Raw genomic sequence first — 60,948 nt, 5'->3', positions numbered from 1 at the left:
TTGGAGGATTTACAACTTCTGGTGGCAAGATGTTCCACTGATTAATTGTTCTCACTGTCAGGAGATTTCTCCTTAGTTCTAGGTTGCTTCTCTCCTTGGTTAGTTTCCATCCGTTGCTTCTTGTCCTGCCTTCAGGCGCTTTGGAAACTAGCTTGAGTCCCTCCTCTTTGGGGCAGCCCCTGAGATATTGGAACACTGCTATCATGTCCCCCCTCGTCCTTCTCTTCATTAAACTACACATACCCAATTCCAGCAACCTTTCCCTATATGTTTTAGCCTCCAGTCCCCCAATCATCTTTGTTGCCCTTCTCTGTACTCTTTCTAGAGTCTCAACATCTGTTTTTACATCATGGTGACCAAAACTGGATGCAGTATTCATCCAATATCAAGAGAACTAGACCTGCCTCCATTTCTTATCTAGCAAATCTTGATCACTTGGATGCTTAGGCAAGGTTGGACAGCATCTCAAAAGTCCTTCCCATGCAGCACAGATGACCCATCCCATTTTGGAGAAGTTTCAGAGCCTGTGGATTCTTTCCAATACTGTAAGACCAGTTGGTTAAATTCCTACATGCCTCGGCTGTCCAGATCAAAGTTCTTGTGTCACGGATGCAGAAGCAGAGGTGGCTTATCTACTTCGGTCCTTCCTTGATCCGAGTTGTAAATCTGGCATGGGGTTCTTGCTTCTTCCTCTTTACCCCAAGCCTTTTAGGGAAGGGGTTACCCAAAGAAACCACACCAGCTAACTGCTTGAGTAACTCTCTTGGGCAGTTGAAACAGACCCAGGCAGGCTATCAACCACCCATTGCATGACACATCCAAGCCCTCCTCAAAGGATTTGCTGCTGTAAGCGTGTTCCAAACAGTGAAGGAGGCTTCCTTTATTTCATTTCTTCATTGGGCAACAGGTCACTTCTTTAAGGCTGAAGAGGCTTGCAGTTTTTTTTTCTCCAGATCGGAAAAGATGGGGAGAGCAGACTTGCAGCTCCTGAGGACACGGCTGGTCCTTTGGGTCCTGCTCCAGGCAGGTAAAGTTAACATTTCTTTTCATTAGATTCAGAATATCATTTAATTTAATTCATTTAATTTGTGTCTTGCCTTTATTATTATAATAACAAACGTCTCCAGGCAATGAGGGGATAGATGGGGAACTCATCAAATTTGCAGATGACACCAAGCTGGCAGGAATAGCCAACGCTCCAGAAGACAGGCTTAAGATACAGGAGGATCTGGACAGACTCAAACACTGGGTGCTATCTAACAAAATGAAATTCAATGGTGAAAAAAGTAAGGTTCTGCATTTAGGCAGGAAAAATCAAATGCATAGGTATAGTATAGGTGGTACCTTGCTCAATAGTAGTAGCTGTGAGAGGGATCTTGGAGTCCTAGTGGACAATCATTTCAATATGAGCCAGCAGTGTGCTGCAGCTGCCAAAAAAGCCAACACAGTGCTAGGCTGCATTAACAGAGGGATAGAATCAAGATCACGTGAAGTACTAATACCACTTTACAATGCTTTGGTAAGGCCACACCTGGAATACTGCATCCAGTTTTGGTCACCACGATGTAAAAAAGATGTCGAGACTCTAGAAAGGGTACAGAGAAGAGCAACAAAGATGATTAGGGGGCTGGAGGCCAAAACATATAGGGAATGGTTGCTGGAATTGGGTATGTGTAGCTTAATGAAGAGAAGGGTGAGGGGTGACATGATAGCAGTGTTCCAATATCTCAGGGGCTACCACAAAGAAGAGGGAGTCAAGCTATTCTCCAAAGCACCTGAAAGCAGGACAAGAAGCAGCGGATGGAAACTAGTCAAGGAGAGAAGCAACCTAGAACTAAGGAGAAACTTCCTGACAGTTAGAACAATTAACCAGTGGAACAACCTGCCTCCAGAGGTGGTGAATGCTCCAACACTGGAGGTTTTTAAGAAGAGACTGGACAGCCATTTGCCTGAAATGGTATAAGGTTTCCTGCCTGAGCAGGGGGTTGGACTAGATGACCTCCAAGGTCCCTTCCAACTTTATTATTATTATTATTATTTTATTATTATATTATTATTATTATTATTATTATTATTATTATTATTATTATTATTATTATTATTATTATTATTAATCCAGGGGTAGGCAACCTTGGCTCCTTTTATGACTTGTGGACTTCAACTCCCAGAATTCCTGAGCCAGCCACGCTGAGGGGAAAGGGAGAGGTTTCCAAACTGAGCCATGCTGGCTCAGGAATTCTGGGAGTTGAAGTCCACGAGTCATGAAGGAGCCAAGTTTGAGGACCCCTGCTTTAATCCCTTTATTCGGGGACTACGTAACTTGGTCCTTAATCATTTCCTCCCTTTGTGCTTCTTTGTGTAGGTTTTTGTTTTGCTGCTGGGATCCGGAGAACGTGGGTCATTGGAGGCAAGGAAGTGACACCCCATTCTCGGCCCTTTATGGCCTCCATCCAACTGGACAACAGACACCTCTGTGGTGGGTTCTTGGTGAGACGGAGATGGGTGATGACAGCAGCTCATTGTCAGATCCCCAAGTAAGTAAGAACTTACCCCACTCCCTTCTAGCACTGATGATGTTACCCAGTGCTCTTTTTGTAAAAGAAAAAGGTGCCAGAACTCACACATGTCATACAACCCGCCTTGCCTACCCTACAAGGTTCCATCCAAAAAAGGTGCCGGAACTCCGTTCTGAGCGTTCTATGAGAAAAAAAGCCCTGATGTTACCTAGTTGGGCCATGAAACATCTGCAGGCAAACCACCAAGGTCAGAGAGCACCAAGGACCTCTCATTTCAACCCTGAGCTACTTCTGTTGGTCTTCTATTCTCTTCTGTTGGTAAATAACAACCAGTGTGACGCGTTGCAAATACTACATGACAAACAGATCAAATTATTCCCTCTCGAGGAGATTATTATTCTCCAGTAAGCCTGCATGCAAAGTCAGCTGGACTGGAGCTCCAATTTGTACCAAATAGCCTGAGAGTGTCTCCAGAATAATGGTTGGGGAATTCTGGGAATTGTAGTCCACACGTCGTAAAGTGGCCAGGGTTGAGAAACACTTCTAAATCCTTTTCTGCGTTTGCACAATGTTGCTCACATGATGGGTTTGCCTAAATGTTTGCATAACTTAATACAACGACTGAGGAACAAATTGATGGTGGCGGCAGCAGAAAGGGCTTCTTTGATGAATGTTTTCAGTAACTAGGAGTTTCTTTGATTGATGTTTTCAATTCTTGAAGGGATAAAGAAAGCTATGTAGACCCTGATAAGAGAACTGGTTCAAACTTGCCAAGGACAAGGATTCTCTTTTATCATACATTGACTTAGAACCTAGAATAATAGGGTTGGAAGGGATCTTGGAGGTCTTCTAGACTAACCCTTTATTCATGCCGGAGATCCTATACCGTTCTGGACAAATGGCTGTCCAATCTCTTCTTTAAAAACTTGCAGTGTTGGATCGTTCACAGCTTCTGGAGGCAAGCCGTTCCACTGATTAATTGTTCTCACTGTCAAGAAGTTTCTCCTTAGTCCTCATTCTTTCTTTAATGATCTTTAACTTTAATAATTTGCAGACTCATTTTAATATGAAAAACACATCTCTTAAATAGGTAGAGGAGCATTAACGAGATCACAAATTATGGGATGTTGCGCGCCACATGCTAGAACCTCTGAGCATGTACGTTGCATCAGCGATGGGTCAAAGGCTGTTAGTCAGTGAAAGAACTCATTCCAAACCCAATATGGTTGAACTCTGTATAGGGGATCCTCGACTTACGACCACAACGAAGCCCAACATTTCCACTACTAAGCAACACATTTAAGTGAGTTGTATACCCCATTTTCAACCTTTTTTTCCCCCAGGGTTGTTAAACAAATCACTGCAGTTGTTAAGTGAAACATGCAGTTATGAAGCCAAGCTGGCTTCCCCCATTGATTTTCCTTTTTTCAGGAAAGTTGTGAAGGGTGAATACATGACCATTATATTATATGCCAGTTGCCAAGTGCCCGAATGTTGATCACGTGATGCTGCAAAGGTCGTAAGTGTGAAAAACGGTCGTAAGTCCCTTTTTTTCATTGCCATTGTAACTTTGAATGGTCACTAAATGAACGCTTGTAAGTCAAGGACTAACTGTATAAAGGAATCCTCCACCTTTTTAAGGGGCTCCTCAAATGCTGTTTTTGCTTGTGTACATAAATAAAGAGTAGATTTTGAGAATCCAGCTCGGATTCTCAGGTAAAGCGAACTAGGCAGACGGATCTGCTGACATTGATGGCTAACATAACTGTGAGTTCACTAAAGGGCCAAACTCCATTTTAAAAATAGGTGTGTGCGCATAAAGGTACTCCTCGACTTACAACAGTTTGTTTAGTGACCATTCAAAGTTACCATGGCCCTGAAAAATGTGGCTTGTGACCATTTTTCACAGTTACAACCATAGCAGTATTCCCACGTGGTCATGTGATCAAAATTCAGATGCTTGGCAACTGGTTCATGTTTATGACCGTAGCTTGTATCCCAAGGTCCTGTGATCACCTTTTGGGACCGTCTCAAAATCAAAGTCAACGGGGAAGCCAGATTCACTTAACATGTTACTAACTTATCAGCTGCAGTGACTCACTTAACAACCATGCCAAGAAATGGAGCAAAACTCACTTAACAATTGTTTTCACTTACATAATAACAGAAACTTGGGGCTTAATTATAGTCGTAAGTTGAGGACTACCTGTATTGCCCTATTTCCCGAAAACTAAGTTTCTCTTGAAGAGAGTGTTGAAGGAAAAGTCTTCATCATGGTTCAGTCCAAGCCGGGAATAAACAACATGCCGACTGCTTCAGAAAGAAGATTGCAGTTTATTGAACAGGAGAGCCAGACAGGAAGATGGCTCTGGAAGAAAAGAGAGTGAGCACATGTAGGGAGTGGGGTTTTATACCCTCTGGGGCTCTTGAGGTTGTTTCCTGTTCCTGTTTGAGGCTTTGTATTTCCTGTGCCATGTATTTTGACCTGAGTGAGTGTGCCCCTTTGGCATTTCTGTGTTAATCCTATTATGTCCTATCTTAGAATTTGGGTGGGGTATGTAGATTTTATATATGGGACGCGGTGGCTCAGTGGGTTAGGACACTGAGCTTGTTGATCAGAAGGTCGGCAGTTTGGCGGGTCAAATCCCGAGTGCCGCGTAACAGAGTGAGCGCCTGTTACTCGTCCCAGCTTCTGCCAACCTAGCAGTTCGAAAGCACGTAAAAATGCAAGTAGAAAAATAGGGACCACTCCGGTGGGAAGGTAACAGCATTCCGTGCGCCTTTGGCGTCTAGTCATGCTGGCCACATGACCACGGAGACGTCCTCGGACAAGCGCTGGCTCTTCGGCTTTGAAACGGAGATGAGCACCGGCCCCTAGAGTCGGAAATGACTAGCACACATGTGCGGGGGAACCTTTACCTTTACCTTTACCTATGTAGATTTTAGGTGTCTTTGTCTTCTTAATCTTCCAGCTTCAACCTTTTTGAATTGTTTACATCTGTATTTCTACAGAGCTGTTTTCTGCCTGGGGGAGGGAGACTTGGGGCTATTAAGAAAAACTGGGCATGCTTTTCTGCCTCTTTAAGGTCCTTTGAGGAAATCTATTTTTCTGCCCTTTTAATATTTCCTTCTCTGGGGGGCTGTCTTCCCACAAGAGGTTATGTTTCTTTTTCGTGTGGAAATTGTCTTATGCAGTAGGGACCAATATTGCCACTTCTAACCTTTTCTCAATTTATCCCGGCAGGCGGTCCTCACAGTTTCGTGTCATCCTCGGTGCTCATTCACTCAAGACTCCTGAGACCTCCCAGCAAATCTTTGGAATCAAGAACTCCATTGCTCACCCACTTTTCGAAGCTGAGACAGTGAAAAATGACATCCGTTTACTCAAAGTGAGTGTGGGGAGAGAAACAGGCATCTGTTTGGGTATACAATGGCAGAAGAAGAATTGCATTATATTATTTTGCTACCGCACATTGCAAAGAAATGTCTTTTTCTGATAAAAGTCTCAGTTAAAGGATATTAATGTTTAGTGCAAGATCCTAAGGCCAGGCCTTCCTTCCTTCCTTCCTTCCTTCCTTCCTTCCTTCCTTCCTTCCTTCCTTCCTTCCTTCCTCCCTCCCTCCCTCCCTCCCTCCCTCCCTCCCTCCCTCCCTCCCTCCCTCCCTTCCTTCCTTCCTTCCTTCCTTCCTTCCTTCCTTCCTTCCTTCCTTCCTTCCTTCCTTCCTTCCTTCTCCTTTCCCTTCCCCTCCCCTTCCTTCCCTTCCTCTTGTTTTAAATTTAGGGAAGGGTTTGCACAACTTATTCAGCCAGATCAGTTACAAAACTTGCTTTTCATTTGCAAAACTGATGCTTTAAAAAAGATTTAATTAACTAAATGGTCGAGAAATGAGAAATTATGCTGGCTATTTGCATTAATAAAAATATGCTCTTTTGCTGGACTATTATTTACTGCCGCAAAATAAAGCAAGATTCCAGTTACTTACTGGAGTCTCAATAAATGGTAAATTTAAAAAAGCATCCAGGAAGGCACCTTATACCGAATCAGCCATCTAATGATTCTAATCTATCTATGTTCTGCTGTCTTCTAAGCTTGATTGGGAAAAATTCTTCTGATTTCAGGCAGCTGGGGACTAAAATTCTAGTTGCTCATCAGTGCAAGATATATTTCCTGTCTCTCAATTCCCAAACTCTCATAGCATCATTCTTAACACACTAGCATTATCCCAAATTATTAATCAAAACCGGGGGTCTGTTTCCTATTGTTCTGTGTATTAAAAAGTAAACACTAGGTGGCGATCTTGGTTTCCTCAAGGAAGAAATAATTGCAGGCAACATGTGTGATATACTTAAGTTCCAGCTAAATGGCTCCACAGACCAGGACACGTCAGATGGCCAACATCTGGATGGTGTGGCACAACACTCAGTTGTTTTGAACAGCTTCTGAAATGCTCCCCCTCAACATTTCTCTCTAGACCTCCCAAACCTTTTGGATCTCTTTGCATGAACAAACAGCTAGCCATAAAAACTGCAAATACAACTTATGTAACATTATGGGAAAAGAATCTTTAAAGAGTAACACAGAAAACTGTGCTTGGATAAGTTGGGATTTAGAATAGAATAGAATAGAATAGAATAGAATAGAATAGAATAGAATAGAATAGAATAGAATAGAATAGAGCTGGAAGGGACCTTGGGGGTCATCTAGTCCAGTCCCCTGCTCAGGCAGGAGAACCTATACCAGTGATGGTGAACCTTTCAGAGACCGAGTGCCCAAACTGCAACCCAAAACCCACTCATGTATCATTGGGTGTCGGGTGGGCGTGGTCCATTGAGTGGGCGTGGCCCATTGAGTTGGCGTGGCTGCAGTGGTAACAGCAGACTGGGTGGGACTAAAAAGTTCAATCAATCAATTCCAACTTTGCCAGATCTTTTTTTTCCACCGCGAGAAGTTGAAATTGATTGATTGAACCTTTTTTCCCCTTGCACACGGCAGTGGAGCCCTAAAGCAAAAAGGTTTTATAAAACCCAGCTGAAGGCCCAGGACTGGGGCGACGGCGTGCGTGCCCACAGAGAAGGCTCTGTGTGCCACCTTTGGCACCCGTGCCATAGGTTCGCCACCACGGACCTATACCATTTCAGACAAACGGCTGTCCAGTCTCTTCTTAAAAACTTCCAGTGTTGGAGCATTCACCGCTTCTGGAGGCAGGTTGTTCCACTGGTTAATTGTTCTAACTGTCCGGAAGTTTCTCCTTAGTTCCAGGTTGCTTCTCTTCTTGATTAGTTTCTATCCGTGGCTTCTTGTCCTGCCTTCAGGTGCTTTGGAGAATAGGTTGACTCCCTCTTCTTTGTGGTTCATACGTTGCAGATGAATCACAGTGAAAATGCAACATCGACGTTAGCAGCCCATCTCTTCTTTTCTCTCTGCCTGCAGTTGAATAGGTCAGCCATTTTCAACAAGAATGTCCAGCGGATCAAGTTACCTCAAGCCAACAGCGATCCTTGCCCTGGACTCCCGTGCCACGTTCTTGGCTGGGGGGACATCTCAAATTATGCGACCGTCCCCACCGAACTCATGGAAGCCAACACCACCATTGTGGACAGGAAGGCTTGCAATGAATCGTGGCAAGGACACGTCTTCAAGAACATGGTTTGCGCAGCCAGCACCAGTCCCATCCTGCGTGGTTTCTGCTCGGTGAGCCCTGGGGGGGGGGGAACTTTCCCAAAATAGAAACTGAGGAGTTTGATATGCCATGTTTGGTCCGAGACTGCAACACCACAAGGGTAAAGTTGCGAAGCTGAGAATGTGATCAACAAAGGGCTAAGACTGTCATCCATTAGGCCCCTGGTCAAAAGTTGATGGATTAAACCAGGGCTCCTCAAACGTGGCCACTTTAAGACTTGTGGACTTTAACTCCCAGAATTCCCCAGCCAGCCATGCTGGCTGGGGAATTCTGGGAGTTGAAGTCCACAAGTCTTAAACTGGCCAAGTTTGAGAACCCCTGGATTAAACTGATTGGTTCACTCTCCTTATTAACCATCTCTATGGGCAATATAAGGGACGTGGTGGCTCAGTGGGTTAGGACGCTGAGCTTGTCGATCAGAAGGTCGGCAGTTTGGCGGGTCGAATCCCGAGTGCTGTATAACAGAGTGAGCACCTGTTACCCGTCCCAGCTTCTGCCAACCTAGCAGTTCGAAAGCACGTAAAAATGCAAGTAGAAAAATAGGGACCACTACGGTGGGAAGGTAACAGTGTTCCGTGCGCCTTTGGCGTCTAGTCATGCCGGCCACATGACCATGGAGACGTCCTCGGACAAGCGCTGGCTCTTCGGCTTTGAAACGGAGATGAGCACCGGCCCCTAGAGTCGGAAACGACTAGCACGCACGTGCGGGGGAACCTTTACCTTTACCTTATGGGCAATATACAACAAAGTATATGAAAAACAACCAAAAATAACGCAGGTCGTCCTCAACGTAGGACCACAATTGAGCCCCTGTTGCTAAGTGAAACATTTGTTAAGTGAGCTTTGCCCCATTTTGTGACCTTTCTGGCCACAGTGGTTAAAGGAATCAGTTAAGTTAGTAACACCATTGTTAAGTGAAACTGGCTTTCCCGTTGGCTTAGCTTGCCAGAAGGACACAAAAGATGATCACATTAACCTGGGACACTGCGACCGCCATAAATACATCCCCGTTGGCAAGCGTCTGAATTTTGATCACGTGACCACGGGGACGCTGCAACAGTCGTAAGTGTGAGAAATGGTCATAAATCACTTTACAGAGCCATTGTGACTTTGAATGGTTACTAAGGGGACTGTTGTAAGTTGAGAACTACCTGTATCAATATGATGAATGAATGAATGAATAAATGAATGAATCAATGAATCAATGAATGAATCAATGAATACAGGAGTGACTTTGCAGGAACTAATCTACCCATGCTGATCATTACCTCTCTACCATCTGTTTTTTTTTCTTCTTCTTCTTTTGCCTTGATTCCAATGTCCTTGGGGATTACCAAAATCTATTATTCGTAGCTGGCTGACCGGCCGTACTCAGCGTTTGGTCCTCAATGGAACCACATCTACATGGAGGGAAGTGTGTAGTGGGGTGCCCCAGCGCTCCGTTCTAGGCCCAGTGCTCTTCAACATCTTCATCAATCATTTGGACGAGGGGATAGATGGGGAACTCATCAAATTTGCAGACAACACCAAGCTGGCAGGAATAGCCAATACTCCAGAAGATAGGCTTAAGATACAGGAGGATCTGGACAGACTCGAACACTGGGCGCTATCTAACAAAATGAAATTCAATGGTAAAAAAGTAAGGTTCTACATTTAGGCAAGAAAAACCAAATACACATGTATAGTATAGGTCCGGGGACTTCAAACGTGGCCCTTTTATGACTTGTGGATTTCAACTCCCAGAATTCCTCAGCCAGGCAAGTCATAAAAGGGCCACGTTTGAAGTCTCCTGGTATAGGTGGTACTTGGCTCAATAGTAGTAACTATGAGAGGGATCTCGGAGTCCTAGTGGACAATCACTGAAATAGGAGCCAGCAGTGTGCTGCAGATGCCAAAAAAGCCAACACAGTGCTAGGCTGCATTAACAGAGGGATAGAATCAAGGTCATGTGAAGTGTTAATGCCAGTTTATAATGCCTTGGTAAGTCCACACTTGGAATCCTGCATCCAGTTTTGGTTGCCATGGTGTAAAAAAGATGTTGAGACTCTAGAAAGAGTGCAGAGAAGAGCAACAAAGATGATTGGGGGACTGGAGGCTAAAACATATAGGGAACGGTTGCTGGAATTGGGTATGTCTACTTTAATGAAGAGAAGGATGAGGGGTGACATGATAGCAGTGTTCCAATATCCCAGAGGCTGCCCCAAAGAAGAGGGACTCAAGCTATTCTCCAAAGCACCTGAAAGCAGGTCAAGAAGCAATGGATGGAAACTAATCGAGGAGAGAAGCAACCTAGAACTAAGGAGAAACTTCCTGACAGTGAGAACAATTAACCAGTGGAACAACCTGCCTCCAGAAGCAGTGGATGCTCCAACACTGGAAGTTTTTAAGAACAGACTGGACAGCCATTTGTCTGAAATGGTATAGGGTTTCCTGCCTGAGCAGGGGGTTGGACTAGATGAACTCCAAGATCCCTTCCAACTTTATTATTATTATAAAACTTTTATTTATTAAACATAAAACTAAGTCAACTGAACATTCAAACTGACTGGCACTGATGACTGACACGGGTTGCTGCCAGCATCCTAGGTATTAACCAGGTATCTCCTTAAAATGTAAGATGTTCCGAGTACCGAGTACTGGACTTATTAGAGGAAGCTGCAATTTCTTGATGTATTTTGCAAAGTTTTTGGACATAGTTCCCAGTGCCCCGATGACAGTTGTTGTTGTTGTTGTTGTTGTTGTTGTTGTTGTTGTTGTTGTTATTATTATTATTATTATTATTATCCACACAGTCTGCCAAATGTTTAGACATTTTTGTCCTTATGAATATTATTCTTTGAGGCTTGATGTCATGTTACTGCAACGGGGGGGGAGCATGGGGATGGGGCTTGGACCCCTTTGCCAAGGGCCGTGACGGAGACCTTGTCCTTTACCATCTCTTCCTTCTTTTGTAGGGTGACTCAGGTGGTCCTTTAGTGTGCGGGAAACACGTTCAGGGCATCGTCTCCTTCAACGGAAAGAGATGTGGCGATCGGTGGTTTCCAGATGTCTATACCCGCATTTCCAATTACATCCCCTGGATCCGTTTCGTCCTGCAGACCTTTTGACGGGTGGTCTTGGAAGGCTGGGCGGGGCTCTCAAAAAAAAGCTGAGCTGATTGGTGGGAGAGGAGAAACACATTTACTCAGCTTTGTCCAGGTCTACAACTGCTAGAATTTCCAAGCCATACACAGCCAGATTGACGGGACGTTCTAGGTGATGCTACACTGACAATTGGAAAGATTTTTTTTAAAGACAGCATCCATAGAGTAATTAATTTTTTTTCATCAAGGGCACGGTATTATTGTACATCTATAGAACGCTATCTTCCTCTTCTTCTTCTTCGTCCTCCTCCTCTTCCTCCTCCCCCCTCCTTCTCCCCCTTCCTCCTTCTCCTTCTCCTCCTCCTCTTCCTCCTCCTCCTCTTCCTCCTCCTCCTCCCCATCCCTGGACTGTACTACAAACAACTCACCCACTTACAATCAGTAATGAATCAGTTACGAATCTTGGAACAATTGAGTAAAGTTCAAGTCCTTCCAGCCTAATTCCTGGCCTGCTGACTTCATGCTTTCTTCATTCCAGCTGTAGAACTTGGAATTTTCCACCTAATTTCCCCACTCTGGAATTGTGGGTGGGGGCTAGTCATCTTGCTATCGCAATCACCGAACAATTAAAAATCCTTGCAGATCTGGAGCTGATTATCCCGACATCTAGCAGCCTTTCTCGTCTCTTCCTGCATCACCACATCACTGTTTCACAGGCCTTTCCCTCACGGCCTTGTGTTTTCACTCTGTGGGGCGGAGGGACATGGAGACTTTTCATGGCACAATTTCATGTCTTTCTGGGCACATGTTAACAAGGAATGTTACTGTCTTCTTTCCATCTTGAAACCAAAATTCCCCAGAAATACAAAATAAGCTTTTTTAAAAAAATGACCTAAGCAGTCTTCATTACATAATCAATGGGACTGAAATAAAGAAGGCAGCCTAGCCACGATTTTGCTAATTTTGACTTAATTTAAATGAACATTTCATTAAAAGTGATATTAAACACCCTTAGTATGATGATCCCTCATGCATTTATAACGTTTCCCTTCTGTGGCATTAAAAAATGAGTATTCAGAGGCAATTGGGGCAGCGAGGCTGTTTGGGCCCTCAGGTTTTGCAATGCCATATTAGGAAGTTTAAGTTCTAAAGTTTAACCAAAGATGGCTTTCGGCATCTTCGCCCAGCCCGAATCTTGCCCCACTGAACAGCAGAGGACAAATCTGCTTTCCATATGAAAGCCTTTCAGATATTTAAAGATTGCTATCATGTCTTTGCTTAAATCTGAACATCTGCGCCTAATGCCTCTTAAAAATAAAAAATCCAGCCTGGGTCTGCATTCAGGCGATGATGACATTGCAAAGAGTTCCTCTGTTTTCCTTTCATATTCCTATAAAAATTGGCTTGGCTGTAGGGAGATTCTCATATTTCAAGTAGCTTCTTAGCTGTGGTTAAGATTGACTATTCCTGAACATTTCCCTTTTAAAAATGGATGACTGGGCATGTATTGACGTCCTTCCGTACTTATGAATGGTTTTTCTCCTCCCTTAACCTGCTAGCAGAGCTACTCCACAACTTACGACCACACAATTGAGCCCAACCTTTATGTTGCTAAGCGAGACATTTGTGAAAGTGAGTTTTGCCCTGTTTTACAACCCTTCTTGCTACGGCTGTTAAGTGAATCGTTGCAGTTGTAAGTTACTACTAGCACGGTTATAAAGTGAATCCGGCTTCCCCATGGACGTTGCTCGTGAGAAGGTCGCAAAAGGGGGGTCATGTGACCCTGCGACACTGCAACCGTCGTAAATATGAACCAGTTGCCAAGCGTCTGAATTTTGATCATGTGACTAGGGAGATGCTGTAAGTGCGAACAATGTCAGAAGTCATTTTTTTCAATGCCGTTCGCAACTCTGAATGATTGTTAAACGAACTCGAGAACTGCCTGTGCTATTCCTAGAAAAAAAATATCGTCTATGTGTAGACAGAGATGATTTCCATTTTTTCAGCATTGCAATATTTTAAAGAGAAACCCAAACTGACTGCAACTCTTCTTCCCACGTGACATAGCCGCAACCACGGATCTTCACCACATGTGTACGGGTAGTCCTCGACGTACGACTACAACGGAGCCCACAATTTCTGTTGTGAAAGTGAGAATTTATTAAGGGAGTTTTGTCCCACTCGACAATCTTTCTTGCTAAATGAATTGTTGTTAAATGAATCACTGCAGTTGGTAAGTTAGTAGCCCAATGGATTCCCCATTGATTTTGCTTGTCAGAGGTTCCCAAAAGGGGATCACATGACCTAGGGCAGGGGTCGGCAACCTCGGCTCTTTTATGACTCGTGGACTTCAACTCCCAGAATTCCTGAGCCAGCATAGCTGGCTCAGGAATTCTGGGAGTTGAAGTCCACGAGTCATAAAAGAGCCGAGGTTGCCGACCCCTGACCTAGGGACACAGCAACGGTTATAAAGAGGAACCAGTCGCCAAGCCTTGGAATTTTGATCACGTGACCGTGGGGATGCTGCAAAGGTTGTAACTGTGAAAAACGGTTGTAAGTCACATTTTTTCAGTGCTGTTGTAACTTTGAACAGTCACTAAGTCAACTGTTGTAAGTCTGTATTTTCTCTAGTTTACTAAAACACATTAGGTGAAACAATCACAATAATAGAGTTGGAAGGGACCTTGGAGGTCATCTAGTCCAACCCCCTGCTCAGGCAGGAAATCCTATACCATTTCAGACAAATGGCTGTCCAGTCTCTTCTTACAAACTTCCAGTGTTGGAGCATTCACCGCTTCTGAAGGCAGGTTGTTCCACTGATTAATTGTTCTCACTGTCAGGAACAGTTACATGAGTAATATTTGATTTCGTGTTGAGTAATAAAGGCAGGGAAAAAATTCTAATAAGTAAATAAATATGTGGTGGGTTGCTTAGGGCTGTGAATGTGCATATAGTTTAATATATAGAAAATGCCATGTTTTAGGCTAGGAAACCAATGATTTGCAGAGTCTGAGATACAGCAAGCAAAGGTCCAGAATTTCCTTCCTTTCTAGACCAACGATGCCATTAAAACAGGAAATTCACAAAATAGCATCTTCCCAGTACGGAAGCAGATGTAATTTGTTTAGATTTATTTTTTTTTTGAAGAGAAGCTTACTATAGATGCACCATACATATAAACAGAAAGTTAATGATATCTGACATTTGGCATTTGAAAGATCTTGCAGCATTAGCTTGCTAATCACAAACCAAAAAAAAAGAGAGATAAATATTGCTGCCAAAATGCTGGTGTATTTCACAATATGAAGATTGTAGGGAAAATTCGCTTGCCACGCTTGTACAGTAAGTAAAGAAACATGGATAAATCTGGAAGCGAAATGCAGACCCAAAGACATCTCTCTCACTTTTTTTAGTGTGAACTTTATATTAAAATTTATTCTAAAATAATCCTCCAGTTTGATGGAGCAAACAGTTCCTGTTTGCAAACTGAGAAAGTGAGGGGGGAAATACTTCACTCTTGTTCTCTAGGCAATTTCAAACTGAATACCCATCCTCATCACGGCGTAGTTTTTAAACTGCAGTTCTGAATTGTGATCTCTTTTTAAATGCGTCTGTTCGCTGACCTGGCTCAAGTCCAGACTGCTTTCTTTAAACAACACTCTCCTGCAACAGTCCATGTGTATTCCAAGCTCTGTAAGAGCTTTAATTAAGCTTCAACAAGGGGTCTGGGAAGATAATGCTCGTTTAGCTGCCCCAGACGTAACCTTTGCAGGAGTAGTTCCTTCTATTTTTCCAACAGCGTTCCACCAAGCACGATCTCTATGGTTTCTACAACTGAGCTCTGAATAGTTCCTCATTTCTCTAAGTTGTGTGTCCCAAAGATAATGAGTGCATCTATTCTTGCTCCACTATTTTACCATCAATCTGACACGTAGCCCATCTTCCTGCACTGGGCTTTAGTAATTTTCAAATCCTGCATTTTCGGATCTGGCTTTAGCTAAGTGGAGAAATCAGAGGAGAACCTGACGGTTCTGTCAATGTTCCCCACTGATGTGTGTGTGATCCACACAACTGCTCCTAAACAGTGTTATCAAGTTAAAGTTTCTAACGTGACATTATGACTCAGGTTGCTGTACAATGTACAGGTAGTCTTCAATTTAGGACTATCACTGGGACCAGAATTTCTGTTGCTAAGTGAAACATTTGTTAAGTGATTTTTGCCCCATTTTATGACCTTTCTTGCCACAGTTGTTAAGTGAGCCAGTTAAGTTAGCAACACTGTTGTTAAGTGAATCTGGCTTCCCCCTTGGCTTGGCTTTCAGAAGGTCACAAAAGTTGATCACGTGAGCCTGGGACATTGAAACTGAGTCTGTTTGCCAAGCATCCGAATTTTAATCACGTGACTCTGGGGCCACTGCAACAGTCATAAGTGTGAAAAATGGTCATGTCACTTTTTGCACTGCTGTTGTAACTTTGAACGGTCACTAAATGAACTGTTGTAAGTCGAGGACTACCTGTATAAAATTAAACACCGGAAGAGAATATAAAACAATTATAGGAGTACAAAAATGGGCATTTGCAGGAATCAACTGGATAATGCACTATAGCAGGGGTGTCAAACTCAATTTCATTGAGGGCCGCATCAGCATTGTGGTTGCCCTCAGGTGGGTATGGCCTGGGTGGGCGTGGCCTACTGGGTGGGCGTGGCTAGAGTGCGTATGGCCTACTGGGTGGGCGTGGCCAGCTCTACATCGTTGGCATCAAGGGTGCCTATGGGGGCCTGGGCAGGAGTGGGACAGATCTGAGGGTCTCTGGCAGAAGGAGGGTCTCTGGGCCAGGGCCAAGGCAGTGGGGGCCGTTCCCTCACTGTTTCCAGGATGGCTTCGCAGGCCATATGAAACCACTTTGCGGGCCGGATCCGGCCGCCGGGCCTTGTGTTTGACATGTCTGCACTATAGGAAGGGTCTCCAACCCCCGGGGCCCTGACCCAGTACCTGGCTTTGGCCCGTTCAGAACAGGGCTGTGGAAGTGTTGGGGCAGCACACGCGTGTAGTGTCACTTGTAAGAGCCCCAGGCGTGCGCACGCTTGCTTGCCACTCATGCACAACCCCCTCTGGTCTGGAAAGCCGAAAACATTGGGGAAGGCTGCACTATAGGCAGTGCTCAACATACAACCGTAACGGAGCGCCTCCCCCATTATCGTCGTATGTCATGCTGGTTTTAAAACGGGTGGATCATATGAAGTTATGACCATTTTGTCCTGCAGACCTTTTGACGGGTGGTCTTGGAAGGCTGGTGGTGTGTGTGTGTGTGGGGGGGTGTCTCAAAAAAAAAAGCTGAGCTGTTTCGTGGGAGAGGAGAAACACATTTACTCAGCTTTGTCCAGGTCTACAACTGCCAGAATTTCCAAGCCATACACAGCCAGATTGACGGGACGTTCTAGGTGATGTATTCATCACACATCTAGAAAAATAGAAGATCGATGCTACACTGACAATTGCACAGATTTTTTTAAAAGACAGCATCCACAGAGTAATTAAATTTTTTTCATCAAGGGCACGGTATTATTGTACAACTATGTCTTCTTCTTCTTCTTCTTCTTCTTCTTCTTCTTCTTCTTCTTCTTCTTCTTCTTCTTCCTCCTCCTCCTCCTCCTCCTCCTCCTCCTCCTCCTCCTCCTCCTCCTCCTCCTCCTCCCCCCCTCCCTGGACTGTACTACAAACAACTCACCCACTTACAATCAGTAATGAATCAGTTACGAACCTTGGAACAATTGAGTAAAGTTCAAGTCCTTCCAGCCTAATTCCTGGCCTGCTAACCTCATGCTTTCTCTATTCCAGCTGTGGAACTTGGAATTTTCCACCTAATTTCCCCACTCTGGAATTGTGGGTGGGGGCTAGTCATCTTGCTACCGCAATCATCGAACAATTAAAAATCCTTGCAGATCTGGAGCTGATTATCCCGACTTCCAGCAGCCTTTCTCGTCTCTTCCTGCATTACCACATCTCTATTTCACAGGCCTTTCCCTCACGGCCTTGTGTTTTCACTCTGTGGGGCGGAGGGATGTGGAGATTTTTCATGGCACAATTTCAGGTCTTAACAAGGAATGTTACTGTCTTCTTTCCATCTTAAGAGTTCCCCAGAATTCCCAAAATTCCCCAGAAACACAAAATAGGCTAAAATTTTTTTACCTGTTTTTATTCATTACATAATCAATGGGACAGATATAAAGAAGGCAGCCTAGCCACGATTTTGCTAATTTTGACTTAATTTAAATGAACATTTCATTAAAAGTGATATTAAACACCCTTAGTATGACGATCCCTCATGCATTTATAACGTTTCCCTTCTGTGGCATTAAAAAATGAGTATTCAGAGGCAATTGGGGCAGCGAGGCCGTTTGGGCCGTCAGGTTTTGCAATGCCATATAAGGAAGTTTAAGTTCTAAAGTTTAACCAAAGATGGATTTCGGCATCTTCGCCCAGCCCGAATCTTGCCCCACTGAACAGCAGAGGACAAATCTGCTTTCCATATGAAAGCCTTTCAGATATTTAAAGATTGCTATCATGTCTTTGCTTAAATCTGAACATCTGCGCCTAATGCCTCTTAAAAATAAAAAATCCAGCCTGGGTCTGCATTCAGGCGATGATGACATTGCAAAGAGTTCCTCTGTTTTCCTTTCATATTCCTATAAAAATTGGCTTGGCTGTAGGGAGATTCTCATATTTCAAGCTTCTTCTTAGCTGTGGTTAAGGTTGACTATTCCTGAACATTTCCCTTTTAAAAATGGATGACTGGGCATGTATTGATGTCCTTCCATACCTATTGATGTTGGGTTTTCTCCTCCCCAGATCTACAAACATCTAGAAACAAATGAAGTTATAATTAAAAGCCAGCATGGGTTTGTTAAAAACAGTTCATGCCAAACCAATCTTATTTTTTGACAAAGTGACTAAATTAGTAGACCAGCAAAAAGCTGTGGACGTAGTATACTTAGACTTCAGCAAGACATTCAAAAGGTAGACCGCAACCTGCTGCTTAGTTACCTAGAAAAATTTATTTATTTATTTATTTATTGAATTTCTATACCGCCCTTCTCCCAAAGGACTCAGGGCGGTGTACAGGGCGATAAAATACAACATACAAAAATTAAAAATAAATTAAATTAATTTAGCCCCAACAATAAATAGTTAAAAATAAACCCAAACCCTTAGTCCAGCCTGTTCAAACAACCAAGTCTTCAGGTCACGGTGGAAAGAGCAAAGGTCAGGAGCCATCCGGAGCTCAACAGGCAGTTGATTCCAAAGGGCTGGCGCCCCCACAGAGAATGCTATCCCTCTGGGGGCCGCCAGCCGGCAATCCCTGACCGACGGCACCCTGAGGAGGCCTTCTCTGTGGGAGCGCACAGGACGAAGGGAAGTTGATGCCGGCAGCAGGTGCTCCCGTAGATAATCCGGACCCATGCCATTTAGGGCTTTATAGGTCATCACCAGCACCTTGAATCTTACCCGGAGGACAACCGGAAGCCAATGCAGCTTGCGGAGGAGAGGTGTTACATGGGAGTATCGGGAGACCCCCATCACAACTCGCGCGGTCTCATTCTGCACCAATTGAAGCCTCCAAGTGGTCCTCAAGGGCAGCCCCATGTACAGAGCATTGCAGTAGTCTATCCGAGAGGTCACGAGCGCATGAGTGACTGTACGCAGGGCATCCCGGTCCAGATAGGGCTGCAACTGGCGCACCAGGCGAACCTGGGCAAAAGCCCCCCTGGCCACAGCTCCTACGTGGTCTTCCAAACTGAGCTGTGAGTCAAGGAGGATACCCAAGTTGCGAGCCCTATCTACGGGGGGTAATACCTCACCCCCCATAGTTAAAGATGGAATGAACTGAATATCCCGAGATGCCGGTACATACAACCACTCAGTCTTGTCGGGATTAAGCCGAAGCCTGTTCCTCCCCATCCAGACCCAGATAGACTAGAGGTCTCCAACCTTTCCAGGCTTGTGGCCCTGAGGGAAGGAGAGCAGTTTGAAAATTGGTGCATACACACACACGCAAATGGGGCCACGCACACCAGTGCAGCACTAGCGGCCTTGCTTGCACATGCAGCATGCGCTGGTGCCATGCGCATGTGTGAATAGCCGTGCACCCCCATGGCAGCTAGTGGTCCCATTCACACATGTGCGAATGGGCCGTGCAACCTATCTGGTGTTAGTGGCCCTGTTCGTGCCTGCACGAACGTTTAAAAGTACACACACCATGCTGCCATTTTTAATTGCTTGACAAATTAGGCCAGGTTCATCCTAAACATGTAAGGGTATCTCAAGATTGTGACTATTTCTATAAAGTACACCAAGCAATTTCAATATTCTAAGGAATTCTGTATAAAAATTATGTGATGTGATAATCCTCTTTGGGTGGCAATTACTTGCTTTCTAATAGAGTAACAATATCTCAATATAAAGTGTCCATCTAGCCCACGGGTAGGCAACCTTGGCTCTTTTATGACTCGTGGACTTCAACTCCCAGAATTCCTGAGCCAGCATGGCTGGCTCAGGAATTCTGGGAGTTGAAGTCCACGAGACATAAAAGAGCCAAGGTTGCCTACCCCTGATCCAATGTTTGCTTGTAGAAAGTCCTGGGGCATTCCCAGAGAAAAGTAAATCTAGAACAGACTGGACTACAAAATTCCAAATGACCACGAGGTGCAAATAAACACTGCTGCCATCTAGTGATCATCCAGATTTTTATAACCCAAATATGGTAGACATAGAGAAAAAAAAATGTAGCCCACTGGCATCTCTTGTTGCTGTTACTGAGACACACTTCTGTTTAAGTTAGATAATGCTGGTGAGAACTTATTCACAGCCTCAAAGGTTTTTAGTCACGAAAGCAAACCTAACGCTTCTTACCATTAACAAAAAGGCTGTTTGGATCCAGGTTGTAACTCCCCATCTTGGTGAAATGGTTGGTCTCATTTACGAATTTCTGATATATATCGATTGGATCGAAAGGCGGGGCTGTAGCGGCTTTATGATAACAGCACACACTGTGTACTCTAGTGTACTTTCCCTGATTTACAGATCTGAGAAGGAAAAGATCCAAATTAAGATATATTCACAACAGGTGTACAAATCTTGGAACTTAACTGACAATCTCGTCTGGACTACTGCAATGCTCTTTACATGGGGCTTCCCTTGAAGACCACTCGGAGGCTCCAACTGGTACAGAATGCGGCCGCGAGAGTTGTCTTGGGAGTTTCCCGGTACTCCCATGTTACATCTTTGCTCCGCGAGCTGCATTGGTTACCAGTTGTCTTCCGGGTGAGGTTCAAGGTCTTGGTGATGGTCTTTAAGTCCTTACATGGCATGGGTCCGGAATACCTCGGGGACCACCTGCTGCCGGCGTCGACTTCCCTCCGCCCTGTGCGTTCCCACAGAGAGGGCCTCCTCAGGGTGCCTCCGGTCAGAGAATGCCGGCTGATGGCCCCCAGGGGGAGGGCCTTCTGTGTGGGCACCCCGGCTTTATGGAACCAACTGCCGGTTGAGCTCTGGACGGCACCAGATCTTCGCTCCTTCCGGCGCAGGCTAAAGACCCATTTATTTGAACAAGCTGGCCTGGCCTGATGGTGGAACGTTAGGGTTTTAATGGGTTTTATATTGTGATTGTTTTATTTGGGCAATTATTTAATCCTTTTTTAACTTTTGTATTTCTATTTATATGCCCTGTTCACCGCCCTGAGTCCTCTGGGAGAAGGGCGGTATATAAATTTAATAAATAATAATAATAATAATAATAATAATAATAATAATAATAATAATAATAATAATAATAATCTGAGTATGAAAGGACTTCACGTTCAGCTCTGCTGTATTTCAGCAACCTATATCCTTGATTCTTTTCTTGACACTGCTTTGTATCATTTTTTTTTCCTTCCCACACATTTGACTATTTAGTGTGCCCCTCTTTATTTTCAAGCTCATTTCAACCAAACACTGAAGCAAAGAAATTGTTTTGGATGAAAATGAGGAACCGAGTTCTTTAGAAATTAGAATGGGGATAATAGTGACATGTAGAAAAATGGAACTGAAATAAACTATGGGTTCTCTGAAATGTGACAAGGTATTGTGAGATATCTATATTAGAATCCATTAATCCCCATAGAAGGATCCCTAAAAAATGTCCAACCCATATTCCTTACCTGACTGTTGATAAACGGCAGTTGATCAAATCAGGAGCAATGTAACTGTTTTTTAATATATTCTCCAGCTAGGCATAAAGAAAAAAAAATGTAGTTATTGCCAATACTAAAACACTATTGCTGACTATATTGTGAAAGTCCTATGCGGAAGAGCTATTGGATGCATTGGTCTTCTTACCAAATTAACAACGAATCGTTGTGTTGAGGTGAAAATCCTTGATGTGGGATTAGCCATCTGTGGTCTATAGACCAAATTGGTTGCAATGAAACTACGTATTTGTTGCTGGTACTAAAACTCTACTGCTGACTATTTTATGAAAATCTAATGTAGAAGTGCTACTTGGGTAAGTATGCTTTGTCTCCTCACCAATTTACTGAAGACTTCTTGTATTGAGCTGAAGAGCCTTGATGTGGGATTAGCCATCTGTGGTCTATAGACCAAATTGGTTGCAATGAAATTGACCTTAAAGCATTCAGTTGGCACTGGAAGTTTGGAAGTGGGAGAAACAGCTGGAAGAAGAATCATGGATGTCAGATTTGGAAACCACAACTGATAGCATATAATCACTATTTTGTATCTTGTAGTTCCTGTCATGAACATTGGGTTCAGTGGTGCATTACAGAAGTTTAAGAACAAGCATATGCCTTTCACAGTTTGAAAATAACTGTTAATCTTGATCTGCTATGCATCCAGAAAAGGTCAAGAAGGACGAGCAGGGGCTGTTGTGCATAACAAAGATTGACGGGTTAAGCCTTGAGAACAGAGGACTTCTTAGGACTATGGTAGCACTTTTCAAGAATGTAATGGGATACTGTACAGAAGAGCATGCATGGGCTGTCCCAGGATACAGAATAAATTCACAAGTTAGATTAATAATAATAATAATAATAATAATAATAATAATAATAATAATAATAATAATAATAATAATAATAATAATAATTATTTAATTTCTATACCGCCCTTCTCCCGAAGGACTCAGGGCGGTGTACAGGGCAATACAATAAAATACAACATACAAAAAGTAAAAAATATTAAATATTACAGCCCAATTCAATACATTAATACAATAACATTAAAATACCCCTAAACCCATCAGACCAGGCCGGCTTGTTCAAATAAATATGTTTTTAGGTCACGTCGGAAGGAGCGAAGGTCGGGAGCCATCCAGAGCTCCACCGGTAAACGGTCCCACAGGTCTGGCGCGCCCACAGAGAACTCCCTCCCCCTGGGGGCCGCCAGTCGACACTCTTTGACTGCCAGCACCCTAAGGAGGCCCTCTCTGTGGGAGCGCACTGGACAAAGGGAAGTTGATGCCGGCCGCAGGTGCTCCCGTAAGTAACCCGGACCCATGCCATTTAGGGCTTTATAGGTCGTAACCAGAACCTTGAATCTTACCCGGAGGACAACCGGAAGCCAATGCAGCTCGTGGAGTAGAGGTGTTACATGGGAGTATCGGGACACCCCCACCACAACTCGCGCGGCCGCATTCTGCACCAGTTGGAGCCTCCGAGTAGTCTTCAAGGGCAGCCCCATGTAGAGAGTGTTGCAGTAGTCCAAACGGGAGGTCACGAGTGTATGAGTGACTGTGTGCAAGGCATCCCGGTCCAGATAGGGCCGCAACTGGCACACCAGGTGAACCTGGGCGAAGGCCCCCCTAGTCACAGCTCCTATATGATCTTCCAAAGAGAGCTGTGAGTCTAGGAGGACACCCAAGTTGCGAGCCCTATCTATGGGGGTAATATCTCACCCCCCATAGTTAACGGTGGAACAATCTGAATTTCCCGAGACGCCGGCACACACAGCCACTCAGTCTTGTGAGGGTTGAGCCGAAGCCTGTTCCTCCCCATCCAGACCCGAACCGCCTCCAGGCATCGGGACATCACATCGAGGGCATCACTGGGGTGGTTTGGGGTAGAAATAAAAAGCTGGGTATCATCCACATATTGATGATACCCAACCCCAAAACCACGAATGATCTCACCCAGCGGCTTCATATAGATGTTGAACAGGAGAGGCGAGAGGACCGACCCCTGAGGGACTCCACAAATGAGAGGCCTCGAGGCCGACCTCTGCCCTCCTGCCAACACCGACTGCGAACGTCCCAGGAGGTAGGAGGAGAACCACCGTAAGACGGTGCCTCCCACTCCCCGAAGACGCCGCAGTAAGATACCATAGTCAATGGTATCAAAAGCTGCTGAGAGGTCTAACAGGACTAGGACAGAGAAGCAACCCCTGTCCCGAGCCCGCCAGAGATCATTCACCAGCGCGACCAATGCCGTCTCCGTGCTGTACCCGGGCCTGAAGCCCGATTGGTACGGGTCTAGATAATCAGCTTCCTCCAGGAACAACACACTCTCGACAACCTTCGCAAGAAAGTGAAGGTTGGAGACCGGACGATAGTTGTTTAACACAGCTGGGTCCAGGGCAGGCTTCTTGAGGAGGGGTATCACCACCGCCTCCTTCAAGGCGGTGGGAAAACTACCCTCGCTCAAAGAAGCAGTTATCACTGCCTGGAGCCAGCCTCATGTCCCCTCCCGAGCCGAATATACCAGCCAGGAGGGGCACGGGTCCAATAAACACGTGGTGAAGCTCAGCCTCCCCATAATCCTGTCCACCTCTTCTGGAGTCACAAGATCGATTGTGCGGTGTTACAGAACTGTTCCTAATGGTCAGAATCAGAGTTGGAATGTCAGAAATCAGTATCCCTTCTCTGTTTCAAGATCTTTACTGAATAGACCACCTTGGAAATTGACATGGTGCACTGGTTGACACCTTTTACTGTCTGGAAACTCATCTCAATATTTAACTTGCCTCTACATCCTTGCGGCTTCCCCCTGTTTGTGGCAAACAACCACTAGGTCATACTGCTTTACTTGCTCTGCAATTGGTATATTTGCGATAAAGTTGGACATCTTAGATTGTGTACCACAGTTGGATTCCGTGGCTCAAGAAGCCTCTATAAAGGTGTACTTACTGCTCGCAGGTGATCCTTCATGATAATCTGAAATGGAAACACAGTTGTAAAAATGGAAAGAGAGTTACAAAAGAAGAGAACAATGATATGGGAAGTCACTCTCAAGCTCTCCACCATGAGAAAAAAAAATACGATAAAGTCCTCCTACATACTTCCAACTACTCCATCTCAACGACTCTCAGATAGTAGGGTTGCAAATTATCCTGAAGGTCCCCAAATAGCAGCAGTCTTTAGTTTAAGTAGGCCTTGTGACTAACTCTATATAAAGTGTCCACCTAGTCCAATGATTGCTTGTAAGGAGGTCCTGGGACAGCATCAGACAAAAATCATTGAGAAGAACAGAACCAGCAAGTCTGGACTGCAAAATTCCAAATGACCAAGACGGCTTAATAAACACTGTTGTTTAAACTACTGGTCATCTGAATTTTTGTAGCCTGAATTTGGTAAAGCTAAAGAAAGCCTTGTAGCCCTCTGGCACTTCTCCTTTGTGTCACAGAGAAGAGCTATCACTTAAGACAGATACCGGTAACGCTGGTCAGAACCGATTCAATGCCGGCCAACCTCATAACCCAGTGATGGCGAATCTTTTAGAGACTGAGTGCCCAAACTGCAACCCAAAACCCACTTATCCATCGCTGGGTGCCAGGTGGGTGTGGCCCACTGGGTAGGCGTGGCTGTGGTGGTCATGGCAGATTGGGGTGGCCAAGGTGGGCGTGGTCACGTCAATGTTGCTCGTGGAGAGGGACGCCTGTGGGGGGTGGGCAGGGATGGAGGAGATCCAGGGGGTCTCTGGCAGGTGGGTTGGTAGGCAGGAGGCTCATCCTGCAGGGTGAAGCGAGGCAGGGTGGGGGTGCCATTGCCATGGGGCAAGGCAAGGGCCGGGGCAGCTGCTGCCTGACACCACCAGCCCCCGCACACAGAGGCCAGTGAGCGCGGGGGGGGCGACAGTGTCCGTCAGCATCCACAGCCTGCCGGCCCCTCAACCGGCACACTCTGGGGCTCCGCAGCCCGCCATCAGCAGTTCAGAGAAGCCGCCTCTGAGCTGGATGGCCGGCTGACAGCTGAGGAGGCAATGCAGTGGGTTTCGCCCAGGAAAAGGAGAGCATGCGAGACCAGGAGGGATGGGATGGGGGGAGGGAAACCAGCCCCTGCCAGGATGCATCTGAACACGTGGGACCTCGGTGAGTTAGTGGACGGCTGCTTGAAGAGGGATGGTTGCCATCTTCGGGGCATGGTAAGCGTGCCCACAGAGAGGGCTCTGAGTGCCGCCTCTGGCACGCATGCCATAGGTTCGCCACCACTGTCATAACCTCTTTAGCCGTGAAAGCAATCTCTGCTTCTTACCATTAACAAAAAGGCTGTTTGGGTCCAGGCGGTACCTCTCCATCTTGGTGAAACCATTGGTCTCATATAGGAATTTGTGATATATGTTCACTCGATCAAAAGGGGGCGCTGTGGCAGTTTTATGGTAGCAGCAGACACTGTCCACTCCGGTGTTCGTGCCCTGATTCACAGGTCTGAGAATGAAAAGACACAACTTGAGACAGATTCAGAGAAGCCGTAGAGGACTTTGGATGATTTCACAGAGGTAAGGCTTGGAAGTTTTCAGACAGTATTTTTTAATCTGGTGTTTTTAAATTTTAAATTCCACTTCAAACCTGATTTTGGGAAGGCATGGAGGAAGCTAACCATGGAGCCTCCAACACAGTGGTAGGAAATGAATATTGAAGCAAAGAAATGTTTTTGGATGAAGATGTGGAAAGGAGACTTTTAGAGATTTTTATATAAATGTGATGTGTTACAGACTGAAAGTGAAACAAACTATGGGTTCTCTCAAATACAGTAAATGTTGAGAGAAGTCATCCCCATAACGGGGCATTTAGATTTCACGAAAAAAATCTCCACCCCATATTACTTACCTTAACGTTGATAATCTACAGTTGATCAACTCAGGACCAATGTTGTTGGTGTTCAATAACTGTCCCAGCTAGGTTTAAAGGAAAAACTACGTATTTGTTGCTGGTACTAAAACTCTACTGCTGACTATTTTATGAAAATCTAATGTAGAAGTGCTACTTGGGTAAGTATGCTTTGTCTCCTCACCAATTTACTGAAGACTTTTTGTATTGAGCTGAAGAGCTTTGACTTGGGATTATCCATCTGTGGCCTATAGATCAAATTGGTTCCAATGAAGTTGACCGTAAAGCATTCGGTTGGCACTGGAGGTTTGGAAGTGGGAGAAACAGCTGGAAGAGGAATCATGGATGTCAGATATGGAAACCAGAACTGCTAGTAAGCAACCTGTTAGAACAGACATGTCAAACACAAGGCCCGGGGGCCAGATCCGGCCCGCGAAGTGGTTTCATGTGGCCCGCAAAGCCATCCTGGAAACATTGAGGGAATGGCCCCCTCTGCCTTGGCTTTGGCCCAGAGACCCTCCTTCTGCCAGAGACCCTCAGATCTGTCCCACTCCTGCCCAGGCCCCCATAGGCACCCTTGATGCCAACGATGTAGAGCTGGCCACGCCCACCCAGTAGGCCACGCCCACCCTGGCCATACCCACCCGGCCCTCTCAGGGCAACCGTAATGCTGATGCAGCCCTCAATGAAATTGAGTTTGACACCCCTGGGTTAGAAGGTGCTAATTTTCTACAGTTGCACAAAAATGCGGACATTGTGGAATGAATCGCATATAGACAGTGGGTGCTTACTTGTCCCTCCCCTCTTTATCAGGAAAGCAGATCTTGTTTGTATTGGGCTGTAACACAACGCTTAATTTACTGCTTTGTGAAGTCAACACTTTTTTTGGGGGGGGTTGCGTTTTTTAAGGATCACTTCCTCCAAATTTCTTGCAGACCTTTGAATACACTGAAGCATCATTTCCCAGTGCAATTTTTTTTGTTGTTGAATTCAGACTAGTAATTTTCTTTCGAGCAGACTGCATGGCAAAAGATAAAACTCATTTTTTATCGACAGGTGGTCCTCGACTTAACGACCACAATTGAGACCAAAATTTCTGTGACTAAGCCAGACAGCTTTGCCCCATTTGACAACCTTTCTTGCCCCAGTTGTTAAGTGAGTCACTGCACGGTTGTTAAAACAAACCCGGCTCCCCCATTGACTTTGCTTGTCAGAAGGTCGCAAAAGGGGAATCATGTGACCCCAGGACGCAGTGACTGTCATAAATATGAGTCAGTTGCTAAGCATCTGAATTTTGATCACATGACCGTGGGGATGCTGCAATTTTTGTAAGTGTGAAAAATGGTCATAAGTGTCCCTTTTTTTAGTGCTGTTGTAACTTTGAACGGTCTGTAAACAAACTGTTGTATAGGACTCCCTGTACATTTACAAGGATGTTATTTTCAAGTAAAGCTGACTTCCCACTCCCTGTGAATCCTCTCTCTCTCTCTCTCTCTCTGTCTCTCTCTCTCTCTCCAATTAATTCAAACAATGACTTTAAACCACAAAGAAATCAAAAGTAACTTTGAAAATATAAATCAATCTATTTCTAAGTTAACTCTACAACAATAAAAATTCCCAGAAAACAACAGAGGAGCAGAAAAAAATAGATAAATGGATATAGAATGGAGAATACAGACTTAAAGGTGGAATTTAACAAAACAAGGAAACATGATTTAATCCTAGCGGAAAAAAATTCACCAGAATTGGACAACACAGCTTATCCCTTAACACTACAAAATAAATCTGAGGACAAGAAAACATTGGATAAAATGGACTGTAGAGATGTCAGGAACATCGGAGAAAAAGGAAATTGTTATGTCAGTAGATAGTTGCAAACATGTAAATAGCAAGGTTGCAAAGAAGGTTCCTTGAAGCGGGAGATTCTGGTGCAACTATTGGTTAAAGTTGTAAAAGCGGGAAAATAGAGACTTGCGATTGGATACAGTTAAAACAGCTCTAGTATAAAAGCCTGAAACATTTGACAGTTGTCAGTTGACATATGTGTATTGAATAAACTCTTTTCGCTGTTAACCTCTCTGAGTCATTGTCTACCTGAACCAAACAACTGGCGACGAAGGTGGGATAGACGGCGGACCAGAGAAGGATTTGCGGAACAGCTGCGCGTAGGCGGCAAATTTGAAAAGAAGTCACAGTCAACCACTAGCGGCCGCGGCGGAATCAACAATCCTCCGAATGGCGCAAATCGGGTCTTTAAAAGAATTCGACCCAAACTTCCCAGAGGACTGGGAAGAATATGTGGGACAGGTCGAAGGGTTTTTACTTGTCAACGGTATAACGGATGACCGAAAAAAGGCGGCTGCTTTACTAACCATATGCGGCACACCGGTGTATCGGATCGCTGTCGGACTTTGTCAACCACAGCCGGTCTCAAGCGTTCCGTATGCCAATCTACTGGCCAAGCTTAAAGTGCATTTCACGCCAAGGAGGTCAGAACTCTTTTGGCGACGCATTTTCGAAAAAAGGAACCAGAGACCGGGAGAGTCGATCCAAAGATTCGTCGCTGCAGTCAGAGAAGCAGCAGTACGATGCAAGTATGACAACTTAGAGATAAGAATCCGGGACAGAGTGGTGCTGGGCTTGCGAGATGAGCAACTACAAAACAGAATTATCGCTAAGCCCACCGGCGATTTGCAAGAAGTACTGGACGAACTCTTGACTTATGAATCCACCGGGTATCGCGACCCCCCCCGTAATAGCATGGCTGCGTCTGCCGAAATTAATCAAGAAGGCCTTGTGGACTGCGGGGAGGTGGACCAGCAATGGGAAGCCGACATCGCCAAAGTCACCAGATGGTTTGGAAAAATGGTGGCAAAACCATCCCGAAGCGACGGGCCTGAACCAAGTCGCCGATTCCAAACCACGACACCGCAACGACAAACAACTACAACCCAACGACAACTGAGAGACACTGCAACGAGACCGCGCGACAACGACCAAAGATGCGGCAGCTGCGGGGGCAATCATCCCCGAGCAACGTGCAGATTTCGTACCGCCAGATGCAGATTGTGTGGGAAGACCGGCCACATTCAAGCCATTTGCAGGGGTCGTGCACGCGACAATCGCTTACACGAAGTCGACGTTTGGCCCGAAGGTAAGGTAACCCCTTACTATAGTGGCAAAGAGACCCCTAGACCGAGGGCTAAATTCCCGAACCGCGGGGAGGTGGCGCGAGTCAATCTCCGTAGAAAGGAAAAAATTAACAATATTGTGAGAGAAAAATTAAAAATTATAGTCCAATTGCAAGGAATTCCTTGCAAAATGGAAATCGATTCTGGGGCCTCAGTGTCCATAATATCCAGTGAAACCCTTAAAAAGATTGAACTAAAAAGTGGCAGAAAGATTCCACTTAGTTCAACCAAAATCAAATTGACTGACTTCCAAAAAACCCCAATAAAAATTAAGGGAAAAATCACCCTTAGTGTTAAATATAAGGGGTTTAAGGGAGCACTAGATTTAATAGTTACTGAAGGCCATAGGACTAGTTTGATAGGCCTTAACTGGTTCCCTGCCCTGGGAATTTGGATAGGGGGAATAAACACAGTTATTAAAAATAAGACCCTCGAATCAGTCTGCGATGAATTCGCAGACGTATTCGATGGGTCTTTGGGTAAATACAAAGGGCCCCCAATTAATTTTAATTTAGACCCGTCGGTTAAACCCATCAGGCTTAAGGCCCGAAGGTTGCCTTTCGCCCTTAAGCAAAAAATCGAGGCCGAGCTCGATAAGCTTGTAGGCCAAGGCGTCCTAGAACCAGTCGAGGGTGGGTTGTGGGAAATGCCGATCGTCACACCCCTTAAACCTAATGGGGATGTGAGGATCTGCGCTGACTACAAAGCCACCCTGAACCTTGGAATGAAAAAACATGCTTACCCAGTCCCGACGGTGAAGCAGGTCCTCGCCACGATACAGGACGGCGCCATATTTGCCAAGTTAGACTTGGCGCAGGCGTATTTGCAATTAACTGTTTCTAAAGAGGCTGCTGAAGCTCAAACTATAGTTACCCACAAGGGGGCGTTCCGAGTCCACAGACTGCAATTTGGTATTGCAGCAGCTCCTGGCATCTTCCAAGAGGTGATGGAGAGGACCTTAAAGGGCATACCTGGTGTATGCCCTTACTTTGATGATGTTCTAATAGCTGGAAGAAATGAAGAGATATTAGCTGAGCGTCTGGAACAGGTATTGGAAAGGTTTAGGAGGGCTGGACTTAAATTAAAAAAGGAGAAATGTTGTATTGGGGTTAAATCCACTGAATTTTTAGGATTCAGGATAGATAAAAATGGAATTCATCCTACCCCTGATAAAATCAAGGCAATTAAATTGGCACCAGAACCAAAAAACAAGGCTGAATTACAAGCCTTTCTAGGATTAGTTAACTTTTACCATACATTCGTGCCACACAAAGCTGCCATAGCAGAACCACTACATAGACTTTTAGATAAAAAAAACCCCATGGCAGTGGCATGATAAACATAGAGTCAGCTTCCAAACATTAAAAAATATTCTTTCAAGCCAATCCACAGTAACACATTTTATTGAGAATAAACCAATTTATTTAGCTTGCGATGCTTCACCTTATGGTGTGGGGGCTGTTATCAGCCACTTGGATAGTCAGGGTATCCAAAAGCCAATTGCATACTATTCCAGGACGCTTACTAAAGCAGAGCGGAAGTATGCACAGATTGATAGGGAAGCATTAGCAATCGTGGCAGGAGTAAAAAAGTTCCATGATTACCTTTATGATAGGAACTTTACCATACTCACTGACCACAAACCATTATTGGGACTGTTTACCACCGATAAACAGACACCCCAAATAATGTCGCCCAGAATGCTGAGGTGGTCAATTTTCCTCTCTGCATATTCATTTTCACTTCAACATAGACCAGGTAAGGAAATGGGACATGCTGATGCCCTTAGCAGACTGCCCTTAAACAACACTGAGGAAGACCCGGCTCCTGTGGGACAAATTATGTCTTTACAGGACATTCCTGAATGCCCCTTAACTGCTAAAGATATAGCTGAAGCTACCAATAAAGACCATATCCTAAAAAGAATTATGGCCTGGGTCCTTAGTGGGTGGCCAAGTACTAACCCGGATGCAAAGTACATTCCATATTTTAGAAGGAAGGATGAACTATCATCCCATTTGGGATGTATTTTGTGGGGCAACCGTGTTGTCATTCCTGAAATCCACAGATCTACAATCTTATTAGAATTACATGAGGGTCACCCCGGAATAGTACGTATGAAGGCATTAGCTAGAAGTCACTTATGGTGGCCAGGACTTGATAAGGACATTGAAGAATGCGTTTCAGGATGTTATTTGTGTCAGCAATCCAGACCTGAGTTGCCTCACACACACACTCATAAGTGGGAATTGGCCAGGAATCCGTGGTCTAGGATTCATATTGATTTTGCTGGACCCTTTCAAGGTTTAACCTTTCTAGTAGTGGTGGACAGTTTCTCTAGGTGGTTAGAGGTAGTACCTGTCAGTTCTATGACTTCTTGTAGAACAATACAGGTCTTAAGGGGCCTCTTTGCCACTCATGGGTTACCTGATGTAATTGTGTCAGATAATGGGCCCCAATTCACCTCTGTTGAATTCCAGGACTTCCTCAGGGCCAACTCGATTAGGCATGCAACATCAGCACCCTTCCACCCGTCCACCAATGGCTTGGCTGAACGCAACGTGAGAACCACCAAAGACGCCTTGAAGCGAATAATCCGTGGCGATTGGCACCAAAGACTGGCAGACTTCTTGCTGACCCAACATACAACCCCTTGCACGGCTACCGGGAAAAGCCCGGCGGAAATGAGGTGGGGAAAAAGGCTAACCACCAAACTGGACAGGTTACATCCTGACAGACTACCCTCAAGTGCTGAACTGGACATTCCAAACAGATCATTCAAAATTGGAGACTTAGTCTGGGCCAGGAATTATGCACAGGGGGACAAATGGGTTCCAGGGGTGGTCACTGACATAATGGGGCCTTTGTCTTACACCATTGAGGGGGAAGGGAATAGGTTAAGCAAAAGACATATAGATCAGCTAAGGAAGAGAACTATTGGTAGCATGCCAGTTGATGGGGGTCAAAGTGTACACGGGGGGGGGGGATATTGCATCATGGCTTAATCATAACAACCTGCCAGTTAGTGGGGGAGCAGAAATTCAAACCAGTGTATCTACAGCTAACCCACAACACGGTCAAATTGACTGGGAGCTGTCCTCTTTGAGCAGGCCCGCATCAGCTGAGCATCAACATCAAACACAACAACAATCACCATTTGTTAGTAGAGAAGCATCTGAGCCAGCAATTCAAGAGTCCAGACCCACAAATGTAAGCCAGCCCAGCAGACAATCGGATAGTGATGACTTAGGTAATCAAACCAATAGATATCCATCAAGGGTCCATAGGCCACCCAAATACTTAAGAGATTTCGTCAATAAATAACAACAACTGGGGGGTAAGGGGTGTTATGTCAGTAGATAGTTGCAAACATGTAAATAGCAAGGTTGCAAAGAAGGTTCCTTGAAGCGGGAGATTCTGGTGCAACTATTGGTTAAAGTTGTAAAAGCGGGAAAATAGAGACTTGCGATTGGATACAGTTAAAACAGCTCTAGTATAAAAGCCTGAAACATTTGACAGTTGTCAGTTGACATATGTGTATTGAATAAACTCTTTTCGCTGTTAACCTCTCTGAGTCATTGTCTACCTGAACCAAACAGAAATGATAAGAGAAGCGGAAAGAAAAAGATTTTCAACAAACGTGGAAAGGCAGAAGCTCCATACAAAGACACTTCACTTGATTTACTTTTTATATCTACAGCAACATTTATGAACATACGGAAAACCTTTTGATTCAGCAAAATACATTGATTAAGAATGATAGTGGGCAAAGGAAAAAGACTAAAGTGGAAACCAAGAAAATAGATGATGGGACTTACCAGAGAGAATACTTTAAAAAGAAACATTTGTTTGAATATGGTTAAAGCAATAGAAATGTTTTGGAATATATGTCATTCTAAGAGGGATGAATTCCCTAGATAATATAGTATGCTTTTTTCCTTTTTTTGGTTCTCTTTCTTGATATGAGTAATATAAAAAAGTTGAAATGACTTAGATAAAGGAAATGTTTTAGCTACTAAAATGTGATTGAATTTAAGAAAATTATAATGGATAAAAGTGTTTTGAATAAGAGTTAAAGGACTAGATGAGTAGATGTATTAAATGGAATGTTTAAAGATTAAATGTATTTTTAAATATGGTTTAAAAGAATAAGAAATTTAGGAAATAAATATATATTAACTTAGGAGTAGTATGTTATTTTTTATGTTTCTTCACTCTTGCTCTCCTTTTTTTCATTGTTTTATCTGTTCCTTAAGAAATGTAAAAGTATGAGATAGTTCATATGGAAAAATAGAGTTAAATTTTTAAATGTAATTATTTTTTGAGAAAATCTTAGCCAGTAAGAATACCTAGAATTTGGTGGGAGAAACAAATTAAAATAAGGACTGTAACAGGATCTATGATAAGACAACCAGAATGATTGGATAGAAAAGAAATATTATATTAATGTGATTATTATTTTTAGGAATATTGGGGAAAAATTATATATTTAATTGTTATCTATCAAAACAATAAGAATTTTATTAATTCAATGTTTGCAAAAGAGGATATTTTGGGAAAAAGAGGAAATCAACTAAAACCATTATGTGGATTATGGATTATAGAAATCAATGGTTAATGGTTGTTTTACAAATGTAACCCAGACAACACACTGCTCACCAATTATTGTGATTTATGTTTTTTTTTAAAAAATCAATAAAATATATTACCAAAAAAAGGAGAGGGAGTGGGAGACAGAGACAGAGAGAAGAAAATAGAGATGGGACATATTTTACAGGGAGAAAAGAATTTGCTTGCTTCAGACCTCCTAAAGATGATGATTTTATTAGAGTAGATTTTTTTTAATCCTATTCTTATTACTTTACAAATAACTCAAGGCAGCAAACATACATAAAACTTCTTCTTTCTCCTATTTTCTCGACAACAACTCTTGTTTTGTGCCTAAGGAGGGATTAGTACTCATAATCTCTTGGCTTCTGTAATGCCTTAAACATTACACCAAACTGTCTATCATGATGATGATGATGATGTATTTAATTTCTATGCTGCCCATCTCATGTAAGCAACTCTGGGTGGCTCAGTGCACTCTACTTGTAGAAGAGTAACAACAGGTTCTAAATTAGCAAGATGGTGGACCGAGTCTCACAATGTGGCAAAATTCAATTCTGTGGAACATTAACACAGATAAAAAAAGAGATGAGGCTCGCATTGTGATTCTCCATCTGCTGTCTTGCCAATTTTGACATGTGCACCCGTACACTGATGCTACTGAAAAATAGGCAGCTGATAGGCAGATCTGGAATTATGATCAGAATGGAAAAAGCTTCCAAATTATAAAGTGGCTGCTACAGCAGTTGTGATCATCCCGAAAACATTCCCTGAGCAGAAGACAAACTGATAAGGTGCCTCCCACCCCAATAACTTTTCTAAATTTTTTTCCTAAGCAAACTCCCTAGAAGAGAGGGCTTATCTTTAGAGAGGCAATGTGATAACCTCCCGTTTATTATTTCTTATTCATTAGCATGTGAAAATCAAGCAGAAAAGGGGGAAACACCCCACATGGTCCTAAGTAGCTTTACATTTCTGTTTAGCTTAGAGAGAGATTCTGGGGCATGAGTATTTGTGAGGTAGGGGTAAAAATTGTCAAGGTAATTATGATTTAGTAGCTGACCAGCAGAAGTGATATATCGAGAATGAGTCAGCAGAGTATTTGGGGGTAGTATCCCTTTAAGAGACTGTGTCTGAGGAGAATAGCAGTTGGAACCTGTTTGCTCACTTCAACCCTTTGAATATAACTATCTTTTATTCTGGGTGCTCCCTGAATTGTTGTTTCATGTTGTATATTAAGCCACAGTTCTTTTAACACACCACAGTCAGATGTTTATGCTCCTGTGTTCTCACAAGAAGAAAATAAGAAAAAGGCTATATTTTTAAACAACATAGTCAAACTGATGAAGTCCCACTTCTTTTAATCTGTGAATGTGTGAAAATAGGCATGGTTGATTCCCCCCACCCATGGATGTCCCTAATCATAGGGAGATATGCCAACGAGATAAAAAAGAAAAATGCATCCTTGTTCTTTTTCAGCCTCTCTACCTGCCTTCCCACCACAATAAAATTGGCTCTTCTAATGTTCACAAAGGTAACATTGTTAGTAATTAAAACTTTGGAAACTACAACATGGACCATTTTGTTTCAAAAACTTCCATTCAAATTCCTCTCCACCACCGAAGACACAAAATCAGTACATATTTCTATAAGTGCCCCTATGTGCATAATTGGCAATGAATTCAATTCAATCAGAATAGAGCTGGAAGGGACCTTGGAGGTCTTCTAGTCTAACCCCCTGCTCAAGCAGGAGACAGGCATGTGAAACCTGCGGCATTACGTGACGTCGCGTGACATATCGGGACTTTTTCCCCATTGCAGGCAATGGGGTGGGCCCGGTTTCGGTGTGACGCATCTGGCCCAAGGGGCCGGCAGTTTGACATGCCTGCTCTATACCATTTGAGACAAGTGACTGTCCAGTCTCTTCATAAAAGCCTCCAGTGTTGGAGCACCCACAACTTCTGGAGGCAAGCTGTTCCACTGGCTAATTGTTCTAACTGTTAGGCAGTTTCTCCTTAATTCCAGATTGCTTCTCTCCTTGATTAGTTTCCATTCGTTGCTTCTTGTTCTGGAATATTCCAATACTGGAATATTGCTATCATATCATCCCTAGTCCTTCTTTTTTCTAGACTAGCCATGAATTTTCCCTGGGGTCTGCATTCTAATGTACTCATTTTTCATTGCAAATTTTAGTGAAGAAAATGTTGAACACCAGTTCATCTATTTATAATTTTGGAAGTGCAAAGGATGATTGTTTAATTAAATGCATTAAATAATTGCACTCCAACAAACCTATTTGATTTGGCCAATACAAATTGGGTCTGTTCTTGTTAAAAAGGAACTACAAAAACATCTGTATATTAGTGGACTCCAAAAGTGGTAATGCAACACCCTAGAACTATGCAAGACAACTCACTGGAGTGCAGGAAGAAAATATTGGGACATCTATTTAATTATTTTTATTTAAAAAAATAAACTGTAGTAATGCTTAGTATATTGAACATACACAATAGAATACATGTATATTTGGAGATATATTTCACAAGGTATATATATACTATGTATATTTCATACATACGTTAGTACAGTAGTACATTTATACAATTTATAAATAAATACATTTAATATTTTGAAGTACAAGCTCTCTCTTTTTTGTACTGATAAATGTGAGCAGTGATAAAAAAATTAAAAACACTTCACTATTTAACTATCAGGTTCAGATTTCAGGCTGATAATTGATCCTGTCCCTGAATAACTGCTATTTCACTGTGGTGACTGGAGCAGAACAAATCTACATAGATTAGATTACATAATCTATCATCAGAGTTCTGTGGTCTGAACAGAATGCAGAGATTTCCTCTAAGGAGAATTTTAAAATCTGTCTTTTTTAAAAAATGCCAAGCAATATAAGAAGAGTACATTAAACCATTTAGATTTTAGTGGCAGGAATGCCACATGCTTTTTAGTTTTCAGCACCTGCCAATGCTTCCTTTCCTCTCCATAATCACATTTGTGTCTTAGTAGAAATATTTAATTATATCCCTTCCAAATGAAAGGAGAGGGCTGGCTTGGTATAGTGGTTAAAGTCACCGGGCTAGAAACCAGCATATGCTGAGTTCTCGTCCTGTTTTAAGCATAGAAACCACCTCTGGGTCCCTTATTCCCTTTCAGCCCTAGGAAGAAGATGGCAATGGTCAACCACTGCCAGCTGTGTAGATTTATCCATGTAGTTGCCAGGAGTTAAGACTGACATAAAGGCACCACAGACAGAGTGGGGGGGGGGAAAGAGAGTGTCAACTACATAGTCCTGGAAATTGGCGGCCAGTATCTTCAGGATAGGCCACTTCTATTGCTCAAGAACAAAACCTTTGGAAGAAAAAGAAGAAGAAGACCTACCTGAAATCCATATATGGAAACAAAGCATCAAGAGGAAAAAGATGTTCCTGAGACAATATTGAACCGAGTGAAGTTTCCAGTCCATGGTTCTTGCCTCAAGGCCAGCTTTTCAACTTGTGCCCGTCTGCTATTGAAACTGGGTGCCAACTGTGGCGCGTGGGGCTAATTCTGGAGAAGGCAAATCTATTAGCTTAACAAGCTGACACACCCTGGGCAGAAGCATTAATCAATCGCTCAGCCAAGCCCTTAAGTGAAAGGATTTCATAATGTTGCACAGAACTTTCATGAAGGATCGGCCTCTACAAACAAGTAAGAGGAAAAGAAAAGAAGAATTAAAATATGAGAAATGTCATGCTAATGAAACTGGGACTCCTGGCCCATTTGCAGTGTTCACTAGTGAAAAAGCAACATGAACCATTCAGCCACAGCTGCTCAGGTTATATTATACCAAATCCTCTCTAAATTTCTTTCTTAAAATATTATAAAATGTAGACCTGGAGCATATTTTTAATATTATCTCTTAGACCAGACATGTCAAACACAAGGCCCGGGGGCCGGATCCAGCCTGCGAAGTGGTTTCATGTGGCCCGCGAAGCCATCCTGGAAACAGTGAGGGAATGGCCCCCTCTGCCTTGGCCCTGGCCCAGAGACCCTCCTTCTGCCAGAGACCCTCAGATCTGTCCCACTACTGCCCAGGCCCCCATAGGCAGCCTTGATGAGAACAATGTAGAGCTGGCCACGCCCATCCAGTAGGCCATACGCACTCTAGCCATGCCCACCCAGTAGGCCACGCCCACCCTGGCCATGCCCACTTGGCCCCCTGAGGGCAACCGCAATGCTGATGTGGCCCTCAATGAAATTGAGTTTGACACCCCTGTCTTAGACTCTTTTGAAGCTATTGGGAGATTTCTCTAGTATTTCCAGCTACCATCATAGAAATATCAGAGTTGAGGGTTTGCATATTTAACGAAAAATGTAAAAGCAGGATAGTTAATCAGTACAGAATTAATTTTCTTATTCACCTTATAAGAAGAAAAGATCCGGGAATGTGGAATGTCCCTTCTCTGAAATTACTCATGGAGAATATCCATAAAATTATTAAATTCATTCTGTCAAGTATCAGGGTAGAAAAAGAAGGCTGGGTTGGCTTGCCTTTGCTTTCTGTAAAATCATTCTTAAGGCATGTGATGCCTAATCAATGAATGTCCAAGTGGAACATTTTTATTTCTTTAATTATACCATAGGATTATTTCATTAAGGCAAAATGACAGCCAAAATGAATAAGTCTTATGGACAGATATTGCATGATGGGTGGGAGGGTATATGTGGTGTATTTAATAGGGCAGTATATTAGGGCAGTGCATGCCAGGAGCATCTGCTCAGATGGTGTTGGCCTTGTGAGATAGTAACTCACAAGAAACAACTCCAGAGGAGCTAATTCTATATAAGCTCACTGTCATGGTTCCGACAGACAGAGACAAATAAAGCAGAACTCCAAGGCTTGCAAATTCCTCAAATTCCTAAAAAGTGAAGATTGGAGACTGGACAATAGTTATTCAAAATAGCTCGATCCAGGGCAGGCTCCTTGAGAAGGGGTCTCACCACCGCTTCCTTCAAGGCGGGAAAGACACCCTCACTCAAAAAAGCAGATATCACTGCCTGAAACCAGCCTCGTGTCTCCTCCCGAGCTGAATAAACCAGCCAGGAAGGGCACGGGTCCAATAAACAGGTGGTAGAGCTCAGCCTCCCCATAATCCTGTCCTTCCTCCCTCCCTCCCTTCCTTCGTTCAGTGTTACAACAGCACGGAAAAAAGTGACTCATGACCACTTCAGTCTAACCCTACAGCCCTAGGATTCCTTAGTAGCCTCTTATCCAGTACAATCTTAACGAGGTGTAGCCTACTTTAGTATCTCAGCCCAGGTGAGGTCAGGTTGAGGCTGCTACCTTTGGACACCTTGACAAAGGATTCATTGTTGGTTTACTTAATAATGTATCTTTCCTGTTACTTCTCGTCTTTAAAACAATTCTAAAGCAAAATTACAGACGTCACTAAAAACTTAAATTGGATGATATCCCAACACATTTAAGGAAACAAATTAAGAGTACAGCACTAATAACAAGAAAAGCATGGCTTCAACCAACATTCTTGGTAAAAAAAAAGCAACTTTTTAATTGCTGCCAACTTCTGCCCTAATCCAAAAGGCACTTTTATGGCCAACGAAAGTCTCAATACTTGGAGTTGAGGAAGGTTGGGTGGCAAAGCAGTTTTGTCCCAACCTCCTCCCTCCCAATCTCATGTTCTCCTTTTGACACCATTCAAGAGAACCCCAACCCATTCATCAAGGTGAATGAAATTGTCAAAGAACCCCGTTACATCTGGAGGTTCCTTGGGACCTGCTGTGATGACGTACAGGTAGTCCTCGACTTACAACAGTTCGCTTAGTGACTGTTCAAAGTTACAATGGCACTGAAAAAAGTGCCCTCTAAGACACAGCCGAGCAAGACACCTGCCTGCCCACCCGGTGGCGCTCTTCCTTCTGTCCGAGGTTTTCATTGTTATGAGCATTTCTGTTGAGGATTGGCAGCAGGGGTGAGGTGGTGTTTGGTTTTTATTCCCCCCATCTGCTGGGTGGTTGCAGCAGGTTTGGTCACTTCACATGACCCTGGGACACTGTGACCGTCATAAATATGAATCAATTGCCAAGCATCTGAATGTAAATCACAAGACCTGGAGATGCTGCAACATTCCAGCTGATCAGTGCTTCTTCTGGGCTCAGAAGTGCCAGGATCAGTGCCGAGCTCCAGATGGAGCCTGGCACTGATCCTGGCGCTTCCGCTGAGCTCTGACAGTCCTGCAGCTCCAGCCATTTCTCACTCAGGCTTGTGTGGTGCTGCCCCCAGTTCAGCTCATTCCCCTCCCCCACTACCACTTTTCTAGGATGGTCGCGTACCACCTGCTAGGTGCCAATGTACCACAGGTGGTACCCGTACCACTGGTTGAAAAGCCCTGGGCTAGAAGACCTCCAAGGTCCCTCCAACTCTGTTATTCTGTTATTCAACGAAACAAATAAAAATCCAAATATACTATATTATGAAAATGCTGCTTTGCTTCTGGTTCTCTGCCTTGTGCAAATGCAAGAAATGGATTATTTCATGAATCAGACTAAACGCATGATATGAGCACAATTGTGGGGACGTTGTGAAAGATATAGAAGGGAGAAGGAACATAAACAACGAAGAAAAGCAAAGTGAGCCTGCTGGCAGCTTATAAAGAGCAACGTAGCGCAGGTGGGGAGAAATCCGAGAATAAGTATATAATAAATAATAATAATAATAATAATAATAATAATAATAATAATAATAATAATAATAATAATAATAATATGTTGGAAGGGACCTTGGAGGTCATCTAGTCCAACCTTGGTGGAGCAGTGGGCTAATGCCTCCTTAAGTAACACCAGCTGCCTGCAATTAGTGCAGGTTCGAGTCCCACCAGGCTCAAGGTTGACTCAGCCTTCCATCCTTCCAAGGTAGGTAAAATGAGGACCCAGATTGTTGGGGGCAATAAGCTGACTTTGTAATAATGCCACTTGGGGGGGGCAAAAGCCCTAATAAGCAGGCATATACATAAAATGAAGGCTATTGCTAAGCACATTGATTTGTGCTTCTTAGATTGTAAGCCGCCCTGAGTCTTCGAAGAAGGGCGGGATATAAATGGGATTTTTTAAAAAAAAACCTGCTCAGGCAGGAAACCCTATACCATTTCAGGCAAATGGCTGTCCAGTCTCTTCTTAAAAGCTTCCAGTGTTGGAGCATTCACCGCTTCTGGAAGCAGGTTGTTCCACTGGTTAATAGTTCTAACTGTCAGGAAGTTTCTCCTTAGTTCTAGGTTGCTTCTCTCCTTGACTAGTTTCCGTCCATTGCTTCTTGTCCTGCTTTGGAGAATAGCTTGGCTCCCTCTTCTTTGTGGCAGCCCCTGAGATATTGGAACACTGCTATCATGTCACCCCTCACCTTTCTCTTCATTAAACTACACATACCCAATTCCAGTAACCATTCCCTATATGTTTTAGCCTCCAGTCCCCCAATCATCTTTGTTGCCCTTCTCTGTACCCTTTCTAGAGTCTCGACATCTTTTTTACATCGTGGTGACCAAAACTGGATGCCGTATTCCAGGTGTGGCCTTACCAAGGAATTGTAAAGTGGTATTAGTACTTCACGTGATCTTGATTCTATCCCTCTATTAATGCAGCCTAGCACTGTGTTGGCTTTTTTGGCAGCTGCAGCACAAGTGTTCGAGTCTGTCCAGATCCTCCTGTATCTTAAGCTTATCTTAAGACTATCTCAAAAAATTCAACAAAACTCTGCCTCAATAAGCTCACTATAAATGAAGGTGGGACATTCCTGCTTTAGTTTCCAAGATTCTGTATTGATCCCGGGTCAGCATTAAAGATCCTTTATAGATAAGGCATTAAACTACAGAGAACTGAAAGCTGCCTTTTGTACTTAACAGCCTAAGTCCTGCACAAAGAGAAAACCTTCTGCGGCTTTCCTTAACAGGGGGATGAGCTTGGTATAGAACACGGGTCGGCAACCCGCGGCTCCAGAGCTGCATGCGGCTCTTTGAGCCGTCTCCGGCGGCTCCCAGCTGCCTGGTGCGCGCGCACCTCTTCGAACGGGCAGTGGTGTGCGCGCACCTCTCCAAATGGAGAGTGGCACCGCCCATTTGGAGAGGTGCGTGCGCACCTCTCCAAATGGGCGGAGGTGCGCGCGCACCTCCCCAAACCTTTGGAGAGGTGCGTGCGCACCTCCGCGCGAACGGGCAGCTGTTAAATAAAAAAAATATTTTAATTTTTGCTGATCACAGTTCATTCTGTCCCTCCTTTTGCATCCTTTCTTTAATGATTCTATTCCACCATTTCTTTGTTATTAGTGTAACTTTTGTCCAGCAATGAGTGGTCCTGTGGGGAGTTGGCCGTGGCAAGTTGGCCCACAACAAGTTGGCCATGGCAAGTTGGCTGTGGCGAGTTGGCCATGATGAGTTGGCCGTGGCAAGTTGGCTGTGGCGAGCTGGCCATGATGAGTTGGCCGTGGCAAGTTGGGCATGGCAAGTTGGCTGTGGCGAGCTGGCCATGATGAGTTGGCTGTGGCAAGTTGGGCATGGCGAGTTGGCTGTGGCGAGCTGGCCATGATGAGTTGGCCGTGGCAAGTTGGGCATGGCGAGTTGGCTGTGGTGAGCTGGCCATGATGAGTTGGCCGTGGCAAGTTGGGCATGGTGAGTTGGCTGTGGCGAGTTGGCCATGATGGGTTGGCCATGGCAAGTTGGCTGTGGCGAAATTTTCATAGATCCACACCACATTTGCACACCATTCAAAAGGGACAATAAAAGAGCTAAAGAGGAAACAAAAAGACCAGAACACATCAGGTGTTAAGGTGCTCACCAAGGTGGCACACCCTGAAGGTCCCTATAGGTGGCATTTCCTCAAGGAGGGAACGTTTCACAAAGCGTCTCTTCCTGAGTGCACTTGATTGGTAGATTCAGTTCTATCTCACTGGAAGGAAAAGCAAATCCTGTGCCCAATGTGGCCATTTTCACAAGGATGCTGATACACAACTTGTGTAGATGAAAGCTAATATGGCTCAACTTGCAACCGGTTGTCCAGTTGGTTTTCTCCGCTGCATACCTAATCTGGGGAGGGTATTGGGGAAGGATTGTGAGTGAAAGGATGAGAGTGTTCATTTCTTTGCCTCTTCCCAACACATTTATGTTGCCAAGCAAGATGGTTGCTAAGTGAGCCGTGCCTGATCTTGATCTTTTTGCCATGATCTTTAACTGAATCACTGCAGTTGTTAAGTGAATCATGTGGTTGTTAAGTGAAGCCAGTTTCTCTCACTGACCTTGCTTGCTGGAAGCCAGCTGCAAAGGTCACAAATAGCAATCAGATGACTCAGGAACATTGCAACCATTGCAAATACACGATGGTTGCCAAGGGTCCAAATTTTGATCATGAGACTATGGGAATGCTGCAAACATTGGAAGTGTGAGGACCGGTCATAAGTCACATTTTTCAGTGCCATTGAAACCACACAGTTGCGAAAGTTGAGAATTACCTGTACTGTAATGCAACACTTAAGAGCAATCAACGTTAGTGTAAACTGAACAGATTCTTCTGGAGTCCTTAATGCTAACTGGAAATTCAGGAATAGTCTCAACTTGAGTGACAGGGAAACTCCTTCCTGGCCACGTAACTGGTAAACAGTGCTGGGAACTCTCTCTTTTGTCGGATTCAAACCTCCTTTCCTCTTTTGATGATAGCTTTTCCTTTAAGCATATTGCTTAGCCCAGCACTCTGTCAAGTTTGCAATGCAGCCCCACTGCTGGATCCCTAAAATTAGACAGAGGATTTTCATAGCTTGGGTGGACCGTCTGAATTTAGGCTGATACAATTCAAGAAGTGAAAAAGACATGCTGCTCTTATTGACAATATGTTATCCCATTGATTTCATAGAGTCATGGGGCTGGAAGGGACCTTGGCGGTCTTCTAGTCCAACCCTCTGCCCAAGCCAGGAGAGGTGCTGTGCTGGGATCGGGGACTGCTGGCTCATATTTAAGTGATTGTCCACTAGGACTCCAAGATCCCTCTCACAGTTACTACTATTGAGCCAGGTACTATACCTGTGCATTTAGTTTTTCTTGCCTAAATGTAGAACCTTACCACAAGGAGGTTGAGGGGTTAGTGAACTGGTGTAAGGAAAACAGCCTAGTTTTAAATACCGGAAAAACCAAAGAGATCATTGTCGATTTCAGAAAAGACAGGCACAGCCACATTCCTCTGTGCATTAATGATTCACCTGTGGAGATGGTGACCAGCATCAAATTCCTGGATGTGCAGCTAACGAGTAGGCTGGCTTGGTCACTCAACAGCGAGACACTGGTGAATCGAGCACAGCAACACTTGCATTTTCTGCATCGCAAAAGAAAAGCACATTTTCCTTCCCCTGTCCTGACCACTTTCTACAGGGGGACGATCGAGAGCATCCTGTCCTACAGCATCACAGTCTGGTTTGGAAGCATCCCTGCTTCAGACAGGAAGGTGGTGCAGAGAGTGGTGAGGACAGCAGAAAAGATCATTGGCAGTTCCCTCCCTCCCATCCAGGACAAAGTACAGAAGCGTTGCTTGAGCAGGGCCCACAAGATTGTCTGGGACCCTACACATCCTCTTCACGACCTGTTTTCCTTTTTACCTTCTGGGAGGAGGGGGCCTCGTGGTATCCGCAGCAGAACATCCAGATTCAGTCACAGCTTTGTTCCATACAGTATTAACCTTGTAAATTCCTCCTTTCGTTTTGTTTTCAAGATGGACAGTGATTCATATTTATATCTTAGTTATATGTAAGGGTGGAGGTCTATACATATGTTGCATATAGTATGCTTTTAATGTGTGTTATGTAAGTAACACTCGTGAGAGCAAGCAACCAAATTTCATTTTTAATGTGTGCTGTGGTGCCTACAGGAAAAAAATGACAATAAAGGTTATATAATCTAATTAAAAATCTTTCTGTAGAAAATTGTGTTCTACAGTAGATAGTGGACAGATGGACACATTAACCACCCACTGGGGTCCGGTGCCTCTTTATATCTGGGATTTAGTTTGAATAGCTTGGTTTGTAGTTTGATTTTCTTTTTCCCAGCATGTCTCTGGGAAGTAGTCTCGCTGATAGGTTGTCAGCCTTTCTATGTGCTCTGATAGGATAGTCTGTTGTAGTTGCTTCTTGAGGTTCTCCACAGTGTGTTGATATTTGTTTAGTCAGACATGCACATCCATCATGATCATGAGCCATATCGTTTTCCACCCACTTTCTTTTGCTAATTTCCATCCAGCTGTGCAGTTTGTAGGAGGTTTGTGTCTGACACTGATAGATAGAGCCTGTTGTCATAGGCATTTATGCCGACAGAATGGTTGTTCCTTGATAGAGATCTGCCTACATGCAAATTTCTCCCATTTATATGCTTTCTGAAGTGTCTGATGCCCTTATGGAGTGCCGATGAAAGAGAATATTTGTAGGTTTGAACTGTGAGGCTCTTTGAGCTTGGTTATTTTCTTGCAGATGTTTCAATACCAAACTGGGGTAGTGAGCAGGGTTTTCTCTCATATTATATACTAGTGCAGGGGTAGGCAACCTTGGCTCTTTGATGACTCGTGGACTTCAGCTCCCAGAATTCCTGAGCCAGCCACGCTGAGGAAAAAGGGAGAGGTTTCCAAGCTGAGCCATGCTGGCTCAGGCATTCTGGGAGTTGAAGTCCACGAGTCATAAAAGAGCCAAGGCTGCCTACCCCTGTACTAGTGGTTTGCCCTGTAAGTGTTGGTGGGAGTATTCTTGGTGGTTCCTTGAGGAGGCTGTTGTTTATTGTTAGGTTGTTAGCATTTTGTAGAAAAGAAAAAGCAGGCATGGACAAATGGTTAATATATTTTTCAAAGATCTTGGAGCACTGGGGGACTACCAGAGGATTGAAAAAGAGCTGATGTAGTTCCCATCTTCAAAAAAGGAAAAAAAATGGATCCAGGAAATTACAGACCTATCAGCCTGACCTCAATACCCGGCAAGATTCTGGAAAAGATAATCAAACAATGAATCAGCGAGCACCTAGAGGCAAACAAAGTCATTACTAAAAGCCAACATGGGTTTGTCAAAAACAGATCATGCCAGACAAATCTTATTGCATTCTTTGACCAAGTGACAAAATTAGTGGATTAGAGGAATGCTGTGGATATAATTTACTTGGACTTCAGTAAGGCATTTGATAAAGTAGATCATAGCCTTTTTATTCTTTTCCTTTGTCTCAGGTGCATATCGAGATTCTCTCTGAGGAGGTAGGCTCTCTGTGTCCAGACCTGCTTTCACTGGAGTGACTCTTCCTATCTGGTTTTCTCTGTGTCCAGACCTGCTTTCACTGGAGTGACTCTTCCTATCTGGTTTTCTGTTAATGTGCAAGTTATCTTTTTCATCAGCAGCACCAGGATTCTTTATTTTCTCCCCTTCTAACTTTTTTGTGATGTTCTGCTCCTCTGGGGTTGTATTAAGGAAGGCCTCATGAACATTCTCTATTTTGAGACGTGCTGGCTTGATTTCAGGAGTAGGGGAGCTCTTAGAAAATACAGCAGTTGGATCATTTTCTTCTTTTGTTTCCTTTGCTTGAGTAGTGGGGTTCTGAATACTCTTTTTATTCTTTTCCTTTGTCTCAGGTGCATATCGAGATTCTCTCTGAGGAGGTAGGCCCTCTGTGTCCAGACCTGCTTTCACTGGAGTGACTCTTCCTATCTGGTTTTCTCTGTGTCCAGACCTGCTTTCACTGGAGTGACTCTTCCTATCTGGTTTTCTCTGTGTCCAGACCTGCTTTCACTGGAGTGACTCTTCCTGCTTTACTCACGAAGCAGGCGAGACAGCAAGTTGAACGATTTAACTTTTATTCCGAACCAGGCAAACAACAGAAGAACATGACATCTATTTATACTGGGAGCTGTCAACAGGTTAGCCAATCAGGGCTGAGCCGGGTTCCCGCGCCGTTCGTGTCTGCCAATTGGAGCCGGCTGATTTTGACAGCTCGGAGCTGTCAGCGGTAGCGTGTGTAGAACTGTCAGTCGGTTGGCACCTGCGTAGTTCTGTCCGGCAGCTTTTGACAGCTGTCAAAAGCTGCCGCGGCTTTTACCTCAGCCCTGTTAATCTCTATTAACCTCTATGTGAATGTATAACAATATATGTGAATACACAACACCCCTTACCCCTCCCTCTGATTGAGTTGATTTTTCCCCAACTGTTTCTTTTTCGGGTTTCCCCATTCGAAGTCTTTTAAGTAGGCGGGGGGTCTCTTTATCCTTTCGGAGCGCCGGGGGGTTGTCTCAACTGGTTGTTCCCTTTCCCCAGGCGTATCGAGGACTGGCTCAGGGGGCATGGGCCATGGCTCCGTCGTTTCAGCGTCGTTTGGATCGGGGTCTTGAAGTGGTACGTTCTGATCGGGGGGGGTTTGGCGTGAAAGTGTTTGCGGCGGGGCTTCTGTCTGTATTTCGTTGTTCTCCCTTCCCCCTATATTTTGCGGGCTGTGACGCCGGAGTTGGTCGATGTGTCTGCGGATGTGGGAATTGTGTCCTGTGTCTATGATGTAAGAAAGGGGACCAGTTTGTTCAATGACAACCCCCTGTGTCCATTTGTTGCCCCCCCCCATAGTTCCTTGCCCAGACAGCTTGCCCTGTGTAGAGAGTCCTGTGCTGGAGGGGTAGTTCTGGGTCTGGAGGGGATCTGTCAGGGTGTAGATGGTCCAGTCTGGTAGTTAGTCTTTTGCCCCAGCGAAGCTCTGCTGGGGACTTTCCTGTAGTTGTGCATGGGGTGGTGTGCTGAGATAAAAGGAATTGAGCAAGTCTGCGGTGCCAGTTGCCGGAGACGATTTTCCGCAGTGCCTCTTTTGTAGATTTTACCATCACCTCTGCCAAGCCATTCGCGGATGGGTGAAATGGCGCCGTGGTGGTGTGCCTAATAGAGTTCGCCGTTGTGAAACTCTGGAATTCGTAGGAAGTAAATTGGGGGCCGTTATCGGAAACTATTACATCTGGAAGCCCGTGTGTTGCGAACAACCCCCTTAAAACTTGTATTGTGGCTGCTGAAGTCGTGCTAGTCACTGGTGCCACCTCCAGCCATCTCGAATAGCTATCCACGACTATTAGGAATGATTGTCCCTGGAATGGACCTGCATAGTCTATGTGGATACGTGACCAGGGTGTTTTTGTAGTTTCCCATCTGTGTATGGGAGCCTGGGGCTGAGCGGCTCTGACAACTTGGCAGGAATAGCAGCCGGCTACATAGTTTCAATTTGCTTGTCTAATCCTGGCCACCAGACATAGCTCCTGGCCAGAGCCTTCATTTTGACGGTCCCAGGGTGACCTTCGTGGAGGCTCTCTAACACCTTGAGTCTGTGTTTGTCAGGTATGATTACCCTGCTGCCCCATAATAAACACCCCTGATGGGTGGATAATTCCTTCTGCTTTAAAATATAAGGTTGGAATTCTGGGTCTGGTGGTGCGCATTGCCAGCCAGAGGTGACATAGCCTAAGACTCTGCCTAATATCTTGTCTGCAGCAGTGGCTGCAGAGATGTCTTTAACAGATAATGGGCATTCAGGCAGGTCTGAGATAGCCAATATCTTCCCAGCTGGTGCTGGGTCTGGGTCGACTATCGGTTGGGGCAGTCTGCTAAGACCGTCAGCATGGCCCATGGATTTCCCTGGCTTGTATTCTAAGTTGTATGAATAAGCTGACAAAAAGGTAGACCATCTCAGGATGCGGGGAGATAATATTTGTGGCGTTAATTTGTTTACTGTAAAGAGTCCTAATAGGGGCTTATGGTCCGTAAAAATGGTGAAGGGTCGGCCGTATAAGTAGTCATGAAATTTTTTAACGCCGGCCACAATAGCTAAAGCCTCCTTATCAATCTGAGCATAGTTATGCTCAGGTTTTGACAGCGTTCTGGAATAGAACGCTACAGGGGTTTGCGTTCCTTCCCTAGTTAAGTGGCTTAGGACCGCTCCGATGCCGTAGGGGGAGGCATCACAAGCCAGACATAAGGGCAGCTGTTCGTTGAACAGGGCTACCGTTGCGTTGCTAGTGAGTAAGTTTTTTAGTAGATTAAAACTTTTATCATGCTCAGATGACCAGTTCCAGGGTTTGCCTTTATCTAATAGCCTGTGTAGGGGTTCAGCGATGGAGGCTTTATGCGGCAGGAAGGTATGATAAAAGTTAACTAACCCTAGGAAGGCTTGTAGTTCCTGTTTATTTTTTGGGGTTGGTGCTGTCTTGATGGCTTTAATTTTTGTTTCAGTGGGGTGAATTCCTTTAGCATCAATTTTAAATCCTAAAAACTCTGTTGATGGCACCCCGATGGAGCATTTGTCTCATTTTAATTTGAGGCCAGCCTCCCTGAATCTAAGGAGCACCTTTGTTAATTTGTCAGCTAAGTCTTTTTCTGATTCCCCTGCAATTAGGATGTCGTCGAAATATGGACAGACCCCGGGGATCCATTTAAGTGTTTTTTCCATGATTTCTTGGAAGATCCCCGGGGCTGTAGCGATGCCGAATTGAAGGCGGTTAATTTTAAATGCTCCCTTGTGGGTGACGATTGTCTGAGCTAAGGCGGTGTCAGGGGTGACAGGCAGCTGTAAATACGCCTGCGCCAAGTCTAACTTGGCAAAAATGGCGCCTGACTTAATGGCCGCGAGGATGTCTTTGACAGCCGGGACCGGGTAGGCATGGGCATTTAATGCGCGGTTGAGTGTCGCCTTATAGTCGGCACATAATTGGGGTCACTATGGGTGTCTCCCACTCTGCCCCTTCTACAGGTTCAAGGACTCCTAAGTTAGTTAATCGGTCTAGTTCCGCTTCTATTTTTTCTCTCAAGGTGAAGGGAACTCTTCTTGCCTTGATTCTTACAGGCATTACATTAGGGTTTAGTTTTAGTGATACAGGCGGTCCTGTGTACTTTCCTAGCGAGCTGTCAAAAACGTCCGCGAATTGAAGGCAGACGGATTCTAAGTTTGACAGCTGAATGGCGTTGACACCTGTCAATGCTATTCCTAGCGCCTCAAACCAGTCTAGTCCTAGCAGGCTGATTCTGTTTTCCAGGGTCACTAGTATAGGGAGGGATCCTTTAAATTGTTTGAACTCCACGGGGACGGAAGCCTTTCCCCGGAGTTTAATGGGCGTTTTCTGAAAATCAGCTAGGCGGAGTTTGGTGGGTCGAAGGGCGGGCCGTTTTCTACTGTGGTTACAAATGTCCCTGTAAGTTTGCCACGAAATGAGTGAGACAGAGGACCCAGAGTCCACTTCCATCTCACAGGGAATTCTATGAATCCGAACGTCCACCTTGACTTTGGGCTTAAGAGTGCTGTGGACTGTGTATTTTCCCGCCCTTCCCCTCACATTTAGCACTAGGGGTTTGGAATTGTGCCTGGCCCTGGGTGTGTGTTGGTTCATACCTGCGGGCGTCACCTCCAGTTCATGCAGATTTTCTCGGCTCCGGCTGCGGCACACGGCTTTGAGGTGACCTGTCTTTCCGCACCCGTGGCATTTGGCACTGCGGAACCGGCACATTGCTCTTGGGTGGCTTCCACCGCAGCTGGCACATTTGGCCCTGTTTGACTGGAAGTTAGCGCCCTTCTGATTGTTGGCAGGCCCCCCCCTGTAGTTGCGTTGCAGCCTGATCTTTTCGAACCGCCGCTGTACCGCATCGATGTCTATGGAGCCGTCGTCATCCTCGGGACCGCTGAACCCGCCGTCCTCCTGGTGCACGGACCCACTGGGCCCGCTGTCAGGTGAACGTCGGTTGTCACCGTGGCTGTCCTCGTATGCAATGACTTCCCTCGCCACATCGGTCATTGTCATTTCTGGCTTGGCGATCAGCTTCTTCCTCAGCCGCTCGTCTTTGAGCCCTATGACGATTTGGTCCCGGATTCGGTCTTCTAAGTCCGGGAACCGACACCGCTGTGCGGCGTGTCTGACCCGGGTTATGAAGTCATTTGCTGGCTCGTCAGGAAGCTGTAGTTTTCGGGCGAAATTTACCCTCCAGAAGAGTTCTGACTTGATGGGCATGAAGTATCTACTCAGTCCCTCGGTAAGATCGGCGTAGGAGATAGTGGCGATCGGTTCAGGGGTGAAGATTCCCACAGCGGCATCATAAACAGCGGGCCCGCTGAGCCAGAGGAGGGCTGCTGCCTTGGCCCGGTCGTCCGTAATCTTCTTTACCACCAGGTATCCTTCTACCTGGCCCAGATGAGATTCCCAGCCTTCTGGGTGGCGAGTGTTGAACTCTCGAATGTGGCCATGGTTCGTCATGCTGTCTGTAGCAGTGGGTGCAGCTGCTTGCGTTGTACGGAAGTTCGGCTTCCGAGTGACTTCAGCGAGTGACCAGCTCGGCTAAGGGAAAAAATCTCTTCTCCCCTTAGGTAGTGACTTCAGCTAGGCAAGCAGGTATCCCACCTTCGTCGCCAGTGCTTTACTCACGAAGCAGGCGAGACAGCAAGTTGAACGATTTAACTTTTATTCCGAACCAGGCAAACAACAGAAGAACATGACATCTATTTATACTGGGAGCTGTCAACAGGTTAGCCAATCAGGGCTGAGCCGGGTTCCCGCGCCGTTCGTGTCTGCCAATTGGAGCCGGCTGATTTTGACAGCTCGGAGCTGTCAGCGGTAGCGCGTGTAGAACTGTCAGTTGGTTGGCGCCTGCGTAGTTCTGTCCGGCAGCTTTTGACAGCTGTCAAAAGCTGCCGCGGCTTTTACCTCAGCCCTGTTAATCTCTATTAACCTCTATGTGAATGTATAACAATATATGTGAATACACAACACTTCCTATCTGGTTTTCTGTTAATGTGCAAGTTATCTTTTTCATCAGCAGCACCAGGATTCTTTATTTTCTCCCCTTCTAACTTTTTTGTGATGTTCTGCTCCTCTGGGGTTGTATTAAGGAAGGCCTCATGAACATTCTCTATTTTGAGACGTGCTGGTTTGATTTCAGGAGTAGGGGAGCTCTTAGAAAATACAGCAGTTGGATCATTTTCTTCTTTTGTTTCCTTTGCTTGAGTAGTGGGGTTCTGAATACTCTTTTTATTCTTTTCCTTTGTCTCAGGTGCATATCGAGATTCTCTCTGAGGAGGTAGGCCCTCTGTGTCCAGACCTGCTTTCATTGGAGTGACTCTTCCTATCTGGTTTTCTGTTAATGTGCAAGTTATCTTTTTCATCAGCAGCACCAGGATTCTTTATTTTCTCCCCTTCTAACTTTTTTGTGATGTTCTGCTCCTCTGGGGTTGTATTAAGGAAGGCCTCATGAACATTCTCTATTTTGAGACGTGCTGGTTTGATTTCAGGAGTAGGGGTGAGGCAGGCCATAAAGGATAATATAGACAATACCTATGGACACTGTATGTCATAAGTGTGAGGTAGGACACAACAGTGAGGCATAGAGAGTAATGTGTGTATTAGTTAGAAGAAGAACCAGGAAATGGAAAATGTCAGACCACACATTCACCCCTGGAGGACCTTTGAGACAGGTGTCTCAGAGTTCAGTTACAGCTAACCACATATGTCTCGCTTATACTCAACCACAAAGATAGCACAGGAAACTTAGATGCTAGCAAGGGGCCTGTGACCATTGTCAGAAACAATGGTTGCACGATATTTAGCTAGAATTTTGCACTGCAAAGGGGGGCTAGAGATGAGCTAGAAGGGGGCTTAGAATCCATGTAACCAATCAGAGTTAATAATTTACATTTCCGTGTTCTGTGACTTTTGAAAACTATAAATGTACCTGCTTGTTCGCTGGAAAGTTGTTCAGACATTGCCTTTGCTTTCTAATCTGAACCTTTTGTGCGCAAAATAAAACAAACTTCTTTTGATTCCGAGGTCTGAGTCTCTTAATTCTGCAACATTTTCTGGCACCCCAGATGGGACTTGGAGCGATATTTCGCTGAGGATGGCACGGACCACCTGGGGCCCAGCCAGGGTCGTCCTGTCTTCCTTTAGCCGGCACGGACGATTTCTCCGAAAGGAGGCGGAGGACTCTGTGGGGGCGCCTGGTGGACACCGACCGATCCAAGAACCCGCACGGAATCAAAATAAGTCATCCACCACCAGAATTTGACGTCTGAGGGAGAAGACGCCTGCAGGCAAGTATATTGAAAAAGGGTAGTCCCACTCTTTGGAAAACAAAAGTGGATGGAATAGTCCCATTCGTTGTAAAACGTAGGGACTATAGACCCACTAAGAGTGGAAGAGGGGGCCTGATCACCCCCCTGGGTCCAGGATCAGTGCATCCGAACGTGACCCCAGACTTGTTTTTTGTGTGGGTGGTTAAGCCATTGCAGTTCCTGTTGGTGACCGTTGGAACGTCCGGCACCACAGGTCAGTGGCAGTGTCTTAGAAAATGGGTGGTGGAGGAAGTGTCCCTCGGACACCTCTTCAATGCATGTTACAGAACTTTAAGAAAGGTTTTAGTGGGGACTATGGTGACCCTAGAGCCAATCCAAGGGACTTAAAAAAATTCTGTGAAAATGAGTGGCCAACTTTTAATGTAGGATGGAAGCCTGAGGGTAGTTTGAATCTAGACATCATCTCAAAGGTACACCAAATTGTCACTGACCCAGATTGTGGTCACCCAGATCAATATCAGTATATTGACCAATGGCAAGCAATAGTCAAGGAAAATCCCGAATGGCTCCGAAAGTGCAGAGTCGAATTCCTGCGGGTCTGTGTGGCACAGATGAATAGAAATCCTAAGGGTCCAGTTAAAAAGAGACAGAATGACACCAAAAGTATCTTAAGAACTGACCCTTATGAAGAGGTTATTCCACCCCCCTATGTCCCGGAATATCGTCCTGTGGCCCCAATAATACCACCTGTTGTTCCAAGTCAACCATCCATGGTTTCCACCCAACAATCAGTGGCGTCTTTGATTCAACCCCTCAATGACGATAAAGCCACTAGTCAACCTCAGACTATAGAGTCTCAAAGAAGTCATCAGGAGATCCAAAAATCAAACCGTGCAGGTAGACCAGACAACAAATCTCACTCTCCGCTTGCAACTCGGTTTCCCTCTCCAATTGCTGGCCGCACCAGAGCCCAACTCTTAGCCCCACTTCGTCAGATGGACCAGAGGGTCATGAATGATCAGGGTCAGGCAGATATCCAGCCCCTGTTTCAATATGTCCCATTTACCACGACTGACCTTCTAAACTGGAAACAACATTATGGACCCCTGTCAGTCAAACCCCGAGAGGTTGTTGACCTCTTTGGAACTATAATCAAGACACATAATCCTACATGGCAGGATATGGAACAACTGATGAATACTCTCCTTAATGGAGAAGAGAGAGAGAGGCTGAATAATGCTGTAATTAAAATTCTAAAACCCCTGGCAGATGGAGGACACCTTCAACCTGTATTGAATCAGCGATTCCCCAGGCAGGACCCGAATTGGGATCCTTATGTTGACATGGCAAACCTTCAAAATTATCAAACACTGATTCTCCAGGGCTTAGAACAAGCTGCAAAACCCCCAGTAAACATGTCAAAGCCCTCTTTGATAATACAAGAATCACAAGAGAGTCCTGAAGCCTTTCTCCAACGTTTGGTTGAAGCTTATAAAACCTACACACCCATCGACCCTTTGAGCCCTGAAAACGCCCGTATGTTAGCCATGTCATTCATATCACAAAGTGCCCCCGATATTAAAAAGAAATTGCAGAGACAAGAAGGGGCATTGGGTATGACCATGAGTCATCTGATGGAGATTGCTAGAAAGGTCTACGTGAATAGAGACAAACTGGAAGAAAAGAAGAGAGAGGGGAGAATGCAGCGAAAAGCTGAATTATTAGCCATAGCTCTGTCCAAAAACTCCACAGTCCTGGGGAGAAATCAGTGTGCCTTGTGTAAACAAGAAGGACACTGGAAACATGACTGTCCTCGACAGTTTGACAATGTAAGGGGTCGGCAGGGACGAGGAAGAGGAAGAGGCCGTGGACACTTGACTCGAGAGGTTAAGATCTATGATTTCCAGGGGAAAACAAAAGGTGCAGGGGCACAGCCATATGGACTCCGAGGAAGGGGGAGAGGACGGTCTCAGGAACAAGTAGAGGCCATCGGGCTGGCGGCAGCTGAACGATGGACTGAAAATTGAAGGGGACCGGAGTTAAGTCAAGCCCCCCCTGAACCTTGGTCCGAATGAAGATAGGGGGCAATGATGTGACCTTTTTAGTTGACACAGGAGCCTCTAGATCTGTAATTACTGAGTTATTGGCTCCTTTTTCTACTGCCACTATTAATGTACAAGGAGTTGATGGTTCTGTTAATTGTCACACCTTTTTGAAGCCCCTGAGATGTTCCCTAAATGGGAGACACCTGGAACATCAATTCCTATATATGCCTGAATGTCCCATTCCTTTATTGGGCCGAGACATGTTGTGTAAGATGGGAGCAACCCTATCCTTTGAAGAGAATCAAATGTCACTCAGGATGAAGCATCCTCCTGATGAAATGTGGCGAATCATGGTGGCCCATGAGACTCCAATATCTGATAATTGGCAGGACTTTGGAGTGCCTCAATTATGGGCAGAAGATAACATGCCAGGCTTTGCAGCTCACCATGTACCATTAGTCATCCAAGTGAAGCCTTTCGTAGTGCCTGTTCGCCTTCGACAGAGGAGTTACCCCCGCCCCATTGCACAAGCAATTCAAGATCATATTGTTAAGTACCTCAAAGCAGGCATTTTGACAACCATCCAATCTCCATGGAATACCCCTATTTTGCCCATACCAAAACCTGACGGCGATTTCAGGCCAGCACAAGATCTCCGTATCGTCAATGATGCCACAATCACAGTCCATGCTGCTGTGCCAAATCCCTATACTTTGTTAAGTTTAGTTCCCCCATCCGCTGCTTGGTTCTCAGTGGTAGATTTGAAGGATGCCTTTTTCACTATTCCCATACATAAAGACAGTCAGAAGTTGTTTGCCTTTGAATGGGAGGATCCAGTAACAGGTCGCAAGCGACAATACGCCTGGACCAGGCTTCCCCAGGGCTTTAAAAATTCACCTACCCTATTTGGCAATGCCCTGGCCTCAGATTTAGAAGACTTTCAGCCATGTGAGGAAGGGGATGTCCTACTTCAGTATGTTGATGATGTTTTAGTCACGGGGAGAACCAAGGAAACTTGTTGGGAAAACACGGACCAACTACTTCATCTTCTAATGGAAAGAGGATATCGTGCCTCTAGGAAGAAAGCCCAGTTAGTAAGAACCCAAGTAAAATACTTAGGCTACATTATCAGTCAAGGTCAGAGATGTATAGGACATGAAAGAAAGGAAGCTGTGTGCCGCATTGCAGAGCCTACAAATAGAAGAGAATTACGAGGCTTTTTAGGAGCAGCTGGATATTGTGGAATATGGATACCAAATTTTGCCCTCTTAGCCAAACCACTCTATGAGTCCACACAGGGGGGAGAAAAGGAGCCTTTTGTTTGGATGCATGCACAGAGACAGGCTTTTGAGACTCTAAAAACGGCCTTATCGCAGGCTCCGGTGATGGGACTTCCTAATCTTGACAAGCCTTTTAATTTGTATGTGGACTCAAAGAGTAATGTGGCTATTGGAGTCCTGACGCAGGAAAAGGGAAGCTGGCAACAACCCGTAGCTTATCTGTCAAAACAACTTGATGGAGTTTCAAAAGGATGGCCACACTGTCTAAAAATTCTAGCAGCCACAGCCCTCCTAATAGAGGAAGCTAATAAATTGACATTTGGACAACCAACCACAATTTATACAAGCCATGCAATCCGAGGGATATTAGAGACAAAGGGACACTTATGGATGACTAATTCCAGAATTTATAAGTATCAGGCCCTTCTTATCCACAACCCTCAAGTGACCCTGAAACAAACAAATGGTCTGAATCCGGCCACTTTGCTGCCAATACCAGGGCCTGAGGTTGAACATAATTGTATGCAAGTCATAGAAAGTCAATTCTCATGCAGACCTGATTTAACTGATGTGCCAATGAAAAATGTGGACTATAACTGGTTTACAGACGGATCCAGTTTTGTCTCAGCGGGCGAACGCTATGCTGGTTATGCAATAGTCTCTCTTGATGAAGTTGTAGAAAGTGGACCACTCCCCAAAGGCACAAGTGCTCAGGCAGCAGAACTATGGGCTCTAATACGGGCACTGGAGAGGGCACAGGATGAAAGTATTAATATTTGGACAGATTCTAAGTATGCATTCCTCACATTACATGTACATGCTGCAGTTTATAGAGAGAGAGGACTTTTAACAACAGCAGGAAAAGAAATTAAACATCCCCTCTTGATTGAAAGACTTATCAAAGCGGTCCAAGGACCTAAGAGAGTTGCTGTCATGCACTGTAGAGGACACCAAAAGGGACAAGACGATGTAGCCCGGGGAAATAGAGCAGCTGACAAGGAAGCAAGGTTATCTGCGACCCGAGATAGTCAACCCTATCCTGACATGACAGCTTGTGTAGCATTAGAAATGCCAAGAGGACTGAGCCCTAAATATTCCAAAGCTGAGGAATTACAAGCAATTGTGGATTTGAAAGCACACAAACAGGGAGAATGGTACATGCTCCCAGATGGAAGGATTTTTGTCCCTGAAAGTTTAGCCTGGCAAGTAGTGAAGGAAACTCACCTAACTACTCACATGGGAAAGAGTGCCTTAGCCGAGGCACTTCATCGCATTGTATATATTAATCGCCTTCAGTCATTGTGTGGTCATGCTAGTGAAAGATGCAATACATGTGCTCAAATTAATCCAAGACAAGGACCTACACTTCCTCCGGGAAGTCAGCCTAAGGGTTACTATCCCATGGATTCTTTGGTTGTTGATTTTACAGACATGCCAAGATGTGGACTATACAAAGCCATGTTAGTTATGGTGTGCAATTATACTGGGTGGCCTGAGTGTTTCCCTACCAAGACAAAACAGGCACGAGAGGTAGCCAGAATCTTACTCAAAGAAATCATTCCCCGGTATGGAATACCCTCATTCATTTCATCAGATAATGGTCCAGAATTTGTTCATCAAGTAAATCAAATGTTGGCAAAATCCTTAGGGACCCACTGGAGGTTTCATTGCAGTTTCCGGCCAGAGTCTGGGGGTCGGGCAGAACGAATGAACAGGACTATAAAGGAGAAATTGACTAAAGTGTGTCTTGAAACTCACCTCAAATGGGTGGATGCATTGCCTCTAGCACTCTGGTCTGTGAGATGCACCCCACGAAAGGGAATTAGGCTATCTGCGTTTGAGATGATGTTTGGTAGACCCCCCATCATAAGTACTAATTTGAAAAATCATGTAGGGGACCTAAGTCAAATAGGGACGGCGTGGGTGAGTCAAATGGTGGGAGAGTTAAATAAGCAAATACAAGCAATTCAACAATATTGTGTATCCCTAAGTCCACCATTTCTGACCACTTACAGTCATAATATTCAAGTGGGAGACAAAGTATGGGTAAAACACTGGAAAGGAGAAAACCTGAAACCTAGATGGAAGGGCCCATATACTGTGGTCATGTGTTCTCCCCTTGCAGTAAACGTATTGGAATCCAAGTCTTGGATTCACTGGACTCGAGTTAAACCTGCAGCTGGGGAATATTGGGAGGCAGAGAAGGACGAGGACCGCCCCCTAGTGTTACACCTAAAAAAGAAAGAACGTGCGCTCCCTATAACTGCCCTACCGGCAACGGGCAGGCAACATACGGAGCAGAAGAGAGGCCCTACTGGTGTCACTCCGGACGCTGACCCTCTACGTACGGCTGAAGAAAGGATTTAGGAAAATGAAGTGGGTGTTTAGGGAGGACTGATTCCAGGAGATGGTAGTCAGAGAATATATAGCAATAGGGGCAGTAAGTTTGGCAATAGTAATTTTAGTTCTGTTATTTGGGACCTGTTGTTTGGGAAGACTTTTCTTCTGGAATCGGCCTCCACCCAAAGAAAAGAGTAAAGTACCCAAAATTCCTGATTATAACTCGGGAAAGTTTGAATTTCCTATGACCACTTATGTTTGAAACCTCCTGGGAGTGGATTCTATGGTGTGTATTAGGACTCTTGGGATTGTGGATACTGTATTTGACCAATAAGAATAGGCTTTGTGGTACCCCCAAAACTGATACTGTCCTTTCCCAAATTCACCCTAATTCCCCTGGTCTTCCTGAATTGTTTCCCCTGGCTGTGACTGTAAGGGTGGAGTAGGAATCATAGGTACTTAACCATGAACTTCTTATGGTTATGGTTACTCCTTGCCAGTGGTCTGTTGGGTAAAAAGGACCTGGAGGGTGGTCCCAAATGTTGTCAGGGTGGTCAAATAACTTCTCTGAGCCCAGAAGAAGGCTCAGGGGTTCCTCTAGATTCCCAAAAGACAGGTGGGATCCCAGAATTGGGATCCTTTGGGGAATTAGACAAGGAAGGGATGGAACACACCCCCTCACGCCGCCGCAGACTTATTTCCAGGTGGGGACGCCGACTCAGGCCCACACCAAGTCCTAAACCGAAGCGGCCTACTGCCCAGGTAAAACGAGGGTTGGATCAAAGGAAGGACATCATAAAAACAAAAGGAGGACCCCTGAGACAATTGCAGAATGGGACTTATATACAGAAAATATTAGATTTAGCTTAGAAGATGATCAACCTATCAGACCCCATCTTAGGCCAAAAATGCTGGTTGTGTTTATCTGCTTCCCCCTCAGCTTATCATGCAATCCCTGTGACACCGGACCTCTGGGAGAAGACCAATGCCACCCTAGGATTCGAGAGGGGTGCTAGGTGGGGAGGTGTCACAGTAGAGGCCAAATTACACGATGATCTCTATAGTGCTATAGTAAAATTGGGAGTCAGTCATCGCCCCATTATTGGTCCTGTAGCTGTTGGAGTGGACCTTATAGGGACACCCCCCTTATGTGTCACAAGGGTTCAAGAACCTCGAGTGAGCACGCCGGTGGGAGCGGACACCGGGAATTATTGGCGAGAGTGTCCAATGGAATTGGTTCTAAACCCTCGAAGGGGACATATGAACCTCAAGATAACTCACAACATTTCTCCCTCTACACACCATCTCTTTAAGAAGAAGGTCACCTTTTCACCCCCACCTCAATTAACTCTTAGAAACTGGGGAGGAAATGCGACTTGGGTGAAGTGTCCAAACCAATTTGAACCCCCCAGATTCCCACTGTGGCTATACAGCAAGTCACTACAGGGATTCTGTGTCCCATTTCCCCATGGAAATAGAAGCTCCCGGTATTTATTTGAACCTCCCTACTTCAGGGACACACTTAGGTCATCGTCAAAAATCTTTTCTGCAGCCATTGACTGGCATGTTCATGGCAGGGACTTTGGGAGTGTGGAGTAATGAGTATGATCGTAGATTGCATGCCTTTTCTATAAGTATGGCAGTGTGTTTGGAAGAAAATGGAGTCTTTTTCTTGTGTGGAGGAAATGCATATGTGTGTTTGCCTACAAACTGGACTGGCACTTGTACTCTTGTACATCTTTTCCCCAAGATGGGTGTTGTTAAGGGTGAACAAGCCCTCCCTGTTCCTCTCATAGGACATGTGCAAAAAAGGGTACCCCTAGTGATACCCCTGTTAGCTGTCCTAGGAATAACTACTGCAGTAGGAACAGGTGTGGGAGGCTTAGCCCATTCTACAATTCAGTTTCAACAGCTTTCTGAGGAATTTCAACAAAGTCTAACTCAGATTGCTGGGACCTTGGTCGAAGTACAAGACCAAATAGATTCCTTGGCAGCAGTAGTCTTGCAGAACAGGCAGGCCC

General features: G+C 44.7%; 2 protein-coding genes across 4 annotated transcripts; one reads left to right on the top strand and one right to left on the bottom strand.

The window, feature by feature from the left end:
* The first annotated feature begins 442 nt into the window (after positions 1 to 442).
* On the top strand, positions 443 to 12,118 carry LOC310641530 (serine protease 57-like). 2 transcript variants are annotated; one of them, XM_083364680.1, is made up of 5 exons: positions 443 to 1,027; positions 2,363 to 2,534; positions 5,761 to 5,905; positions 7,948 to 8,208; positions 11,152 to 12,118. In XM_083364680.1, exons 1-5 carry the CDS (start codon positions 964 to 966, stop codon positions 11,302 to 11,304), a joined length of 795 nt encoding a protein of 264 aa, XP_083220806.1. In that variant the 5' UTR covers positions 443 to 963; the 3' UTR covers positions 11,305 to 12,118. The 2 variants fall into 2 exon arrangements, with proteins under 2 accessions (XP_083220806.1, XP_083220807.1); XM_083364681.1 differs by lacking the exon at positions 443 to 1,027 and having other exon boundaries at positions 2,281 to 2,534; positions 5,758 to 5,905.
* A 5,387-nt stretch (positions 12,119 to 17,505) lies between these two features.
* On the bottom strand, positions 17,506 to 37,720 carry LOC310641489 (mucin-16-like). Of its 2 annotated transcripts, XM_083364589.1 has the most exons (9): positions 37,574 to 37,720; positions 26,563 to 26,705; positions 26,379 to 26,446; positions 25,804 to 25,976; positions 24,460 to 24,486; positions 21,849 to 21,991; positions 21,482 to 21,549; positions 20,193 to 20,365; positions 17,506 to 18,143 (listed from the first exon to the last, which is right to left on the bottom strand). In XM_083364589.1, exons 1-9 carry the CDS (start codon positions 37,656 to 37,658, stop codon positions 18,103 to 18,105), a joined length of 921 nt encoding a protein of 306 aa, XP_083220715.1. In that variant the 5' UTR covers positions 37,659 to 37,720; the 3' UTR covers positions 17,506 to 18,102. The 2 variants fall into 2 exon arrangements, with proteins under 2 accessions (XP_083220715.1, XP_083220716.1); XM_083364590.1 differs by lacking the exon at positions 20,193 to 20,365.
* Between the last annotated feature and the right edge of the window lie 23,228 nt (positions 37,721 to 60,948).

This window comes from Vipera ursinii (assembly GCF_947247035.1).
Source record: "Vipera ursinii genome assembly, chromosome: 1".
Classification (NCBI taxonomy): Eukaryota; Metazoa; Chordata; class Lepidosauria; order Squamata; family Viperidae; genus Vipera; species Vipera ursinii.
The sequence above is the reverse complement of the archived record's forward strand: the minus strand, read 5'-3'. Positions and strand labels throughout refer to the sequence as shown.

What these genes read in the sequence shown, in the direction of transcription:
- LOC310641489 (XM_083364589.1), bottom strand. Translation starts at nt 37,658, where the DNA reads ATGGACTGGAAACTTCACTCGGTTCAATATTGTCTCAGGAACATCTTT. An exon ending in AAAAAGTCTTCAGTAAATTG is followed by an intron (nt 26,447 to 26,562) that starts GTGAGGAGACAA and finishes CTTTAAACCTAG; the next exon opens with CTGGGACAGTTATTGAACAC. An exon ending in AAGAAGTCTTCAGTAAATTG is followed by an intron (nt 21,550 to 21,848) that starts GTGAGGAGACAA and finishes CTTTATGCCTAG; the next exon opens with CTGGAGAATATATTAAAAAA.
- LOC310641530 (XM_083364680.1), top strand. Translation starts at nt 964, where the DNA reads ATGGGGAGAGCAGACTTGCAGCTCCTGAGGACACGGCTGGTCCTTTGG. An exon ending in TTGGGTCCTGCTCCAGGCAG is followed by an intron (nt 1,028 to 2,362) that starts GTAAAGTTAACA and finishes TTCTTTGTGTAG; the next exon opens with GTTTTTGTTTTGCTGCTGGG. An exon ending in ATGACATCCGTTTACTCAAA is followed by an intron (nt 5,906 to 7,947) that starts GTGAGTGTGGGG and finishes CTCTGCCTGCAG; the next exon opens with TTGAATAGGTCAGCCATTTT.